The following is a 72089-nucleotide window of genomic DNA, read 5'->3' as shown; positions in this document are numbered from 1 at the left end:
GGAACAAGGATTGGCAAGATCCTAAGCTTGGGGATTCCCATGGCACCCCCAAGATAATCCAAGGACACCAAAAAGTCAAAGCTTGGGGATGCCCCGGGAGGCATCCCCTCTTTCGTCCACTTCCATCGGTAATTTACTTGGAGCTATATTTTTATTCAGCAACATGATATGTGTTTTGCTTGGAGCGTCTTGTATTATTTGTGTCTTTGTGTCTTAGTACGCCACAATCATCCTTGATGTACACACCTTTTGAGAGAGCCATACATGAATTAAAATTTGATAGAATACTCTATGTGCTTCACTTATATCTTTTGAGCTAAGTAATTTTTGCTCTATGTGCTTCACTAGTATCTTTTGAGCGTTATAATTTTGCTCTATGTGCTTCACTTAGATCTTTTAGAGCACGGTGGTGGATTTGTTTTAAAGAAACTATTGATCTCTCATGCTTCACCTAAATTATTTTGAGAGTCTCTTAATAGCATGGTAATTTGCTTAATAATAATATGCTTGGTATTCAAGATTTGTGAAACTTTCTTTTGAGTGTGTTGAATACTAAGAAAAGATTGAAGCATGATAATTGTTTTGAGATATGGAGGTGATAATATTAAAGTCATGCTAGTTGAGTAGTTGTGAATTTAAAGAATACTTGTGTTAAAGTTTGTGATTCCCGTAGCATGCACGTATGGTGAACCGTTATGTGATGAAGTCGGAGCATAATTTATTTATTGATTGTCTTCCTTATGAGTGGCGGTCGGGGACGAGCAATGGTCTTTTCCTACCAATCTATCCCCCTAGGAGCATGCGCGTAATACTTTGCTTTGATAACTTCTAGATTTTTGCAATAAGTATATGAGTTCTTTATGACTAATGTTGAGTCCATGGATTATATGCACTCTCACCCTTCCACCTTTGCTAGCCTCTCTAATACCGCGCACCTTTCACCGGTATCATACACCTACCATATATCTTCCTCAAAACATCCACCATACCTACCTAACATGGCATTTCCATAGCCATTCCGAGATATATTACCCTGCAACTTTCCACTGTTCCGTTCATGACACATTCCATCATTGTCATATTGCATATCCCGGTACACCGTCGGATGCATTCACATAGAGTCATATTTTGTTCTAAGTATCGAGTTGTAATTGTTGAGTTGTAAGAAAATTAAAAGTGTGATGATCATCATTATTAGAGCATTGTCCCAGTAAGGAAAGGATGATGGAGACTATGATTCCCCCATAAGTCAGGATGAGACTCCGGACAAAAAATAAATAAAAGAGGCCAAAGAAGCCCAAATAAAAAGAGGCCATAAAAAAAGAGAAAAGGCCCAAATATATATATATATAGGGTCGCGCTATTCGTCACCCTGGGTGAGGAATAGTTATTCTTCACCCCCTCTCTATTTTGACGTCAATTCACCATTTTTTTAGGTTTCGTAAATTTTGTCTTATTTCATACGTAAAAAGAGAACGTAAGAAAATATATACTCGCCGTACAAAATATTTTATGTTATGTAAAGTTATGAACGTAAAAACATACATAAAAATGTGATATTTTTGGCCTTATAACCTATTTTTTTTGTTTTCTTATACCAAATTTTACGTAGTGAATCAATATGAATGTAACTATTTGTATTCCAAATGTAATTTGTTTATGAAGCGATCGTAAGATTACCTCGGGTGAAGAATAACTTATTCTGCACCCTGGGTGATGAATAGCAACACTATATATATATATAAATGAGAGAAATGAGAGAAGGGACAATGTTACTATCCTTTTACCACACTTGTGCTTCAAAGTAGCACCATGATCTTCATAGTAGAGAGTCTCTCATGTTATCTCTTTCATATACTAGTGGGAATTTTACATTATAGAACTTGGCTTGTATATTCCAATGATGGGCTTCCTCAAATTGCCCTAGGTCTTCATGAGCAAGCAAGTTGGATGCACACCCACTTAGTTTTTTTAGCTTTCATATACTTATAGCTCTAGTGCATCCGTTGCATGGCAATCCCTACTCACTCACATTGATATCTATTGATGGGCATCTCCATAGCCCGTTGACACGCCTAGTTGATGTGAGACTATCTTCTCCTTTTTGTCTTCTTCACAACCACCATTCTATTCCACCTATAGTGCTATATTCATGGCTCACGCTCATGTATTGCGTGAAGATTGAAAAAGTTTTGAAAAAGTTAGAGTATGAAACAATTGATTGGCTTGTCATCGGGGTTGTGCATGATTTAAGTACTTTGTGTGGTGAAGATAGAGCATAGCCAGACTATATGATTTTGTAGGGATAACTTTCTTTGGCCATGTTATTTTGAGAAGACATAATTGCTTTGTTAGTATGCTTGAAGTATTATTATTTTTATGTCAATATAAACTTTTGTCTTGAATCTTTCGAATATGAATATTCATACCACAATTAAGAAGATTTGCATTGAAATTATGCCAAGTAGCACTCCGCATCAAAAATTCTTTTTTTATCATTTACCTACTCGAGGACGAGAAGGAATTAAGCTTGGGGATGCCTGATACGTCTCCAACGTATCTATAATTTTTGATTGCTCCATGCTATATTATCTATTGTTTTGGACTATATTGGGCTTTATTTTCCACTTTTATATTATTTTTGGGACTAACCTATTAACCGGAGGCCCAGCCCAGAATTGTTGTTTTTTGCCTATTTCAGTGTTTCGGAGAAACAGAATATCAAACGGAGTCCAAACGGAATAAAATCTTCGGGAACGTGATTTTCTCACCGGACGTGATCCAGGAGACTTGGACCCTGCTCCAAGGAACAAAAGAGGCGGTCACGAGGGTGGGGGGCGCCCCCCCCCTAGGGCGCGCCCCCTGCCTCGTGGGCCCCTCATTGCTCCTCCGGCGTACTTCTTCCTCCTATATATACACATGTACCCCCAAACAATCAGAACAGGAGCCAAAACCTAATTCCACCGCCGCAACTTTTTGTATCCACGAGATCCCATCTTGGGGCCTGTTCTGGAGTTCCGCCGGAAGAGGGCCGTCATCACGGAGGGCTTCTACATCATCCTAGCCCCTCCGATGAAGTGTGAGTAGTTTACCTTAGACCTTCGGGTCCATATTTAGTAGCTAGATGGCTTCTTCTCTCTCTTTGAATCTCAATACAAAGTTCTCCCCCTCTCTTGTGGAGATCTATTCGATGTAATCTTATTTTTGCAGTGTGTTTTTTGAGACCGATGAATTGTGGGTTTATGATCAAGTCTATCTATGAATAATATTTGAATCTTCTCTGAATTCTTTTATGTATGATTGGTTATCTTTGCAAGTCTCTTTGAATTATCCGTTTGGTTTGGCCAACTAGATTGGTAGTTCTTGCCATGGGAGAAGTGTTTAGCTTTGGGTTCGATCTTGTAGTGTCCTTACCCAGTGACAGAAGGGGCAGCAAGGCACGTATTGTATCATTGCCATCGAGGATAACAAGATGGGGTTTATTTCATATTGCATGAATTTATCTCTCTACATCATGTCATCTTGCTTAAGGCGTTACTCTGTTTTTAACTTAATACTCTAGATGCATGCTGGATAGCGGTCGATGAGTGGAGTAATAGTAGTAGATGCAGAATCATTTTGGTCTACTTGTCACGGACGTGATGCCTATATACATGATCATGCCTAGATATTCTCATAACTATGCTCAATTCTGTCAATTGCTGAACAGTAATTTGTTCACCCACCGTAGAATACTTAGCTCTTGAGAGAAGCCACTAGTGAAACCTATGGCCCCCGGGTCTATTCTCATCATGTCAATCTCCAACACTTTAATCTTGCTTTGCTTTTTACTTTGCCTTTACTTTTTACTTTGCATCTTTATACCAAAAATACCTAAAATATTATTTCTATCAGATCTCACTCTCGTAAGTGACCGTGAAGGGCTTGACAACCCCTAATCGCGTTGGTTGCGAGTAGCTATCGTTTTGTGCAGGTACGAGGGACCTGAGCGTGGCCTCCTACTAGATTGATACCTTGGTTCTCAAAAACTGAGGGAAATACTTACACTACTCTGTTGCATCATCCCTTCCTCTTCGGGGAAAACCAACGCAAGCTCAAGACGTAGCACAGCGTCGCATAAAATTGAAGAATGAGTTCTTCATTCCAATCACAAATGTTAGTGCAGAAATTTAACAGTCCAGCGTCGTGAAGAACACTGAGGACTGGCACGAAGCACGACAGAGATTCCATATCCACGTGAGGAATGTGCTCATGGTAGAAGATCTTGTCTTTGTTGAACAACACTGAGGAATAGAAATTTGCCTAGCTGGTAGTCCAGAAACGCCTCTTCCTAATGCGAGCAGAGTCATAGGGTTATAGTCTATGAAGAATACGTGCTTGCCGAAGAACTCATCAGCCTTGAATTTTTGCTTCCAGGAGAATGAATCCTTTGGCTTGGGTAGAGGAGTGTTAGTGAGTTGCATCACAACCGCAGGAATCGCAATCTCAGGTTCTTCAGGCTGAGGAATTTCTGGTTCCTCTTCAGTGGCAGTCTGCATCTTCAGATGTTCAGCAGCAGCAGTTTCTTCAGCACTAGTGGCTGGAATTTCTTCATGTACAGATGAAGTGGGGTGAGTTTCTTCAGAGCCCATTTGAACAGTTTGTGCAGTGGACTGAGGTATTTGCTGTAAAGGTGTAAACATTGGAGAGTTGGGATGCTGACTTTCCCAGAATTCATCATTCATCACTGGTGTGGAGCAGCCAACGTCCACATCTTCATCTTCTATTTCTTCAACGCCAGCCTCTTCAGCTGTGAACTGAGGCATAGGCGAGGAAATAACTGGTGTTGAAGGGATTTGATCTGCTTCAATTTCTTTATCCATCTGCACTGACGAAGCAGCAGAAGGATTTTCTTCATCAGATCCGCTAGGGATCACATATTCTTCATCAAAAGGAACAAGGTCCTTTGATGGTATGGTAGAGATCGGAACAGCATCAATTGGATTTTCGAACGAACTTGTCATAGACTTCATTTTCTTTGGAGCTGAAGAATCTGAAGTAGCTGATGCTTTCCTTGTCTTCACAGCTGCACGCTCTGCAGCCTTGGTATTCTTCACATCTGATGTAGATGGAAGGATTAGAGTTGGTGTAGGCGTAGGAGGAGCAGAGGAATCTGGTTGATTTTCTTCAGGCACAACTGATGCAGTTGCCCTGACTTCTTCATTTTCTTCAGGCGCACAACTAGTGGATGCCCTGGCAATTTCTTCAGCGGCTGGAATGCAATCATTAGCCCTGGAACTCACATTTTCTTCAGCAGCCTGAAAGTCATCAGCGGTGCTGGCATGTTCTTCAGTCGGCTGAGCAGATGCTTCAACCTGAGGAATTTCCTGTTGCGTTGGGGCTGCAACATTTGAGGTGAAGTTATCAGCAAGTCTCACAAAGCAAACCTTGGCTCCAAGCCAATCAGCGCGGTATGCGTCAAATTCATCACTGAGTTTCTTGATCTCAGTTTGAATAGTGACAAGTTCTTCAGTTGTCATAGAGACAACGTTTTTCTTCAGATAGCGCTCCTTGTACTGCACTTTCTTGATCTGTCTGACCTTCTCATATTTCCATTTTTCTTCTTGTATGAAGTGAGTCAACATATGACTTTGGCCAGGAGTCAGCTTGAAGTCAGGCATGGGAGTGTTGGGGTCCTTGTGCCAAACATCAATGTATTCAAGGATCAACTTTGGATCCAAAAGTAGAGGCACACTTGTGCCTTTGGCTCTAGCGGCCCTGACTTGCCTATCTCTGATGATCTCAGCAAGTTCTTCATCATCAGCTTCATCTTCTTCAGACGGCACTTGGAAGGCGACCTACTTCTTCTGAGGACTAGGACGAGGACCTCGTCCAGCAGTGGCCTTTGTCTTCAGCAGAGAGGGTCCCGTTGAAAAATTGGGTGCAGCTGAGGAACTTGCAGAAGCTCCTAAGGCAATAGAGACGTCTGTAGTCCTTTGGCACGTGGCAAGATGCACAGGTGTAGAGGACTTTGTCGGAGCAGCTGAGGACTTTAGAGGAGCTGCTGAGGACTTTTGAGGAGATGAGGATTTGGGAGGATCAGGAGCAGCATGAGGAATTGGCCTTGAGGGCTTTGAAGATTCAGGTCGTGAGGGCATTGCTGAGGATCTTGGGCTTGAGGGCACTGAAGGTGAAGCACTTGGCTTACGTGCAGGCTTCTTTGCCATAGATTTCGGCTTGACAGAGGCCTCAGTGGCAGCAGCAGCAGAGTCTTCATTGAATTTCCTCACTGCTCCTTTTGCTTGTTTGGCCAACTTGGCCTGGCGCTTGGCCCATTCTTCAGGAAAGTCCTCACCGCGCTTGACGCTGGTGGGATCTGCTTCTTGGCCAGGTGCTAATGGAGGTCTTGAGCATGGAGGGGTAACAGTGAATTTCTTCATGTATTTGGGAGTAACATACCTATACTCCCTCCACTCTCTAGCACGTCTCCTCTCTATCTTCTGTATGCGCACCTTGCGCTGATTTTTATCTTCCTCAGGAGGTGTACAGTACCCAGTGTAGATGTCATCAGGGGTTTCAAATGCTGTGTTGACCTCTGGCTTCTTTCCTCCTTTCTGTGGCTTCTTACCGTCAGTCATTTTCTTAAGTTGAGGAATTTGAACAATCGAATTCTCTGAGGAAGTATGCAACTTTTCTTCGAGGAACGCTGCAAATGAGTTAAGTTGATGAGAACCTAGTGATTCAACAGCTAACATGAGTACCTATGAACAGAGTATAGTTGCGAGGTATTTGGAGAGGTCATATGCGTTCTCAGAAGGTTTTGTATAAAGAACAAGTTTGAGGAATTTGACTAGATGAGTCTTGAAGAATTTCACTAAGCGTTCTTTATCTTAGGTTCCAGAGATGTATAGATCAAAAATCCACACATTTGAGGAATCTTGAAGAAAAACATAGCTTAGATAAGCGAATCAAGAACAGATGACATGTGCGGTGTTTAGTGTGTGAAGAATTGAAGAAAAACACCTTTGAAGATTTTGTAGATAATCACTTGAATCACAGAGGGCAGTAAAAGTATATTTTAATTACCCTGAACGAAGAACACGATGAACTGTGAGGTGGATAAGTGAAGTTCGTCTGTGCAGATCTTCCACGCCCTAACTCGGCGGAGGAAGACGGCTACGGCGGTGGCGAAATGAAGATTTCCGCGGCCGGCGCGAGTACGGCGGTGACGAGGTCGAGGCAGTGAAGCTCTTCCTCACCAGCGACGATGAAGTAGCGGCGGCGCTAGGGTTTGAGAAGATCGAGCTGGAGAGGGAGGTCGAGCGGAGTAAAGGAAGTGAGGAAGGGGAAGGGGAGTATTTATAGCCATGGTGAAAAACTGTTCGCCCGAGGAATTTGGACGAATGTGCCCCTGACCATTCTCATTCGCATGACATGTGTCACCCACGTACTGAGAAGTGGAGATCGTGTTAGATCGTGGGTGAATAGATAAGTATATCGTGGGATGCGGAACGGTTTGAGCGGCAAAGCCGAAAATTTGGATAAGATAAGTTTTAACGTTTCGTTCGCAAATTCTTCAGCTGACAAGGACACAGTGAAGATTTTGAACGAGTTTCAAATAGAACGCACATGAAGAATTTGTGAATAGATTGGGTTGAGTTTAGCATAGAGGGGGAAGGGTCCGATCACATTCACTTACCAGAAAAACCAACTTGAAGAATTAGCAATAAGTGAATGTTGTAGAGGACATAAACTCATATATATATGAAGAAAACGACAGAAACAGTGAAGACAATGCAAAGTTGAAGAATTTGAACAACTGCGGAACTTCAACTTTTGGTGGTGGCGTGACCCACCGTATAAGAATGATGATTCAGACACCGCGTACAATTGTCGTAGGGTTCTGAGAATCAAATTCTTCATTAATTTCTTCACACTTAGAGTGTTATTCTTCATTGATTGAAGAAAAACGTTTATTCATGTGTTGCACATCTAAGTCATCAATTTTGCATAAGTGTTAGGATGAGTGTCCTTTTCAAAGAACATTCGAAGATTCTAGGATATTTAGCTCACACCGCAACTTGCTAATTCTCTTCTCATCCAAGGGCTTTGTGATGATATCGGCTAGTTATTCTTCAGTCTTCACATGCTCAATAGAAATGTTGCCTTCAACACATGATCACGAAGAAAATGATGATGAATCTGAGTGTGCTTTGTCTTTGAGTGCTGAACTGGGTTGTGAGCAATCTTGATGGAACTCTCATTGTCACAGAAGAGAGGCACATCCTTCATGTTGACGCTGTAGTCCTTGAGAGTTTGCTTCATCCATAGCAATTGAGCACAGCAAGAACCAGCGGCAATGTACTCAGCTTCAGCAGTAGATAGTGATACGCAGTTCTGTTTCTTCGAGGACCAACAGACCAAAGATCGTTCGAGGAAATGACATGTACTAGATGTTGACTTGCGGTCCACACGATCACCAGCATAGTCAGAGTCAGAATATCCAATGAGATCAAAAGCTGAGCCCTTGGGGTACCATAATCCAAGTGTTGGTGTGCATTGTTGAGGAAATCGTTAACTGGTAGCTGCTCAGTGGGCTGGTGAGTAGGGGATTAATAGGCTAATCGGCAAGTTAATCAGCCATTTAATCAATTAATCGGACGATTTATCGGGTAATCGGCTACTCGGGGACCCTATGAGTAGGCATTAATCGGCAAGTTAACTGGTTAATCGGACGAATTCTTGAACAGGGTTGGTGTGTGAGCTAGATATCGAAGAATATGCTTCACAACCTTATGGTGTGATTCCTTCGGTGTAGCTTGAAATCGGGCACACATGCAAACACTAAGCATTATATCTGGCCTAGATGCACATAAGTACAATAAAGAACCAATCATGGAGCGGTATACCTTATGATCGAAGTCAATACCATTTTCATCAGTGCACAGATGGCCATTTGTGGGCATAGGAATTTTGACGCCTTTGCAATCTTGCATGCCGAATTTCCTCAGTACATCCTTGAGGTATTTCTCCTGAGATATGAATATGCCATTGTGTTGTTGACGAATTTGAAGACCTAAGAAGAATTTCAATTCTCCCATCATAGAAATTTGATATTCTTCACTCATCATATAGACAAATTCATCACTATAACGTTGGTCAGTACATCCAAAGATAATATCATCAACATATATTTGGCACACAAACAATTCACCATCATAAGATTTAGTGAAAAGAGTAGGGTCGAGTGAACCGGGTTTGAAGCCTTTCTTCATAAGGAATTCCTTCAAAGTAACATACCACGCCCGTGGGGCCTGCTTGAGGCCATAGAGGGCCTTGTTGAGTCTGAAGACTTTGTCAGGATTCTTTGGATCTTCAAAACTTGGCGGTTGAGCAACATATACTTCTTCCTCAAGCTTACCATTGAGGAATGCACTTTTCACATCCATTTGATATAAAGTGATATCATGATGGTTAGCATAAGCAAGTAATATGCGAATAGCCTCAAGTCTAGCAACAGGTGCAAAAGTTTCATCGAAATCAATTCCTTCAACCTGTGTGTAGCCTTGAGCTACAAGTCGTGCCTTATTCCTCACCACAAGGCCATTTTCATCTTGCTTGTTGCGGTAGATCCACTTTGTGATGATGATATTGTGCTTGCGAGGATCTGGACGTTTGACCAGTTCCCAGACGTTGTTGAGCTCGAACTGATGTAATTCTTCTTGCATGGCCTGAATCCACTCAGGCTCCAGAAATGCTTCATCTACCTTAGTGGGCTCGGTGATAGAGACAAAAGCATAGTGCCCACAAAAGTTAGATAAATGTGAAGCTTTTGAGCGTGTGAGAGGACCTGGCGCTTTAATGTCATTGATGATCTTTTCAACTTGCACTTCTTTTGCAACGCGAGGATGAGCTGGTTGACGTCGAGGAATTTGATCAACATTTTCTTCAGCACCATTTTCTTCAGTATTTTCTTCAGGTGCATTAGCTCGACGTTCTTTATGTTCTGGAATGAATTCTTCAACAGATTCTTCAGTGGGAATGACATCCTCAGTAGCCTTGAACTTGATAGTTTCCTCAAGTGCCGGTTCATCTATCACAGTAGGTAGGTGCTCTCTTTGCGAGCCATTAGTTTCATCGAACCGCACATCTACAGTTTCAACAACCTTGTGAAGAACGTTGTTGAAGACTCTGTAGGTGTGTGAGTCCTTTCCGTAACCAAGCATAAAAGCTTCATGTGCTTTCGGTGCAAATTTTGAGTTGTGATGAGGATCTCTAATCCAACATTTAGTACCGAAGACTTTGAAATAACTTACATTGGGTTTCTTATCAGTGAGGAGTTCATAGGCAGTCTTCTTAGAGAATTTGTGAAGATATACTCTGTTGATGATGTGGCACGCAGTATCAATTGCCTCAATCCAGAAACGATGAGGCGTTTTGTATTCATCAAGCATAGTGCGAGCCATCTCAACAAGAGTCTTGTTTTTGCGCTCCACGACGCCGTTCTGCTGAGGAGTATAGGGAGCAGATAACTCATGAGTAATACCAAGTTCATCAAGATAGTCATCAAGACCAGAATTTTTGAACTCAGTTCCATTGTCACTTCTGATGTGCTTGATCTTCACACCAAAGTTGGTTGAAGCCCTCGAGGAAAATCGTTTGAAGACTTCCTGCACTTCATGTTTGTAAGTAACAATGTGTACCCATGTATATCATGAATAATCATCAACAATAACAAAGCCATATTGAGATGCCTCATTGGATACTGCAGAATAATGGTTAGGACCAAAGAGATCCATGTGAAGCAATTCAAATGGACGAGTAGTGATCATGATAGTCTTCGCTGGATGCTTAACCTTTGTCATCTTCCCAGCTTCACAGGCTCCGCATAGGTGATCCTTGAGGAATTTGACATCCTCGATCCAATGACATGCTTCTTCTTTGCAAGCGTGTGCAAATTCCTCATGCCTGCATGACCAAGTCGTCGATGCCAAAGCCAGCCTTCTGAAACTTTTGCAAGTAGGCACACGGCTGGTTGTGGTTCTGTAGAGAAATCAACAATATACAGGTCTCCTCTCCTAAAGCATTCGAAGACTTTGGAATTGTCAGCTTCCATAACCACAACACAACGGTACTTGCCAAAGACAACAACCATTTCCAGATCGCAAAGCATTGAGACAGACATGAGGTTGTATCCTAAGGACTCGACAAGCATGACTTTGTCCGTGTGTTGATCCTTTGTGATTGCGACCTTACCTAGACCCAATACCTGACTTTTGCCTTTGTCAGCAAAGATGATATGCTTCAGATGCGACAGAGATAATGGAGCATCCATCAATAGATTCTTGTCACCAGTCATGTGATTTGTACATCCACTATCGAGGACCCACTCAGTGGCTTTGGGTTGATCATCCTGCAGATGAATTAGTGCAGCTTACGAACTCATATACTTCATCAGTGAAGAATATGCCATCAATTCATCAGATCAATTTCATCAAGCAATAGAACAGATAAAGCAGTATGAGGACGTCAGAAATGAAAGTTCATTTCTTCATGATTAGCTTGCGTTCTTTCAGGCACACTCAGGTCTCCAGCAAATTCTTCAGGCGATTACGTACATCTGGAGACCTGACCCTGCAGAACAGATTGTCGGCGTTCTAGGAACGGGGGTCCCCAGACTTGCCTGCCTGCGGCCTGCGGCGTGGCTCAAAGGGGGGCCCAGCGCAGCCCATCTTCACCAACACAAACCCAAGACCCTCGCGAGGGGCCAAGCCTCGCGGGGCGGATGACGCAGAGCTTCCTCAGGCGCGGCCTCGTCAGGCTGGCTCACGAGGAGGTGGAGAGATCAAGGCGGGGTATCTCACGAGGTGCCTGTAACGCAAGCCATGACGACCGGGGGCGCCAGGCGGGTGCCAGCCCGCGCAGCGTCCTCCCTTCCTCTTTGGTGCAAAGGGGGCAAGCGCAGCCGCGGAGTACCGAGGCATCAGGCAAAGGTTGCCATTTCGGTGCAACGAGACCAAGACCAAGAGGACTATGAGACGGAGGTCACCGTGGAGCCCAAGACAGCGTCATCACCAGAGCTTTGCGCAGGCGAAGACTGCTTTTGTCAGGATAGTTGATACTAGCTGTCCCCCTTCAAATTAGCCTGCCATTGTTGGCTCCCTTCCCGCTCGATATTTGGGAAGTGGACCAGGGCCTCTATAAATAGGACCAGCCACCCACAGAGCCAAAGGGCCGAGAGGCTGGAGGCTGGGGAAAAAGAGCTGGCCAGAGAGTTGGAAAGATAGAGAAGATCAGGTAGAGAGAGAGAGAGGGGTGACTGAGCTCCTCCCAGCAGTTCATCGCCCCAGCCAAGAGCAGACCCTCGCGAGGCTGTTCTTCCTTGTATTGTTCATCATCATCAGCCCAAGAGGCAATCCACCACACCACACACTGGAGTAGGGTATTACACCACAACGGTGGCCCGAACCAGTATAAACCCTGTGTCTCTTGTGTTGTTCTTTCCTTAGTTTAGATCCTAGTAAGGCGGAGGAGTGCAGGTAGGTAGGAGGCGAAATCTCCGCGCGCACCCCAGTGTTCGAACCTCAAGGGTCTGCCGGAACCCGAAATTCGACATTTGGCGCGCCAGGTAGGGGTGCGCCGGGATTCGTCTTCCACCGCCCCGTTCTCCTCCGACCATCACGCCCATGTCTGACGCTCGTCGGGCCCGCGCCGAGTGCCAGGCCGCGCTCGCTGCCCGCGTCGCCCAGACGGCCCCTGTCGGCGGGCATCCTCGCCGTTCCCCGTCACCTGCCGTCAACGCCGGCACCGGCCCGGTGGGGGACGAGTAGCAAGCATCGTCCCAGCATCCGTCTGTGCGGCAAGACGGCCGCACCGCGACTCCCTCGCTCACCCCAGATGGTTCTTCGTCCCGCGCGCTCCGCGCGCCCATGGAGGCTCGGGCTGCACTCATCGCGGCGAACGAGCTCCTGCGCTACCGTCCCGTCGACGACGTCTACGAAGAATGGCTCGACCGCGTCGCCGAGCTCATCCGCGCCGTAGGGGGCTCTCCTGCGCCGTCTGTTTCGCTGCACCGCACCCCGCCCCGCGCGGGCAATGAAGCTCCGGCGGCGCCCCGGCCGCCTCCTCCTCAGGAAGGCACCATGGCTCCAAGGCGCGTGGCCCCTGGGCGGAACCCGCTCCGTCAGGCGCCAGCGCAGTTAGAGCAGAGTTGTCAAGAAGTCCCTCGCCCGCAAGAAGCTGCCCGGGCGCTCCCTGCTCCAGCACGTCGCGACCATGCTCCTGCTCCCGCGCGTCATGACCCCGCGCTGCTCCTAGCTGCAGGGCGTGGGGACATGCAAGACCAAGTTCCCCATCATCCAAGGCCTCTCGTGGCCACAGCAGGCTGCCGCGCCTTCACCGTCGAGCTACGCAATGTCGCGTGGCCCAGCAAGTTCAAGCCAGACTTGCCTCCTCGCTACGACGGCACGGCTGACCCTGCGGAGTTCCTCCAGCTCTACGAGCTGGGCATCGAAGCTGCCAACGGAGACAAGAAGGTCATGGCGAACTGGTTCCCCATGGCACTCAAGGACGGGGCCCGCACCTGGCTCCTGAACCTGGCTCCAGGCACAATCTCCTCCTGGGACAAGATGCGCACCCGCTTCATCGCCAACTTCCAAGGCACTCGCGACCGGCCACCCGCCGTGAGCGACATGCGCCGCATCAAGCAACAGCCCCGGGAGACCCTGCAGAAGTACATCCAGCGCTTCAACAACGCGCGCCTCAAGATTCCCAAGGTGACTGAGGAGGCCATCATCTCGGCCTTCTCCGACGGCGTGCGCGGCGTCAAGATGAAGGAGGAGCTGGCGATGCATGAAGACCTGTGCACTTCCTTGGAACTGTTCAACCTGGCAACCAAGTGCGCCAGGGCCGAAGAAGGGCGTCTCTCCCTCCTCGAGCTGCCTGCCGCAGACCCAGAAGAGAAGAAGCCCAAGGCCAAGGATGTGAAGCGCAAGGGGGCTGCCGTGCTCGCGACACAACCAGACACCAAGCGGGGCAGAGATCAGCCCGAACCTTCCAAGGGTAGCCGGTACTGTGTGTACCACGACCTCCACACCAACAACACCAACGAATGTCAAGAGCTCCGAGCCATGCGAGAAGGAAGGATCGGCCGTCGCCCTGACCGCAGTGACCGGGGCTACGGCCGAGAAGGAGGAAGGAACGCAGGACGCTGGGAAGACCGTGGCCCGCGCCAAGGGTGGCGCGATCAACCTCGCGAGGATCGCTGGCAAGACCCGCCTCGCGAGGGAGGCTGGAGGGATCAGCCTCGCGAGGGAGACTAGAGGGATCAGCCTCGCGAGGATCGCCCGCAAGGCAACGTAGGCCTGCCACCGCAGCCAAGGAGAAACGAAGACCGCCACCAGGACGAGGGGGCTGGGGGCTTCCAGGAGCCGCGCGCGATCGCCTGCATCCTGGGCGGGGCACAAGCCCCAGCCTCTCAGCGCATCTTCAAGCAGTTCGCCCGCGAAGTGAACGCAGTCCTCCCCAGGCTCGAAGCCACTCGCCCTCTCAAGTGGGCGGCGTGCGTCATCACGTTCAGCTCAGCAGATCAACTCAAGTGTGCGGCTACAGCCGGAGTCCTCCCGATGCTTTGCTCCCCAATCATCAGCAACGTGGTGGTCACCAAGACCCTCATCGATGGCGGGGCAGGGCTCAACGTCCTGTCCGTGGAAACATTCAACAACCTCCAAGTGCCCTACAGCCAGCTTCAGCCAACCAAGCCTTTCTCCGGTATCACCGACGGCTCCACGGTCCCGATTGGGCAGGTCCGCCTCCCTATCACCTTCGGGGCACTCGACAACTACCGCACCGAGCTCATCGACTTCGACGTCGCTCACATTCGCCTGCCATACAACGCCATCCTTGGATACCCAGTGCTGGCCAAGTTCATGGCCGTAACTCACCACGGCTACAATGTCCTCAAGATGCCAGGAAGCGGCGGAGTCATCACGGTGCCATGTGAAGAGAAGGACGCGGTGTGTTCCCTAGAACAAGCCTTTCAGGCCGCGTCACTGGAAGACCCGGATCGTGGAAGCAGGAGGCCTCCCGAGACCGCCCCTAAGAAGAAGAAGACATCGTTCGGCCCGACCACTCAGGAGGCAGGCCCCTCTGGGCCCGCGCCTGCCCGGGGGGAACCTCCTTCCATCGCATAGGAAAGCGCGCCCGGTGCCCTCCTTAGGCAGGGCTCGGGGGCTCTCCCCTGGAGGTCCACCGACCTAGCCAGGGTCACGAGGGAGGCGCTTGGGCACCACATGGAGGCGTGTTTCGGAGCACGTCTCCCTCAAGAAGGAGCAAGGCAAGGAGACCCAGACCCTCAGGAGTTCGTCAGCAAGGCCATTCAGGAGCTACAGGAGTCAAGAGTCATGAAAGGTGGCCGCCGCCTACAAGCAGTGGCTCCCCATCCAGGCGAGGATGGTGGGCTACGCGTCTGCATCGACATACCAGGGCTCAACCGAGTCGCCTCTCTGGAGCGCCTCTGGCCCTCGCGAGTGGGGCGCTGCGGAGGCCCACCCCACAGCTACGTTTGCATGCCTTACGGCTTGCCGAACGCGGCTGACGTGTACCAGCGCCTCATGAGGGGCATCACGGAGGCACGAGAGGCCAGGCGGTCCGCAGCCCTGGCAGGGATGGAGATGGCCCATGAGGAGCCGCCAGCACATCCGGAGCCTCCCGAGGCCCCTGGGCCTGGGGGCTCATGAGGATCGGCTTCCGCAGCCCACCGAGCTTGCTACACCAATGCTCCTTCGTCCTCAACATCATCAGGTGACATCTTTTCGGGTTCTATTTCTAGCTGGGAGCCCCCCCCCAGGGCTGCATCATTCCCAGGCCGCGTGGGTCCGTCCCTGCGGCATGTATCCCTTTTTATTCCATGTTGTTAGCTTACCTTGTTGGGGGCGCCCCTCGGGCTGCATGATCCCCAAGCTGCTCAGGCCAGGCCCAGCGGCATGTACCCCGTTTGCGTTTATTTCTAATTATGCGTTAGACCCACCATGCTTGATTATTTGATGCCGGTCCACGGCACCTCTTCTTCTCCATGCCGACCACTTGCACGTTAAAGGGGGGGTACCTGAGCATCGCGACTCAGGGCTCTTACTGGCTCTCCAGCCCTCACCCTCTGGCCTTGTCCATGGCATCGCGACCTGGCATACCAGCGACGGCTGAGACTAGCTCGAGGGCCAGGACCCGAGGACGTAGAGTGCCGACATCTAACCAAATTTGCAGGGACACATCACAAGATAAGGCCCAGTGCCAGGCGCAACCCGCCTAGAGGTAGGGCCCCGTGAGTCCCGCGCTGGCTCACGGGTGCCCAGATACACCTCGCCAGGCCCTACCGTGCCAACCACGTGTCAGGGCGGGGCTGTACACGCCCCGGGGGCTCCTCCCGAAGGGGGGCCCCCTCCCACGTACCAGTGGAAGCACCATGCTCCGCACTGGCTGACGACACTGCCGAGGAGCGGCTATGCCCGTACACATACGGTAGCGCTATGCTCCGCACTGGTGATAAACAACTGAGGGTGGCCCCCGGGCCGCACCAACCTCAGGGAGCCCAGAGCTCAGTGTCTAGCCTCATCATAACGCCTCCCCTCGGGAGTGCCGCGCGAGGGGGCTGGGCATGGGGGCTACGCCTGGGTCACACCCAGACACACGCCGCTCAGCCAGGTCCCCCCGGGCCTGGTTCGTCACGCGTCTCTCCCCGAGCGGAGCCAAGGTACGAAGGCCGTTTGAGCGTCAAGGGGGACTCCTGAGCATCGCGACTCAGGAGCCTAACTGGTCACGTAGCCCCTCACTCCGTGGCCCCGTCCTGGTTTTCGGTCGGGACCAACGCTGGGTGAGGTACGCGCGCGGCCGGGCTCTGCAGACGTAGAACGATAGATCCACCCGCATCACACCTCCCTACTTGCTGTTCGTGCGCCAAGGGGGACTCCTGAGCATCGCGACTCAGGAGCCTAACTTGTCACGTGGCCCCTCACTCCTTGGCCCCGTCCTGGTTTCCGGTCGGGACCAACGCTGGGCGAGGCATGCGCAGGGCCGGGCTCTGCCGGCGTAGAACATAAGCAAGTAGGAAGGAAAGGCACAAATTTCAAGGAATTCAAAAGCAAATATTACAGTCCACACTATTATCTCGATGCCAAACGCAAGTTTAAACGCCTCCCCGAGGCATGATACATGTGCAGGAATTAAAGGCAGGACAGGAGCCGCGACGGAGTCACTTGTCGGCGATGGAGCAGCGCGGATTGGGTACGCCTCATGGAGCGGTGGGGTCGGCAACGCCTTGCTTCGGCTTGGTGCTGAAGGCCCGGAACTTCCCCAACAGGGCCTCTGCGCGACCCTTCACGGCCTCGGCAGCGGCAGCGGCACGCTCGCTGCTCACTGGCTCCAGCAGGCTGTCGAGGTCGACACCGAGATCGCGAAGGTAGATGTGGGTGAGGACCCGTGTCATGGCTGTAGAAGACAGGACACGCGCCTGGGCCTCGGCCGCGGGGCCAAGGCCAAGGGCGACATCTTCAAGAGCGTGAACCAGGAAGGGAAGCAGCTTGGCGGGGCCGTCCTCGGTGCCAGCCAGTGGTCTCTCCAGGCCGCTGTCGTAAAGCGTCCTCAGTGAGGAGCGAGCCCTCGCCTCCATCTTCGCGAAGGCCACGCGGTCCTCGGCAAGAATCAGGGCCTCGTCGTCCAGCTTGGCCTTCCTCGCCCCCAACTCCTGCTCCAGCACGCCTAGGCGGTCGCGGCGTTTCTTGAGCTTGACCTCCCTCTCCTTGAGAGCTGCCTCGCGAGCCTTCACGCTTTCTTCCCGCTCTTGGCAAAGGCGGACTTCATTCGCGAGCTGGTCCCGCAAACCTTGCAGTTCGCCCTCCAGCGCCTCGCAACGGCCACGGACGTCGACCACCTCCCCCAGGGCTGCATCACGGGAAGCCTTCGCTTCAAGGACGGCCTGCTTCTCCTCATCGCATGCCATCGAGGCCTGGACCAGCGCCGCCCGAATCGAAGCGTCGGAGCGAACCCATCCTGTAGCCAGCTCCAAGCGCCCGGCCACCAAGCGGGGGTCGGCGCCAAGAAGATCCTGACGCAGTCGGTCCAGCTCAGCAACAGCACGATCCAGAACGGCAGAAGGATTCGGAGAGACAGCAGCCGATGGAGTAGGAGGAGAATGTGGCAGCGCGGCCACAGCATCCTGAGGCGAAGTCTGCCGCGCCCCGACAGCCGAAGTGGCGGCGGCAGGCAAGAGCACCTCGGGAGCCACTTGGGCCGTGGGGGTTGAGCTCGCCCCAGCCGGCTCAGCCAGGCCTCGCGAGGACGACCGGGCAGGAGAAGCCTGTGCGTCGCGGTCACCCTCCTTCGCGGGCAGAAGCGCTGCCACGGATGGAACCTCGGGAGCCCCCTTCGGCTTCTTTGCGGCGGGCGCCAGCCTATCCAAGAGATGCGGACGTCAAGCTTCAGAAGCAGAGCAAGAGATAAAGACAAGAATCGAACGCTTATGGGTCGTCGCCAGTGAGCTCAAGCGGCCTCCGGCCAAATTTGAAGCCTGAAAGCCGTCTGGAAGGGTCAACCTCGGGAAGCTTGGAGGCGGAAGGCGCATCTGCGGTCCGCCCCGGGGCCAGGGCAGCCCCGCGGGAGATCAGCCCGGTCTTGTCCTTCTTAGGGATCGGGGGTGAGCTCCCACCGTCCTGCTCGTCGTTGTCCTCCTCGTATTCTTCATCATCATCCTCGTCGCCATCGCTCGGAGAGAGGTGGAGAACGTGGGACCGGCGCCGGGGGAGGGGAGCCCTCGACTCTCCGTCAGTCACCTCGGAGTCAGGCCCTTTTCCCCGCTCCCCTCCTTCCTCCTGTTCGCTGGAGTCGTCGGAGGGCACGTCCACCGGTTCCTCAGGAGTTTCCACGGGCACGGGCCCATCCCCGTTGAAGACGGGCATGGACTCCACTACCTGCTCCCAGTCGTCGCGGAGGAACAAGGGCGTAGGAGCGGCCGCCAACCTCGCCACATCGCCCCCGACCAGAGATTGGAGGACCGCAGCCAGATCTCCGTCGGCTAAGGCCGCGGGGCTCGGACGGGGCCTCCACATCGGAAGTGGGTACTGCAGAAGCGGGGCCAGCTGGTGCTCCAGGAATTCCCTCAGCAGCGACGCGCCGGTCAGCTTCGCCGCCACCATGTTGGCCGGCCTCAGATCCGCGTCCATCTTCTCCAACATCAGCTTCGCGCGGGGGTCCGTGAGCTCCGCTCGACCCCAATCGCTGGAGCTCGTGGGCTGCTCCGTGGGCAAGATCAGCCGAGGGTGGATGTGCCCAGCATCCACCAAGACCCACTTGCTCCTGAAGCCCTCAATCCTTTTCCCGGGGTTCGAAATGGCAATGGCGCCACCGTACGCGACGAAGCTCGCGCACGCGGAAGCAGTACCACGAGAGGTCCGGAGGTAGAAGTAGTGGCGCAGCAAGGCCACTGAGGGCTGCACCCCTACGTAAGCCTCACAGTAATAAGCGAAGATTGCCAGGAGAAGGACGGAGTTGGGGTGGAGATGCAGGGCTTGTAGCTTATAGTGGCGGAGGACAGAGAAGAAGAACTCGGAGAAGGGAGGCACCAGGCCAGCAACAATGGCACTTACAAAGAGCGGATAGAAGGTGCTCCCTTGACCCTCAGGGGTGGCGGAGCCGGCTTTAAACACCTTCGCCCCGTTGATGCCCCGCGCCGTCGCCATCCGACGCAACCGGGCAAGGCTCGCCTCCGACACGTTCGGCGGGTCCAGGGCAGACGAGTACCAAGCCACGGCCGGGGGCTGACGAGGCGCCATGGCTTCCTAGGTCACACGGTCGGAGCGGATCTGGAAATTTTGTAGGAAGGAAGGAGAGGCGCAAGAAAGGGAATCTGAGCAGCAACCGAGGAAAGCAAGAAGCAAAGCCTAGGTGGACGCCGCTCCTTTATCAACTCGCACGGTTGCAAGGGCGCCCACGACCAACCAACCGCCACGCGGCGCCCAAGGCCGCAGGCTGTTAGGGCCCGCGGCGCTTCGCTCTTGCCCTTCCGCCTCCCTGCACGGCCAAGTCCGGGCACGCCTTGGGCCCGGGGGCTACTGTCGGCGTTCTGGGAACGGGGGTCCCCAGACTTGCCTGCCTACGGCCTGCGGCGTGGCTCAAAGGGGGGCCCGGCGCGGCCCATCTTCACCAACACAAACCCAAGACCCTCGCGAGGGGCCAAGCCTCGCAGGGCAGACGACGTGGAGCTTCCTCAGGCGCGGCCTCATCAGGCTGGCTCACGAGGAGGCGGAGAGATCAAGGCGGGGTATCTCACGAGGTGCCCGTGATGCAAGCCATGATGACCGGGGGCGCTAGGCGGGTGCTAGCCCGCGCAGCGTCCTCCCTTCCTCTTTGGTGCAAAGGGGGCAAGCACAGCCGCGGAGTACCGAGGCATCAGGCAAAGGTTGCCATTTCGGTGCAATGAGACCAAGACCAGGAGGACTACGAGATGGAGGTCACCGTGGAGCCCAAGACGGCGTCATCACCAGAGCTTTGCGCAGGCGAAGACTGCTTTTGTCAGGATAGTTGATACTAGCTGTCCCCCTTCAAATTAGCCCGCCATTGTTGGCTCCCTTCCCGCTCGATATTTGGGAAGAGGACCAGGGCCTCTATAAATAGGACCAGCCACCCAGAGAGCCAAAGGGCCGAGAGGCTGGAGGCTGGGGAAAAATAGATGGCCAGAGAGTTGGAAAGATAGAGAAGATCGGGTAGAGAGAGAGAGAGGGGTGACTGAGCTCCTCCCAGCAGTTCATCGCCCCAGCCAAGAGCAGACCTTCGCGAGGCTGTTCTTCCTTGTATTGTTCATCATCATCAGCCCAAGAGGCAATCCACCACACCACACACTGGAGTAAGGTATTACACCATAACGGTGGCCCGAACCAGTATAAACCCTGTGTCTCTTGTGTTGTTCTTTCCTTAGTTTAGATCCTAGTAAGGCGGAGGAGTGCAGGTAGGTAGGAGGCGAAATCTCCGCGTGCACCCCAGTGTTCGAACCTCAAGGGTCTGCCGGAACCCGAAATCCGACAGAGATTAGTTCCTTTTCTTCACCACCCACATCTAAAGGGGTGGCAAAGAGTTCATCACTCTGCGAGCTCCATACGAGAAAGGTGGCATAGAAGCCAGTCCATTTCGTTTCACATAAGAGGAGTTAGGATAAGCATATGAATAAGCAGAGAAATTCTTTGAGGACTTATGAACATAACGATTAGAAGAATACTGCTCATATTCATAGCCCTTGGCTCTTCCCTGCAAAACAGAGTAGTTAGCATGATGATATTCATATGAGGACTTTGATCCTTTTGAGGAATTTGGTCCATGAAGAATTTGATATGGGGTTCCTATTCTTCATAGGTGGTGTCCTGAGGACATTCACCTGAAGACTTTCAAGGCACTTTTTGGGAACCTAGATTTTCTTCATAGGCGAATCGTTCCTGTAGTTAGTGCCAACATATCTAGCAAATACTTCACCATTCTGATTTTTGAACAGTTTATAGTTGGAGTCAAATGACTCATCATCAGAACGAGGAGGTTCACATGCAAATCCAGATAAGTTAGATGGATCAACTGGAGGTCCCTTTGCGGCAACCCATGAGGTTTTGGGGTACTGCTCAGGCTTCCAATATGTACCATCAGCATTGAGTTTCCTCTCAAAGGCAATACCCTCTTTCCTAGGGTTCCTGTTGAGGATCTGCTTTTTAAGCACATCACAAAGAGTCTGATGCCCTTTGAGGCTTTTGTACATGTCTGTCATGTACAATTCCTTCAGCCCTGCATCGTTAGTGATACTAGCAATGTCCTCAGATGAGGAATTAGTGATAGCAGAGGCAGATGAAGAATTTGAAACATTAACAGCATTTGAACATTCAGGTGAAGAATTAGCAGATTCACGTTCAGTGCACTTCAAGCATGGAGGAACAAATTCTTCTTGAGAAGCGCTGATTTATTGAGCATGTAATGAATCGCGCTCCTTCTGAAGATCTTCATAACTCACTCTTAGCTTCTCAAGATCTTGCTTTCTTTGAAGAAATTCATAAGAAAGCTTCTCATGATCAGATAAGAGAGTGTTATGATGACCTTGAAGGTTGTCAAACCTAGTCTGAAGTCTCTGAAGATTTTCAGTCAAGGCTTTAGTGCGATCCATTTCTTCACCCAACATATCATCACTTTTGTCTAGCATGTTTTGAACCTTTTCAAAAGCCCTTTATTGTTTTACAGCAATCTTAGCAAGTTTAGAATAGTTGGGCTTGAGGTTTTCATCAGATTCATTCTCACTTGATTCAGAGGAGGTATATTTGAGTACCTTGGCACCCTTTGCCATGAAGCAATAGGTGGGATCGTAGTCATCATTGCCTTCATCAGCCTTGTTGGTGAGGTCATTTTCTTCAGTGTTGAAGATAGACTTGCTGACGAATGCAGTAGCGAGGGCTAGGCTCGCCACACCGGATTCGGACTCCTCAGATGCCTCCTCTTCCTCATTTTCTTCAGATTCATCCTCAGAGTCCATTTCCTTGCCAATGAATGCCCTAGCCTTCTTGGAGTTGCTCTTCTTGTTAGATGAAGACTTTGAGGATTTTGATGATGAAGATTTTGAGGATTTCTTCTTTTTCTTCGCATCATCAGAACTGTAATCCTTGTATTTCTTCTTCTTTGATTCCTTTTCCCACTGAGGACAATCTTGAATGTAATGTCCAGGTTTCTTGCATTTGTGACAAAGCCTCTTCTTGTAGTCACTGGATGAGAAATCATTGCTCCTTGAGGGTCTTCCAAAGCGACCACGTCTTGAGAACTTCTGGAATTTCTTCACGAGCAGTCCTAGCTCATGGCTTAGTTCTTTAGGATCACCAAGGCTACTACCAGAGTCTTCATCTTCGGACTCAGATACTGCCTTGGCCTTCAGTGCACGTGATCTGCCATAGCTCGAACCATAGAGATCTCTCTTTTTTCCGGAAGCTGAAACTCATGAGTATTTAGCCTCTCGAGGATATCAGCGGGAACAAGTGACTTGTAATCAGCATGTTCTTGTATCATCAATGCTAGAGTGTCAAATGAGGAATCAAGCGATCTCAGCAATTTCTTCACCACCTTATGGTCGGTGATGTCAGTGGCACCAAGTGCTTGAAGCTCATTTGAGATGTCAGTGAGGCGATCGAAGGTTTGTTGAACATTTTCATTGTCGAGTCTTTTGAAGCGGTTGAAGAGATTGCGAAGAATATCGACTCGAGAGTCACGCTGTGTTGAGACTCCTTCATTCACCATGGACAGCCTATCCCAGATAAGCTTAGCATTTTCCAAAGCACTCACTCTTCCATACTGTCCTTTGCTCAGATGGCCACATATGATATTCTTCGCTTGAGAATCGAGTTGCTTGAATCTCTTCACATCAGCAGCATTCAGAGAAGGTGTGACTGAGGGAACACCATTTTCCACAACATACCAGAGATCATTATCTATTGCCTCAAGATGCATTCGCATCTTATTCTTCCACTAGGGGTAGTCCGTCCCATCGAAGGTAGGACACCCAGCAGAGACCTTGATCATACCTGCAGTCGACATAACTAAAACTCCAGGTGGTTAAACCAAAATCACACAGAACAAGGGAGTACCTTGCTCTGATACCAATTGAAAGTGCGTTATATCGACTAGAGGGGGGTGAATAGGCGATTTTTATGAATTCTTCACTGAGAAATTTGCAGGTGAGGAAATTCCTTAGCGAAGAACTACTAGCAGTGGAATAAGTACTCAAAAGTAAACATAACAGAACACAAGCATAGTCATCATGATGAAATGAAGACAAGCACAAAGTACAGGAAGCGTAAGCACAGGATAACACATGATGAAGACAAACAGACTGAAGTAATTGAACTGAGGAATTTGAGAAAATCTTCAGCCAAAGTCTTCAAACACAGATATGAACAAGCACTCGACACAGTTATGATGAAATGAAAGAGTTGAGGAAATAGAACCAGTGAGCTTGGTGAAGACAATGATTTGGTAGACCAGTTCCAACTGATGTCTCGGTTGTACGTCTGGTTGGAGCGGCTAGGTATTTAAACCTGAGGACACACAGTCCTCACCGTATTCTCCTTGAGCTAAGGTCACACAGACCTCGCCCAATCACTCGTGGTAAGTCTTCAGGTGACTTCCGAACCTTCACAAACTTGGTCACTCGGCAATCCACAATTCCTCTTGGATGCTCTAGACCTTGATGCCTAACCGTCTGGAAGAAGCACAGTCTTCAAAGGTAACAAGCGTCGGATCCACGCAGAATCAATCTCTTCAGTGATGCTCAATCACTTTGGGTTTGTAGGTGTTTGGGTTTGGGTTTTGGTTTTCCTCACTTGATGATTTTCGCTCAAATTCCTCAGAGGATGGGATGCTCTCAAATGACAAGTATCAGTTTCTTTTGGAGCAGCCAACCAGCTAGTGGTTGTAGGGGGCGGCTATTTATAGCCTAGGGAGCAGCCCGACATGATAAGACATAAATGTCCTTCAATGATATGACCGTTAGGTGGGTAGATATTTTGGGACAGCTGGCGCATAGCACAGCAACGGTCGGAATTTTGAGTAGCAAAATTCTCAGGGTTATCATGTTCCTCACTATGTAAGCAATCCGCACTGGCGAATTCCTAACTCCTCAGTCAGAACAAAAATCCTCAGAGAACAGAAGAACTTCGTCTCTGTCACTGAAGAATATGACTGAACTGTATGAGATTTCCAATGGCTTCACTCGAAGGGATTGATAGGTGTAGGATTTTGAGTTGAGCATCACATGGAAATTTTTCCTGAGTATTTACTCGACCCCCTTTAATAGTACGGTGTTTCCTAAGACTTGAGAAAGAGAAAATGAAACTATAAAAACAAAAGTCTTCACGCTTCATGTTCCTCACATGAATACCAGGTCTTTAAGGTCACACCAATTTCTTCACTTTCAAAGTCTTCAGAAAGTCTTCAGAAATCCAAAGTCTTCAGTCGAAGAACTTCATTTTTAGAGGTCGACTTTCTCTGAACATATCAAACTCCTCATAGACTTATGGACCTGTGTACACTCACAAACACATTAGTCCCTTAACCTATAAGTCATCAATACACCAAAATCACTAAGGGGCACTAGATGCACTTACAGTGATCGGATTATCTATGAATATTATTTGAGTCTTATGTGAACTCTTTTATGCATGATTATTATAGCTTTATATTTCTCTCTGATCTATTGATTTGGTTTGGCCGACTAGATTGATTTTTCTTGCAATGGGAGAGGTGATTTGTAATGGGTTCAATCTTGTAGTGATCTATAACCCAGTGAAAAAAAGGGACAATATACGTATTTGTATTGTTGCCATTAAGGGTAAAACTATGGGGTTTATTAATATTGCTTGAGTTTACATTGTCTACACCATGTCATTTTGATTAAGGCGTTACTTCATTATTTATGAACTTAATACTCTAGATGCATTCTGGATAGCGGTCGATGTGTGGACTGATAGTAGTAGATGCAGACAGGAGTCAGTCTACTTGTCGAGAGAGGCACGGTGGGGCGGCGGCGCGTCGAGGGAGGATTGGTGGCGAGGGCGGCGATGCATCGAGGGAGGCGAGGTGGCGGGTATATTTAAAGAATATTCTTTTTTAGGGTTGATTATAAGGGGTCTGTTTTGCCGCAGCTAAATTGTCCCTTAAAACACACTTTCTTGGCCCACATAATGATTTTAAGGGTCCGCGCGATAAGGGGTCTGTTAGAGATGTTCTTAAAGGAGTAATTTCATTGTGGTGTTCGCTTTGTTTTGTAATCAGTGAGCTTTGTAACTAATTGGCCTTATTGGTGCGGCTTTAGTAATTTATAAAGCCTGGCGTTGTTGGTGGCTTTCGTCTAAAAAACCAGGTGCAAAATTGAACTGTTTTGTCATGAATAGACATTGACAAGAGAGAATCATACACAGATATGCAGAGATGATTCTGAAGATTTAAACTTGACATGTTCCTTCTCGTAATTAAGTGAATACTAATATACACCGACCATTAGGGTGAAATGAGAGTACAAGATGCTACACTCCGAATAAGAAGAAATGGCTATACCACCAAGAAAGGTACAAGTTACAAGTTAAGAAGGAACATCATCAGACCCTACACAACCTTCTCATGTCCACGATAAAATTAACCGCCTCCAGTGTCAAGGCCCTATCCCCAACCAAAAGATGTTAATCACACGGATTGATACAAACCATTTTGCAACCTATGTTGGGATCAAAAGGGTCAAGCAAAGTATACGCAAAAGCACCTGAGATGTATATACACATTGCTAGGCAGATGTGAAGAAGTCAGCTTGTGTGTTCTTCCTACGTACATGCATGCCATGCCAGCCTCTCGGATCTGCAACAAAACCGGTGGGTGCACGTGGATCGATCAATTTGACGTACGTTAATGGTAACCTTTTGCCCCTCTGGATTGGTAGAGCTCCATCCTGATCTTGGCCTCCGGCAACAAGTTCTCGATCAACGTGTCCTGCACCATGTACGCCTGCTTGGACGCCCACTCCAGCACGGTGAGGATCTCCGCCTGCGCGAGGTCCTCGCTGTCGGGGACGTTGTGCGCGATGTAGCACACCAGGAGGAGCGCCGCCACCTGCACCACCTGCTCCCCGAAGTAGACCAGCTGGACCAGGTGCTTGGCGCCGCTGGCGTTGATGATGGCCTTGGAGTGGTCCACGTGGAGGTAGTTGTCCGTGCAGGCGAACTTGGTCAGCGCCACGGCAGCCTCCCGGGACACGTCGGCTTCCCGCTCGTCGAGGAGGTTCACCAGCGGCCCGATGATCCGGGTCTCCGTCGCCCGGAAGGTTCTCGACAGGCAGCCCAGCGACATGATGCAGGGGATGAGGAGATCGTCGTACTCCGCCTTGGTGACCACGCGGAGGAGCTGCTCCACCACGGCGCGCGCCGCGGGGGACGTCGGCTTGAACGCCGACCGCCGGAGGTCCGCGTTCTGCTCCGCCACACGGCAGATCTCCATGAGCGCCAGGGCCGAGTTGTACTGCACGTCTGGGGCGCCTTTCTCCAGGAGGATGGAGAAACAGAGCAGCGCCCTGGACTCCGTGATGTTCTTGCACACGGCGGCATTGCCCATGGCTAGCTGGCACAGCGCTCTGGCTGCGTTGGATTTCATGTAGGCTTTGGTCTCTTCGTCCTCGTATTCTTTCCCTCGCGTGCTCGTCCCCGACAAGGACACATTGTGCTGCTTCGTCCCCGCAACGCTGCCAATGCTCGCAGCCGCAGCTGCCGTCACGCCACTTGAGCTGGTGCCACCGGCGGCGGTGGCAGCGGCGGCAGCGGCGTTACCACCGACAGCGGCGTTACTACCGGCAGCGGCGCTACCACCGACTGTGGGCTTCGCCGACAAGCTGTTGGCCGCGGTGTGCTCCGCCGCATCAAATGTGTCCTGATGGGACGAGTATTTGCCGCTGCCCTTCTTGTCCATGACAACGGAGTGTAGGCTCATCCTGGACGCGACGGCGTACTTGGAGTGCTCCTGCACCGTCTCAAAGGCGAGGTGGGACACCAGCAGGCGGATCACGTTGCTCTGCATGAACGCGTCCTGGCATTTGGGGTGGTTGGTGGCGAGCTCGGACACGGCCCACGCCACCATACCCTGCACCTTCATGGGCGCGTCCTTGAGAATCTTGGAGAAGGCGGTGCAGACGCCGGCGAGCACCATGAGCTCGACGCACTCCGGGTCGCGGCCGAGGAGGCCGATGGCGAGCGCGGCGTTCTCCTGGCCCTCGGGGCGGCCCTCCTTTATGAGGCGCAGCAGAGGCGGGACGCCGTCCTCTTCGATGATGAGTCTTCCGTAGCGGTCATTGTCGCGCGCGAGTGAGACAACGCTAGCCGCGGCGTCAGCGCGGGCGTCGAATGTGCCGGTGTAGAGCACGGCGATCTGCTCCCAGATGAGGAAGAGTATGGGCTCGTTCTGGGCAATGGGGGGCAAGCCAATGTGGTCATCCAGGTCATCGCCAGCGTTGGCGTAGTTGGACACGCGGAGGATCCAAGAGAGGTCGCCGAGGGAGTTGTCGAGCTGGTTGGACGTCCTCTTGAAGGAGCCGGCGGGGATGATGGTGAAGACGCGGTGGACGATGCCGCGAGCGCGGCAGCGGTCGAGTAGGGCGGCGGCCTTGTCGAGCGCCTTGCCGGTGTCGTCGAGAATGCGGCGGGCGGGACGCTCGTAGAGGTCGGCGCGCGCGGCCTGGCGGAGGAGGGAGGCGAGGCGCTCGACCTTGGTCTTGAGCTCCAGGCACTCCTGCCGGCACGTCTGGGCCTCCTCCGCCCACTTGATCACCTGCTCCGCGACCTGGATCGGCCGCGCCAAGATCGCCTTCAGGTCATCCATCCTGTGCCGCGGCGGCCCCGCCCCCTCCTGATCACCGGTCGGTCAACGGAGCAATGGCGAGCGGAATTGTCGATCTTTCTTGGTCTCCGGTTCCAGCCGTCCTCCGGCGGCGGCGGAGGAGGATGGGGAATGCGCTAATTTTGTTTCGTTTATTTGGGGACGGAAATGGAAGGGAGCGGGAGCGCAGGGGCGCGGCATGCGAGAGGTGAGGCGCGAGCTCCTCCTGGCCTTGATGGCTGGATAGGAAGGAGGGAATGGGAGGAGGCGCCACGGCGGTTTCCATTCTTCCGTTCGGCCTTGTCATTTCCCCCCTCCCCTCCCTTTTGGGCGTTTGATTGGAGGCCGTTAGATATGAAACCTAGGGCAACCCCTCTTTTAACCATCCGATAATAGTGGATAAGTTTGAGAGAGACCTGATTGCTCATTTGAGTCAAGAAATTTCAGTCCACTATGCAGATATTCAAACGCACACAATCTCGCGGAAATGGACCCACAAGAACTAAGTACTTCCTCCATTCCATATTAGGCTAGTCATAGTGGAGAGTAATTTAGACTACTAGTAATATGGACATGTTACTTGTGTATGTTATTAACTTCATAGGCGTGGTAATATAGATGTCTTCAATTATTACTTTGTAGACTCAATTTGTATTGGGAAGCGCTATGTGATGATAACATATTATGTTACTTTATTTGTCTCTTTTCTTATTAACTCTTTGTCACATCACCATTTTTGCGTATGTGGCATCTATGTTACCGGCACCTTCGACGCCCTCGCTACTTGATGAGTTGAAGGAAACTTTTGATAATCTCCGGGTCTACAAGATGGCGCTTAACCCGGCCAAGTGTGTTTTTAGTGTGCTTGCAGGTAAATTGCTAGATTTTCTGGTCTCAGAACGGGACATTGAAGCTAACCCGGAGAAGATAAAGGCCATCACTTCACTTCCTAAGCGGGCGTGTGTTAATGACGTCCAGCGCTTGGCGGGTCATATTGCGGCCTCAAGCTGGTTCATAACCCGCCTGGGAGAGAAGGTTGTCGGATTCAGGGCTCTGCAGACCCAAGAAGGTTCGAACTCTGGGGCGTGTGTGAAGATCTCAACCAACTCAAGCCTCAAGCTCGCTGCCCCACAGCCTAGCTTCGTCGAGTTCGCGTAAGCGGGGGAGAAGACGAACACAGCAGTTTACCCAGGTTCGGGCCACCTTGCGGTGTAAAACCCTACTCCTGCTTTGTGGTGGATTGGGCTCATGAGGAGGCTGAGGATGAACTAGTACAGTGGATGAGCAGCCTCGCGAGGGCTCATGTGGTGCGTATGAATCGGGGCGGGGTCGGATCGGGGTCCCTTCTACGGTGGTGGCTAGCCTATACTTATAGTGGTCTTGGTCCTCTTCCCTCTCAACTTAGGCGGGAAGGGATCCCACAACGGCCAATTTGAAAATGGGACAAAAAGTACATCCTATCCTGACAGAAGGTGGTCTTCGCCTGCAAAGCTTCTGGCCATGACGCAGCGGTGGGCTCGGCGATTACATCCGTCCTGCCGAGCTCGTGGTCTTGGGCTCGTTGCACCGAAATGGGCAGCTTTGGGGCCTTCCTCGGGAACCTGCACCCGTCCTTGCTCCCTTAGCACCGATAGAGAAACTGTCTCCTCTGCGCCCACTGGCACCCACCTGGCCTTGCTCGTCTTGGCTTGCGTCACCGAGAGCCTCGTGAGGCTAGAGACCTGCATAGAAACCTCTGCTCCTCAGGAGGAAGGCTCGGAGAGCTGCCCCTCGGGAGGTCTTGGCATCGCTATCCTTGCGAGGCCGTGGCCCTCGTGATGGTCTTGACTTGGGGGGCCTTGCAGCTGGGCTATACCAGGCCGACGAGGGAGCCACGCCATGGGCCGCAGGCATGCAGATCTGGGTACCCCCGGTCCCAGAACGTCGACAGTAGCCTCTGGGCCCAATGCGTGCTCGGGCTAGCTTCAAGGTGAAGCCAAGGAGAGTAGGCTGAAGCACTGCGGCCCCCCAATCACCTGCGGGCAACACTTAGCATGTGGCGCACGACGGGACGAGGGTGCCTCCACTTCCCCATGTTGCCTCGGCAACTGCCCTGGCTGACAATAAGCCTGGAGCACGCTATGGGGCCATCACAGTCCCATCGTGCGTCGGACTTGTGCTCCTTCCTTCCTCTTCACGCCTGTACCTCTCCTCGCTTGATCTTGCGCCCGCTGCAACCCGCCCCGCCGCTATGGCTCCCAAGAAGAAGAGGGGCAGAGCCTCAATGACAGTGGAACCTCGGTTGGGGCCAGAGCCCGCGCTAGGTCGGTCCACCGTGGTCAATTTCGAAGGGCTGGACAAGGTCCGACTGGTGATTGCCGCCGACTCCAATGAGTGGAAGGTGACGCAGATCTAGCCCGCCTCTCGGCCCTTAGTTGATCTGGAGGCCACCGACATCCCTCTTCACCTCCACACCCTCATCTCTGGCTTGCTGCCACTGTTCTCTGATTTCTTCAATGCCGTACTCACGCACTACTAGGTCCATGCACTGCATCTCGACCCTGGATCCATCGTACTCCTCTCTGCCTTTGCATTCTTGTGCGAGGCCTTCGTGGGCTTCGCCACTTCTTCTCCCTTCAGATGGTTGACAGCGGACAGCGCTCGGGGTGTGTCTCGCTCCATGCGGTGAACGCGACTGCGGGCATGTGCATCGACGCTGAACTCTGTCCGAACACGGGAGGGTTCCGAAGGCAATGGGTGTATGTCGACGCCACCGCATACAGCCCCCTGCTCCTGATTCCGATGGCCCAGTAGAGCCGAGCTCCGGTTGAGAGCACGTGAAGCTCGTCGACCCGCGGCTTGCGCGAGTTATGGCCAGGCTGGCTGACCTGAGGAAGGCGGGCGTGACGATGGCATTGGTGGTGAGGGAGTTCGTGCGGCGGCAGATTGCTCCTCTCTAGCGCCATTCTCGCCTGATGCAGGCCTTCACCGGCCCTGAGGATGTCATGAGGCTTCAGAAACCTTCCCTACCCTCTGTCACGCTGCGCGGGATACTCCGCCTCCTAACCGGCGGAGTGGTCGCCGCGCTCCCTCAGAAGGGCCTTCCCCTGTATAATTATGCGAACGGGAGCCTTTGCTAGGGCGATGCCGCGCTTCGATGAGTGGGGGCTACTCCCCAAAGGCCACATTGGGCCTTGCGACAACCCCCTCCTGGTGGCACCTAGTACCGGGGGCCCCGAGGTCGAAACCCCTGGTGCAACCGCGGAGGGACTTGCCGGGGCGCCAGCTCAGCAGCAATCCGCCCGTGTGGCTCCGGTTGGCGAGGAAGATGCCCCTCCCGAGGGCGCGCCTGCCGCCCCAAGCGTGGGGGCCTCATGCCGAGCTCCAGTGGGTCGACTTCCGGTCTTCGCACTCGTCGGAAGAGGGGGAAGCATGTCGGCCGCATCCCCGCGAGCCATGAAGAAGAGGAAATGGATCACCATGGATGAGTAAGCCTTTCTCTTTTCCTGGTCTCTGCTCGTTGAGTCCTCCCGAGCCTCCATTTCTTAGGTCCCAGTCAGGGGGAGAGGCGAAGGAGCTCTCGTCGCCATCCTCCGGAGCGCTAGAGCAGCCCCCAGTCAAGCCTACGCCCTCCGGAGGGGTCGCTCTCCTCCCGAGGCATCATCTGGCGGTCCATGACCCTGAGGCCTCAATAGCCTCCGACGAGGGTAGCATTAAGCTCGCGTGGGTGGTGATAACCCACAAGTATATGGGATCCATTGTAGCCTCTTTCGATAAGTAAGAGTGTCGAACCCAACGAGGAGCTAAAGGTAGAACAAATATTCTCTCAAGTTCTCTCGACCACTGATACAACTCTACGCACGCTTTACGTTCGCTTTACCTAGAACAAGTATGAAACTAGAAGTACTTTGAAGGTGTTGTAGGATAGGTTTGCAAGATAATGAAGAGCATGTAAATAAAAACTAGGGGTTGTTTATATAAAGAAACAACTAAGTTAGTTTTAGTAGAGAGCTTTTTCACAAGAAAGTTATTTGTCCCTAGGCAATCGATAACTAGACCGATAATCATTATTGCAATTTTATATTAGGGAGAGGCATAAGCTAACATACTTTCTCTTCTTGGATCATATGCACTTATGTTGGAACCCTAGCAAACATCTATAACTACTAAAGATCATTAAGGTAAAACCCAACCATAACATTAAAGTATCAAGTCCTCTTTACTCCCATACACAAACAACCTACTTACTCGGGTTTGTGCTTCTGTCACTCACGCCACCTACCATAAGCAAATCATGAGCATATTGCAAACCCTACAGCGACGACCCCTCACGCTTGCGCGACACGAAGAGCACCACGGGACAGCACCAATAATAAAACATACAACTCAAACCAATCATGATCATCAATCAACCCATAGGACAAATCGGATCTACTCAAACATCATAGGATAGCCATACATCATTGGGAAATAATATGTAGTGTTTAGCACCATGTTTAAGTAGAGATTATAGTGGGGAGAAGAGATGTTACACCGCTGCATAGAGGGGGAGAGATTTGGTGATGATGGCGGCAAAGTTGTTGGTGTAGATCGCCATCACGATGATGGCCCCGGCGACGTTCCGGCGCCACCGGGAGAGAGCCCCCTCCTTATTCTTCTTCCTTGGCCTCCCCCTATATGGGAGGAGGGTTTCCCCTCTGGTCCGCGGCCTCCATGGCGGTGGAGGGGCGGGAGCCCCTCCAAGATTTGATCTCTCTCTCTCTCTCTCTCTCTCTCTCTCTCTCTCTCTATATATATATATATATATATATATATATATATTCTGATCACAACATGAACTTCCCGAGTAACGCACCTGACCTTCCCTGAGTACTAGGTTGAACTTCAGCTAAAAGGTGTCCAAATGGGGCTTGCGATATACCGTTGGAAAGTTATGGACACCAGTATCATGACCCAAGTTAAATTTTTGGCAAAATGTAAGCGGTTTAAGAGCAGTTTTGAAAACCATTTTTTCTTCGTAAAAAAACTTGAATCATATTTTCGATCGCATTTCTAAACCATTTTTCGGAAAGGCAAATAATATGGCGTTGGAAAGCTGCTGCGAAACCGCTCCTTTGACATGTTGAAAGTTTTCTCTAATTCCCTATAGATAAAGAGTAATTTGGAAAATCGTAAAATTTCGCAAACCGAATAATCGATTTCGTATTTTCAATGTAATTTCTAAACGGCTAATCCAATTGAGGCAAATGATATGGCGTTGGAAAGCTTGTGAAAATGCGCTAATTTTTCATGTTGAAAGTTTTTTCTAATTTTGAACGGTTTAAAAGTAATTCAGAAAACGATCCAAATTGCACCGAGTTTGTATTTTGAAATTAGTTTTTTAACCATGCGTCCGGATGCAACAAATGATATGGTGTTGGAAAGCATGAGGAAATGCGAAACTTTTTTGTATATATTGTTTCTCTCAGTTCCTTACTGTTTTATGTCAATTTTGAAAATGGCTAAAAACGTATTTTTGCCGTAATTTCTAGAAATTTTATCAGAATGGGGCAAAATAATATACCGATGAAAAGCTAAGGAAAATGCAAAACTTTTTCATATTGATGGTTTTCTCTGATTCCTAGCCGTTTTCAAGTAATTTTGAAAACGGCGGGATCATTCGTTCTGCCTTTATCGCGAAACAGATTCTTTAAAATGCACCGCGTGAAGAACCTGAACTTCTCGGCATGTCTACTTGAACTTCACTCTGTTTTTCACGTGCTTTTTTTGCCCATACCTCTGGATCCACTACTCGTAGCTCTCCATCCACTCACCGGAATTGAGCAAGTGATATAGTGATGAAAAGCTGTTGTAAACACGCAACTTTCCCGTGTTGATCATTTTTTCATACTCGTGATGATTTTAAAAGTTTTTTATCTGAAATTCATTCAGCGTAGTAGTTGAACTTCCTACTGTTTTCACGTTGAACTTCTGTAAAGTATTTTCGTTTGTAATTTTCTCATCCATTCGTCAGTGTTACACAAATGATATTTCTTTTTTACAAACCTCTCTCACAATAATTTTTTTAACTTTCTCCGACCGAGGACTTGAACTTGCACAAATGATATTCCTGTCGTTCTGATGTAAATTAGAAAATGATGAGATCATGATTTCTGCCTTCATCGTGAATGGAAAAGCACTGCGTGAAGTAGTTGAACTTCTCGGGCATGTCTGTTTGAACTTCACTCCATTTTTGACGTGTTCTTTTTTGCACTGCTTGAAGTAATTGAACTTCTGGGGCATGTTTGTTTGAACTTCACTCTGTTTCACTTTATTGTATTTTTCTTATATGAAATACACACCATGTAGTACGTGAACTTCCGGTTGTTATCACTTTGAATTTCTCTCTGGTTTGAGAGAGTTATTTTAAAACACAAAAAACATACATTTTTAGGTATTTTGGACATCTAAATACACGGTGTACCTCTCTCACAAGAATTTTTTGAACTTTTCCTCGCCGAGTACTTGAACTTCTAGCAACTTTTTTTCATTTATGGGTTGTTTTTAAAAGTGCAAAAAGTGGCGTTGTGTTTTTTATTTTTTCAACAGGTAAATCCTAGGTTTTAATAAACTCTGAACTTCTCTGTTATTTCAATTTGAACTTCACCTTTTCATATTTTGAGTAAAGAATAGTATTCGATTTTTATACTTATGAATCGCAACAAGTTTTTCATGTAGACATGTGTTACAAATTCGTTGCCGTTTGAGAGCAGTTTTTTAAATAGCAAAACAACGTTGTTTTTTACCTTTGAAAACAACATGTAAATGAACGACGGACATCATTCTCTTCTGAAACGCATTCCATGAAGTAGTTGAATTTCCCGCTGTTTTCACCTTGAACTTCTGTTACGTATTTTTGTTCAAACTCTCTTACAAGAATTTCTGAACTTTCTCGGGTAGAGCACTTGAACTTCTAGCAACAATTTTTTTAGCATTTTCTTTTTCATTCTTTTTTTAATACAAAATGCACACCATGTAGTACGTGAACTTCTGGCTCTTATCAATTTTAATGTCTCTTTGCTTCTCTTTAGTAACATAAAAAATCTGAGTTTTTATAGACATCGAACCACTCTAACTTTTCTATTCTCATTTGAAACGCATTTTGTGTAGTAGTTGAACTTCTCGCTCTTTTGGACGTCTATGTGTCGTAGTTTTTTGAACTTGTTTGGGGCTTCACCTTTTTTTTAGTTTTTTTACATTAAACATACTAAAAGCACTTTTTTGCATCAAAGCATACTATTGAACTTCATGAAACAATAGAAAACAAGAAATTAGATAACCCGATGTACAAATGGGGGCCAAATAAACAAACGATCTTATTCCCTTTCATACGGCTCACTGAATTTCACATGTGCAAATGGACTTCACTTAGTTGTCTCACCTTCATCATACAACTTGTACATCCAAGCCCAAAATCAAAATCAAAACCATGCCTCTCCAAACACAACATGTGCACAGAGAGAGCTATAGTTGTTCCTTCCCAGCTATATGTGAACTTCTAAGGTCAATGTAATTTTTCTATAGTAGATGCATACCAACTACGGGGAGGAGAATCTTTTTGTTAGTAACGGGAAAAATTCGAGTTTTTGTAATAAATATCAAACCGCTCCACTTTTTTGAAATTGAACTTCTTGGTCTATTGTTTACTAACGAGGAAAATCTGGGTTTTTCATATACATTAAACTATTCTATTTTTTAAAATTGAACTTCTTGGTTTTTCAATTTGGACTTGGTGTTATTTATTTTAGTAACGAAAAAAAAATCCTAGTTTCTTAATAAACATCGACCTATTCCGTATTTTAAAAATAAACTTCTAAGTTTTTTGAACAGAGATAATCCCTTTTTATATGAATTTGTTTGAGATGCTTTTTTTAATTTGATCTTCTTACGGTTTCTATAAACATTGAACTTCTTCGTATTTTTAAATTTGAACTTCTAGGCCTTAAATCCATAAAAATTATTCTTGGTTTCAGTTTTTAGACACGAGAAAAATCTTATTGTTATATTAACATTGAACTGCTCGCCTTTTTAAATTTGAGGCTCCTTTTTTATTTTTTAAAAATGGAACATCCTTCTTTTTGTAAATATGAGTTGTTGTCTATTATTTGAATTTAAACTTATTTAAACTTCATGGGTTTTTTTAGCAAGATAATTCTTTTTAAACTTTTTTAGCTTTACCTTTTTATTTTAATTTGAACTTCATTTTATTCTTTAGTAACGAGAAAACATCTGAGTTTTTTTAACCTTTGAACTTCTCTCTTTTTTGACTTTGAACTTCTTAGAAAAAAATATGGTTTTAAATAAGTAAACAACTTTCTAAGTTTTTAAATTTGAACTTATAGGTTCTTTGACCTTCTCGGTTATTTCAAATTGAACTTCTAAGGTTTTTGACACTAGTGCTAGTGTCAAAAATGTTCTTATATTATGGGATAGAGGGATCATTTTTTAATATAAATACTGAATTACTTTGTTATTTTAATTTTGAACTTTTTGGTGCTTTGAGAAACATGAAGCTTCTTGACATAGTATAGAATCTTTTAGGTATACCCACAAAATTCTTGAGTTTTTTCCTCTAAAATCTCTGGTATGTTTTTTTGCACATCGGTTTTTTAGTGATGTTTCTCTTCTTTTTGAACTTCACTTTTTCTCGAAAATGAACTATTGGCTTTTTGTTTCTCAACTTTCTGTGTTTCTCTGGTGAACTTTTCCAGTCTGTACGTATTTTTTTCTTCTATGAAATTTGTGTGGTTTCATACCTGAACTTCAAGTTTTCTGTTCTCTGAACTTCCTAGCGGCAATACATGCAAGAAAGCGCTATGTAACTGTTCTTTGAACTTCCTAGCGGCAATACATGCAAGAAAGCGCTATGTAACATACTATCGGCAATTTACCAATTGAAGAGGACATGAAACAGGCAAAGCATAGTATATGCCTACACCACCCACTATTCAGAGAAAGACACACCCACTAAGTGCCAGATAAAGAAATACTTTCTCTTCTAAAGTTAGTGGTTTCTATCCAGCACACACCCACTATATCCTATCTGCGCTCTCTCTCTCTCTCTTCTCATTTCTTTAACTAAGGACGGCAGCAACGCTCATCTCTTAAAAGAAATCTCTCTCTCTCTCTCTGTCATTTTAAACTGCAGCAACAGCGTACCAACAAAACTCTAAACAGTGATCTGTTCCATCTTCATAAATCCAAAACAGAGGAAATTTCACTAATAGAAAAAAGGTAGCCGTTTAGGTGTAAGGAGACCATGACGGGCCACAAGTTTTCATGGCTGGGGACACAGTAGTTGAACGTGCCCATTTGAGTCTTCTTTTCGGACACGATATCATGGCCGGGCGTACGAACCAGATAGACTGTCCACCAAGTGTGCGTTGGCTCGGCTGGCTCCCCAACCCAAACAAACGAGTCTTCTCGCACACACGCTACCACTCCGGCTCAGCATTACTGTGGCATCTCTGCCCTGCTATTTCACCAGTCCTTCCTTGACATATACTCTCCTCCTGGTGGTGTGTGTTTTACTTCAACATTTTGCTGGGATCATAAGATGGCAAGATATGGTGGTGCAGTACGGGCTAGCTGCCGGATGTTCAACCATCAAGGACTACTGAGTCAGTCACTGAGAAACATGGGGCTTGGTTCGTGTTGTGCCTCCGGGGCAGATGAGTCCAGGTAGTAGTACATCCTGCCTCGAGGACTGCTGGTTCAGGACTGAAAAGTGCCAAACGCAGCACACAACTTGTCAGCAGAATTTGAGCTTTTGCAGGAATCACTCCCATGCTATTTTGTGTAGTATATTGTCATACCGTGTGATGCGAGCATACCAGAGTAGAAGACTCGAGGCAGGCATGTTTCCAAATATACTTCACTCGGATTGCAGCAGCAAACACCGGATTTTGGACAATTATAGCAACTTCAGGCCATATGTATTCACATGCACTGCACTGCTCCTTTCCACAAGATTACAAGGCCGTATTTATGAGCGCGGTCGAAGAAGAGCGAAGGGAATAAATCCAAACAGCAACCGAAAGAAGATCAGAATTGGGAAAAGATCTACTAGCATAGGAAGGTCGAAAATAAGCTGTAATTAATCGATTAATCGAGTCGCAACCTCAAAAGAGAACCAACTCCCCTCTTCCTTTCAAGAAGGGAGCAAAAATTAATCGAGTCTTCTGTACTCAGTTTGAAGTCTTCACAATAAGTCTCCCTTTACAGGATGGTGGGCAGCAGGATCCGGGGTGTTGTGTTCACGAACGGTCGGCAGCTCCGTTGTTGAACGACCCGGGGCTGCATACTTGAACGGCTCAAGGCTGCTTTGGGAGGACTCGGGGCGCTGCTGCAGATGGGATCAGGGTGAGGGTGCTCTCCACTGCCCTGAAGAAAATGCCCTGCAGGACAAAACACACACGCAAGAACCTTGCGATATAAGTGTGCGATGGATTTAGGCGCTACAGGATCAGTAGAAATTGAACTGCAGAGTGCATACGAGTCGACCTTCACTCCAACGCTCAGGAGGTGCCGAGCGTGACGGAGCATGCCGGCGACGCGCAACCATGGCGCGGCCAGCTGCAGGTTGTGGCCTCCTCCATCTGAAGTTCGACGCCTCCTCGATCTGCAGGATAGCACACCATCCGCACGCGGGCTGGTGGTCGCCGGAGAGTGGAGGGTGGTGAAGGATCCTCGCCGGATCGGGCTTCCACGAGGTGCTCTGGCAGGTGGTGTTGCGCGTCATCGGCTGGGGTCGGGGCTGCGGTTGCGTCGCCGGCGGGGGTGGGGTTGCGGCGGCGGCGCCGACAGGGGCGTGGCTGCGGCTGCGTGGCGGTGGCGGCGTCACCGGCTAGGGTCTGGGCAGCGGGATGGGTGCTCCCACGATGTCGACGGTGAGGAAGGAGGAGATCGGTCAAAGGGAAGGTCGGGCATGGCGGCGCCCGGCTTGCCAGCGGGGCGGGAGTGGGAGGGGGCGGGGGCGGCGACGTCGGGTGGAGGCAGGGTCAGGGGGAGCTCGGCGTCGCTGGGACTGGGGAGATCCGTAGGTTGGGGATCGGGCGAGGTCCAGGACTGGGCATTCGGTTACACCGAACCGATCGGTTCGGTACCTCGGTTAATTTTGGAATTCGGTTTACAGATTTTACTGACCGATCGATATTCTGAGAAACCAATAACCGAGAGTTTGGTCCACCGACGATTCGGTTCGGTCGTCGGTATAACCGAAGAGAGCCAATATGGGCGCCGCTGGACGCAGGCCTGTGGAAGCTATGTCCACCTGGCGCCGCCGGTCGCCGCCGCATGGGAGCTATGGGCGCTGCGCGCGCTGCCGTATGGGAGCTACTCGTTGGAGCCGGCCGGCCGCAGCCTGGAGCTGGGCAAATCCGCAACGGCGGCGCTGCGTGATGTGGCTCAACTCTGGAGCGTATTAGGATAAGCTGCAGCTACTGTGCCTGCACGTGGATGATAAAAGGGTAGGAAAAGGCTTCGTTTTTTTTAACTAGGAAAAGGCTTCGTGTGGTGGTGTTGGATGGTCTGTCTCACATGGATGGGCTATTGGGCTTTGTACAGTCTTTAGTATGGCACAGTAGTATTTCAGTCAGTTCGGGGATTCGGTTAACAAACCCCAACAACCGAATTCACCGAGCTATATTCGGTTTCTGCCATTTGCCAACCGAGCTAACAACCGAATTCTCCGTGCTCGGTTTTTTCGGCTTCGGTTTTGGTTTTTTCGGCTCCGGTCTTCGGTTCTCGGTTTTTATGCCCACCCTTAGGCGAGGTGGTGGACGAGGAGGCGTGGAGTGGGCTTGTTTTTTTCTTCGTGGGTTTCGGGAGCTCGGGAATGTGTCTTTGGGCCTATATAGCGCCGACCGTGATCTGAATAACTATTCTGATCCTGGGATCAGAATATTGCTAATATATATATATATATATATATATATATATATATATATATATTTGTTTTCTTCTATATCTGCGCTCCCAGATTCTGGCCTTTCACTGTTCCTTAAATTTCCGGAGATCTGTAACTCCGATTGGGTTGAAATTTCAACACGAGGGATATCAGGAACCCGGCTATGACTGGCTATTGCGATGCAGTGAGGAAGTTGAAAAAGAAGTTTGAGGGGTTAGAGCTCCACCACATACCCCGAGTCAAGAATCAAGCAGCCGATGATCTGGCGAAGATAGGCTCCAAGCGCGAGCCTATTCCCAGCAACGTGTTTTTGGAGCATCTCCACACTCCGTTAGTTCAAGAGGATCCTTTCACAGAAGAGCCCCCACAACCAAAAAGTTCCACTAATCCGACTGAAGTTGAAATCCGAACCGTGGTCGACCTGATCATGGAGGTTTTGGTCATCATCCCTAATTGGACGGTGCCATAGATTGCATACCTACTAAAAAAAGAGCTCCCAGAAGATGAGGATGAGGCCCGTCAGATCGTCCGTCGGTCCAAAGCCCTCACCGTGATAGGTGGATGACTGTACAGAGAGAGTGTTACTGGAGTTGCTCAACGATGCATTACACCAGAAGAAGGTCGAATGATTCTCAATGATATCCACTCGGGGACCTGTGGTCACCATGCATCCTCTCAGACAATCGTGGCCAAAGCATATCAAGCGGGTTTTTACTGGCCGCGAGCAAACGAAATGGCAAAGGAAATACTCGACAAGTGTGAGGGCTGCCAGTTCTACTCCAACATGTCCCACAAACCTGTGTCAGCCCTGAAGACCATTCCACTCGTCTGGCTATTTGCTGTTTGAGGATTGGATATGGTTGGACCTAGGGGTGGGCATAAAAACCGAGAACCGAAGACTGGAGCCGAAAAAACCAAAACCGAAGCCGAAAAAACCGAGCACGGAGAATTCGGTTGTTAGCTCGGTTGGCAAATGGCAGAAACCGAATATAGCTCGGTGAATTCGGTTGTTGGAGTTTGTTAACCGAATCCCCGAACTGACTGAAATACTACTGTGCCATACTAAAGACCGTACAAAGCCCAATAGCCCATCCATGTGAGACAGACCATCCAACACCACCACACGAAGCCTTTTCCTAGTTAAAAAAACGAAGCCTTTTCCTACCCTTTTATCATCCACGTGCAGGCACAGTAGCTGCAGCTTATCCTAATGCACTCCAGAGTTGAGCCACATCACGCAGCGCCGCCGTTGCGGATTTGCCCAGCTCCAGGCTGCGGCCGGCCGGCTCCAACGAGTAGCTCCCATACGGCAGCGCGCGCAGCGCCCATAGCTCCCACGCGGCGGCGACCAGCGGCGCCAGGTGGCCATAGCTTCCACAGGCCTGCGTCCAGCGGCGCCCATGTTGGCTCTCTTCGGTTATACCGACGACCAAACCGAATCGTCGGTGGACCGAACTCTCGGTTATTGGTTTCTCAGAATATCGATCGGTCAGTAAAATCTGTAAACCGAATTCCAAAATTAACCGAGGTACCGAACCGATCAGTTCGGTGTAACCGAATGCCCAGTCCTAGTTGGACCCCTGAGGACTGACAGAAGTGGTTTCACTTATTTGCTTGTAGCAGTCGACAAGTTCACTAAATGGATCGAAGCCAAGCCTATCAAGAGTCTCGATTCAAGCACTGCCATCAGTTTCATCAGAGAGCTGACGTTCGGATATGGAATCCCTCACAGTTATATCACAGATAATGGCTCCAACTTTGATTCTGATGACTTCAGAGCTTTCTGCGCCTCCCAAGGAACTCGGGTCGACTACGCGTCTGTCGCGCATCCGTTGTCGAATGGGCATGCAGAGAGAGCAAATGGTTTGATCCTCCAAGGGCTGAAACCTCGGTTCATGCGTAACCTCAATCATGCGGCAGGTGCTTGGGTAGATGATTTGCCATCAGTCCTTTGGGGGTTGAGAACAACGCCAAATCAGTCGACTGGTCGGACTCCCTTCTTTATGGTCTATGGGGCTGAAGCCGTGCTGCCAAGTGATTTGCTTCACAACGCGCCTCGAGTGAAACTTTCCTCAGAAGCTGAAGCAGAGCAGGCTCGGCAAGATGCTGTTGACCTCCTGAAAGAAGAGAGAGAGATGGCCTTGATCCGATCGACCATTTATCAGCAAGACCTCCGCTGATTCCATGCCAGAAACGTGAGAGGTCGAGCATTTTAGTAAGGAGACCTGGTGCTCCGAGTGGATCAGCAAAGGCCTCACAAGTTTGCTCCCACTTGGGAAGATCCCTTTGTCATCACCAAGGTGCTCCACAATGGAGCGTATCACCTTTACAATGTGGAAAACAAGAAAGACGAGCCACGCGCTTGGAACGCGGACCTGCTCCTCCATTTTTACACTTAAGCATTCGGGTGGACGAGTTGTAATAAAAATCATTCAGTTTTCTTATCAAAGACAAGATTTTTGTAGTACCTTAATAATTGTTGTCCTGTCAAGATGTATGTTCAAATCCCCCAGTGGTGAGGAATCCTCCCACTCAGGGGCTTAGCCGCAAACCTGATTAGCACTCACAAGATTAGCTGCCATTTTTTACTGGAGAGTGCGATTAGGTTGATTCTTTTTGCAGATGATTAATAGACAAATTCCTCACGTACAAAAATTTATTTCAGAATTTTTGGGGTTACAGAAGTATTCAAAACCTACAGATTACTACAGACCGTTCTGTTTTTGACAGATTCTATTTTTCGTGTGTTGTTTGCTTATTTTGATGAATCTATGGCTGGTATTTGGGGGTATGAACCATAGAGAAGTTGGAATACAGTAGGTTTAACACCAATATAAATAAAGAATGAGTTTATTACAGTACCTTGAAGTGGTGGTTTGTTTTGTTATACTAACGATGCTCATGAGATTTTCTGTTGAAGTTTTGTGTTGTGAAGTTTTCAAGTTTTGGGTAAAGATTTGATGGATTTTGGAATAAGGAGTGGCAAGAGCCTAAACTTGGGGATGCCCAAGGCATCCCAAGGTAAAATTCAAGGACAACCAAAATCCTAAGCTTGGGGATGCCCCGGAAGGCATCCCCTCTTTCATCTTCGTCCATCGATAACTTTAATTGATGCTATATTTTTTTTCACCACATGATATGTGTTTTGCTTGGAATGTCTTGTATGATTTGAGTATTTGCTTTTTAGTTTACCACAATCATCCTTGCTGTACACACCTTTTGGAGAGACACACATGAATCGTAATTTATTAGAATACTCTATGTGCTTCACTTATATCTTTTGAGCTAGATAATTTTGCTCTGGTGCTTCACTTATATCTTTAAGAGCACGGTGGTGGTTTTATTTTATAGAAATTATTGATATCTCAAGCTTCACTTATATTATTTTGAGAGTCTTTTATAACAACATGGTAATTTGCTTTGACTATAAAATTTAGTCCTAATATGATAGGCATCCAAGATGGGTATAATAAAAACTTTCATAAAAAGTGCATTGAATACTATGAGAAGTTTGATACTTGATAATTGTTTTGAGATATGAAGATGGTGATATTAGAGTCATGCTAGTTGAGTAGTTGTGGATTTGAGAAATACTTGTTCTAAAGTTTGTGATTCCCATAGCATGCACGTATGGTGAACCGTTATGTGATGAAGTAGGAGCATGATTTATTTATTGATTGTCTTCCTTATGAGTGGCGGTCGGGGACGAGCTATGGCCTTTTCCTACCAATCTATCCCCCTAGGAGCATGCACATAGTACTTGTTTCGATAACTAATAGATTTTTGCAATAATTATGTGAGTTCTTTATGCCTAATGTTGATTCCATGGATTATACGCACTCTCACCCTTCCACCATTGCTAGCCTCTCTAGTACCGTGCAACTTTTGCCGGTACCATACACCCACCATATACCTTCCTCAAAACATCCACCATACCTACCTATTATGGCATTTCCATAGCCATTCTGAGATATATTGCCATGCAACTTACCACCGTTTTGTTTATGATGACACGCTTCATCATTGTCATATCGCTTTGCATGATCATGTAGTTGACATCGTATTTGTGGCAAAGCTACCTTTATAATTCTTTCATACATGTCACTCTTGATTCATTGCATATCCCGGTACACCACCGGAGGCATTCACATAGAGTCATATTTTTTTCTAAGTATCGAGTTGTAATTTTTGAGTTGTAAGTACATAAAAGTGTGATGATCATCATTGTTAGAGCATTGTCCCAAGTGAGGTAAGGATGATGGAGACTATGATTCCCCCACAAGTCGGGATGAGACTCCGGACAAAAAAAAGAGGCCTAAAAAGAGAGGAAAAGGCCCAAATAAAAAATGAGAGAAAAGGAGAGAAGGGACAATGTTACTATCCTTTTACCACACTTATGCTTCAAAGTAGCACCATGATCTTTATGATAGAGAGTCTCCTATGTTGTCACTTTCATATACTAGTGGGAATTTTACATTATAGAACTTGGCTTGTATATTCCAATGATGGGCTTCCTCAAAATGCCCTAGGTCTTCGTGAGCAAGCGAGTTGGATGCACACCCACTTAGTTTCTTTTTGAGCTTTCATACACTTATAGCTCTAGTGCATCTGTTGCATGGCAATCCCTACTCACTTACATTGATATCTATTGATGGGCATACCCATAGCCCGTTGATACGCCTAGTTGATGTGAGACTATCTTCTCCCTTTTTGTCTTCTCCACAACCACCATTCTATTCCACATATAGTGCTATGTCCATGGCTCACGCTCATATATTACGTGAAGATTGATAAAGTTTGAGAACATCAAAAGTATGAAACAATTGCTTGGCTTGTCATCGGGGTTGTGCATGACTAAATACTTTGTGTGATGAAGATAGAGCATAGCCAGACTATATGATTTTGTAGGGATAACTTTCTTTGGCCATGTTATTTTGAGAAGACATGACTGCTTTGTTAGTATGCTTGAAGTATTATTATTTTTATGTCAATATTGAACTTTTGTCTCGTATCTGAACATTCATGCCACAATAAAGAAAATTACATTGACAATTATGCCAGGTAGCATTCCACATCAAAAATTCTGTTTTTATCATTTACCCACTCGAGGACGAGCAGGAATTAAGCTTGGGGATGCTTGATACGTCTCCAATGAATCTATAATTTTTTATTGTTCCATGCTATTATATTATCTGTTTTGGATGTTTAATGGGCTTTAATATACCTTTTTATATTATTTTTGGGACTAACATACTAACCAAAGGTCCAGTGCAAATTGCTGTTTTTTTGCCTATTTCAGTGTTTCGCAGAAAAGGAATATCAAACAGAATCCAAACGGAATGAAACCTTCGGGAGAGTTAATTTTTGGAACAAACGTGATCCGGGAGACTTGGAGTGGACGTCAAGAAAGAAGCGAGGAAGTCATGAGGTAGGAGGGCGCGCCCAGGGGGCCAGGCGCGCCCCCACACTCGTGGGGCCCTCACAGCTCCACCGACCTACTTCTTCCTCCTATATATACCCATATACCCTAAAAACATCCGAGAGCACCACAAAACCCTATTTCCACTGCCGCAACCTTCTATACCCGTGAGATCCCATCTTGGGGCCTTTTCCGGCGCTTCGTCGGAAGGGGAATCGATCACGGAGGGCTTCTACATCAACACCATAGCCTCTCCGATTTTTTGGTCACAGGATTTCTAAAGTCAGCAAATAAGATATGTTAGTCGACGGAAATGAAGGTACAAGTTCAGGATATTGCGACAAAAAGAGTTCTAAGACTACTACAGAATGAAACATCCAACAGTAGTCTCGGGGACTACACCTAGTGGGTGCACTTGGAGTTCCCCCACTGGTTGGGTTCGGTACTCGACTTGGTCAGCCCAGTCGCCAAAAAAAGCGAAGGAAGAGAAAAGCAACTGCAACGTTGATTATCAGACCACCGCCGACTGCCCGCAGTCGACTGCGGTCTCAGGGACTACACCAAGTGGGTGCACTTAGTGTGCCCCTAGTGTGCCCCCACTGGTTCGAGAATTCACTCGACGGGATCCATTCAAGACCGAGTGGATAAATTGTAAACAAGATCTAAGACCCTCGCCGAATCAAACATTCGACGACGGTTTCGGGGACTACACCCAGTGGGTGCACTCTGCGTGCCCCCACAAATCTGAAAGTTCATTTGACGGGACAGAGTCGACTCAAGAGAACAAGATTGCAAAATAAAATAAAACACCCAGTGGGTGAACAGATGCACATGAAGTTTGAAAAGGTTTGAAAACGCTCATCCACGGACATCTTACGGATAATAAGGTAGTAGTTTTCAAGTGTCAAGCTAGAAGATCAGTCGAAAATCAACTAACCTGGACGTTGGCTTGGAGAGCTACACTGGTGTCATAGGCGGCTTTACTGGTCTCACACACCGTTTTCATCCGTTCCATCATAAGGCCTGCTTGGAGTATCGCTTCTTTAGCAACACTCTCCTGATCCTCCGAGACATGATGGGTGACGAACAATGGAGATGGTGGAACAGTCGCAGCAATCTGGGGATCTAAAGAATGGAGTTGTATAGACGAAGCAAGATCTTGAGCAGTCGACGCTGAAGGACGTTCAGTCGACACAGGATCGGCAAAAGTGACAGAGGCCCGATTGAGGTCTCTAGTCTGCTGGATCACCGGTTCGAGCACTGATGTCGTCTGAGCTGTCTTGCCGGCCGGCGCCTTCCTGCCTCTCCTTCCCATAGGCCTCTGGGGCACATCTTCATCGTCGTATGGAAGTTCAATCACATGTTGCGGTGCTGCAAAAGATTCGACCGTAAGATATTAGTCGACCTGCAAATTAACTGACAAAGTGGAGGTAAGATGGCAGAGTCACACCTACTTTGGAGGTGGCCGCATCTTCCATTTCCGCATCATCTTCATCCCTGTAAATATCCATGGAGGTCCTAGAAGTAGCAGCACTGCAAGTTCCCGAACTCACTCGGTCAAGCAAGAAAACGAGTCGACAGCTACTTGAGAAGTTCTTAAATAAAAAGAGAAAACAAAACGCTTACCCGGAGGCGATGGGAACATCAACCTTGATCTTAGGCAGAGTCTTCCGAGGCTTGGGAGCCGCAATCTTGGGTTGCTTCACGGCCTTCTCAGTCAGAACGGGGGAGGAAGTCCGAGTGCGCTTCGAGGTCTGCGCGACTGCCTTGCCACGGATACTCACTGGGTCATGGGTCTTCTTGGAGCGCCTTTCAGTGCGGGGTGGGGAGTCGACCTCCTCGCCGTCGCTTGAGTCCTCACTCTCCTCCCCATCTTCGTCATTGGATTTCCAGTCGCCACTTTCGCCTCTACTCGCCTCTCCTTCATGGTCCTGCTCTCCATTGGGCATCGAGTACATCTCAGTGTAAACCTGCAAGGCAAATAATAGCATAGACATCAGTCGGACACAAAGACAGTTGCAAATAAGAATGAAGAAACACTTGACAGTAAAGGACAAATCTTTTCAGGTTCATGGTCAGCGCCGAATGGTTGGACTCTTCTGGACCCCCTGGGCTATCTTTGTTTCCAGTGATGCCCTGCAACCGCTGCTCCACCATTTCTTTGGTGACCTCCTCCGGGTGGATCCGAGTGGTGTCTTCAATACCCGAGTACATCCACATAGGATGATCGCGGGCTTGCAGTGGCTGGACGCATCAACTGAGAAACACCTCCAGCAAGTCCATACCAGTCACGCCGTCGCAGACTAATTGGACTACTCGTTCCATCAACATGTTCACCTCTGCTTTCTCTGCCGGAGTTACTTTCAAAGAAGTGAGCTGCTGGACTCGCTCCATGGAGAAGGGAGGAAGATTGGCTGACTGGCCAGGAGTCAGTTGGTCCTTGTAGTAAAACCAGGTCAACTGCCACCCTCTAACTGAATTGGGAAGAATCACAGCTGGAAAAGTACTTTCACCTCTCATCTAAATACCTAGACCCCCACACATCTGGATCACATGCGTCCTCTCATCACTCGGATTAGCCTTTTTCACAGACTAAGAGCGACAGGTAAAGATGTGTTTGAAGACACCCCAGTGCGGTCGATAGCCCAGAAAATTTTCACACATGGAAACGAATGCAGTGAGGTACGTGATAGTGTTGGGGGTAAAGTGGTGAAGTTGGGCTCCAAAAAAGTTCAGAAAACCTCGAAAGAAAGAATGAGGGGGCAGAGAGAAACCACGGTCAACGTGAGTCGCGAGGAGGACGCACTCACTATCCTGCAGCTGTGGCTTGGTCTCGTTGCCAGGAAGCATCCAAGATCCGTGAGCAATCAAGCCCCCATCGACCAGATCCTCCTGCTGAATGGTGGACTGAATCCAGTCACCCTGGATCCAGCCGGGCGGCAGTCCGGACCTCGAAGAATATCCCCCCGACTCGTCTTCTTGCCCTTCGGCATCCACGTCGCTGTCGTCGTCGCCTTCTTGGCATGCTCCAGGGCCGCCGTCTTGTCCTTCCCCATCGCCGCGGTCTGCTCACAGGTGGTGCGGTGGTGTCGAGAGCAGCGGAGGACATGGTGGAGAAATAGAGGAAGGAGAAGGAGAATGGGATGCATTGTGCAGACGCACCGGCCGCAGAGCCTTTTATTTGCCCGCTTCCGAGTGGCTAACTGCGGGCCCAAGAGATCCTGTCAAATCCCAAAATAGCCGTGCGCTCGATATGTGGCGAAAAAGGTGGCACGGAGATCGAGGCACCCCTGCCTAATCCGTCCCGTTTACTGCGACACTCTCCGACCCGCGTGCTTCCCCAAATTTCGAGTCCCGTGAGATCCTGGAATAGCAGCGCAACCAGTCACGCCCAAGATTTCATACCCCTCCGACACTTGAAGCATACCTGGATAAGTTCACTCGACAAATTCTGAATGGATCAAGGCGATTGAAAATAAAGTTGAAGTTCCAGTGTGGTTCACCAACCCAGGTAAGATGCCCCTGAAGCACGAGAATTGGGTCGGAACCATCTTCAACCTCTTCTCCCCTCGGACCTCGATCCATTCGGGGGCTAATGACGATGACATGTTCCTAGGGTAGGGTAATAGGCCTGACCTAGATGCCCTTCTCAAGGACACTACCCTAAGATCAACAACATTCAAAGCACAGCAGCATCCACCGACTGGAATCACCTCAGAGTGCAACCCACTCAACTAACAACTCCACTCGGATAACCCAATTCCATTCGACCAGTATATCATCATTCAACCGTACAAGAAACCACTCAGAGTACAGAAGATCTAAAGTCACTCAGGATGGCAACGGTCATGCGTTTACTCCGTAGCGTTAATGATCATTTATATGTCTTTATTGCTGGTGTTACTAGTAATGTCTCAACTTAATGTACATTGAACTCCTTGTAACGTGGGCTGGTTGGGGTCCTGGCGTACTCTATATAAGCCACCCCCTCCACTGAGACAAGGATTCGCACCCCCTGTAATTTCACGCATAATCCAGTCGACCGCCTTCGGGCACCGAGACGTAGGGCTTTTACTTCCTCCGAGAAGGGCCTAAACTCATAAATCTTGCGTGCACAACCTCATCGTAGTAGGATCTTGCCTCCTTCTACGTACCCCCTTTCTACTGTCAGACTTAGAACCACGACACCACCCACTGGTCCAGCTAGTTCCACTTTCCTGATTTTACTCTTGATGCTTAGGATTTTCCCCTTTATCTACTCTACTATGATCTGCGTAGGTGCTTTCTGTTGTACTAGCATTACTCTACCCTTCAAGCTAAACAACACAACACTCAAAATTCCAAAGCTTAGTTGTTCAAATATGATTGTGATACGATATTGATATTAGTTAACAGACACATTTAATTGGTTAGCTAAAGGTCCAACTTGAGTTTCCAAATGCATGTCGCGACATATAGAGAGACAGCAGAATTGCATTTCTTTGTCACTTGTTGACTGTACTTTCTTGTCCATACCAAATCTTTGTTTTTATTTCAAAGCAAACATCGGTTGCTAACTACCCTTTGCGCGGTTTGCAGCTTTAGATTTGCCATCCCACTGCCATGGTCAACACTATACTCATCATGCTTACGGTTTCCCCATTTTATGATGACCACGATCAGCCTACGTGGTTCGTGTCGTGATAGCACTGCTCCACCCATCGAGCTAAACAACTTAGTTGTACAAATTCAAATCTAATATTATGCTGATATTAGTAAAACTGAGAGATGTTTAATTGGTCAGCTAAATGTTCCTACTTTAGTTTCGAAATGCATGTGAGACACATATGGAGAGACCGGAAGGAATAGTATTTCTCTGTCCACTCTGGTTCATCATGGGTGGGCAACCGACATTGTATAGAAAGACTTGTAATATCTTCAATATGCTTGCTCTTCTACTCTTCTTTAAGATGATCCTATTCTCTTCTTTAATAAGTATGTTCCTTGTTGGGAAGAGTAGCAGAGACATTTGCGGTCGACTGGTCAGGTCGAGTTGTTTTCCCCTGGTATATTTTGAATCTGTCAGGTCAGGTCGACTTGTTCTTCTTTACTATATGTTGAAGCTGTCATCTACGAAGTATCCACTTCTGGAGCTCTCGTATTTTGAGTAGTAGGCCACATTATATTAATGCACACACCAAATTACAGCATGCATGGCATCTCTCAGAAGAATTGTAAAAATAGCACAAAGGGGTTTACGGGGAGGCAGTATTGGATTAGAATCACTTCTGCATTACAAAGATAATCTCACTTGTTTTTTATGTTTTCATGCATCTCAGGTATTGAACATTATCAAAATGAATATGAAAATGGGTGCACGAGAGGAATATTGCGGAACAATCCATTGGCTAACAAACTTGGCATGGTGCAGGATGACCTATCTTATTCACCCATCAAGATGCTTGCTCTAACTTGGCAAGGTTGTATTGGTCGCACATATTTTGCATCTGACCTCTTGCATTACTTCTACTTTGTTACACCATCTGCTTAGTTTAAGCATCATATATGAGTATATGCCATACCGATACATTTTATGTACCTATTCCATGTGTCGTCATACTATGTTTTTCTAGTCAAATGTTGTTCTTTTGTAATAGATGTCTAAAAGGAAGAGGGTGAGTGCAGATCCTCAAGGAGTACAAACTAGGTATTTGGAAAAGGTAGTGATACCTGATAAATCCGATGGATCAGCAGCCACAGAAAACACAGGCCCAACTGTACCACACTCTACCCCTACTCCACTGGCCAAACCCCTATTAGAACTGCTGAGAGCCCAGCGTCAGGTACTGTCTATGATATCAATTCAAAATTTGAACTCCTAAATTTGTGCATGTGCCTTACCTTCTCTTCTGTATGAAAACTAATTTCAGATGAAGCTCCTTGCTCAAAGGATCATATGATCTCACAACAATACTGGGCTCTGCATTGCTCTTGTCAGTACCTCTTGCCCTTTGTCAGCATACTTACACTTATTGATGTTTGATTATGTAGCATCACTTTAAATGTTCGCTTCTTTATCCTCCCTTTGCTTGAAATTATAAGATCTATATTTACTCTTAGATAAATGTAGAATTAACACAATGGTTATGAAGTTTTGGATTGCTCATGTAAGTACCTATTGTCATGTACTCCCTCTGTATCGAATTAATTGTTGATCAATTGGATGTATTTAGAACTTAATAGTGCTAGATACATCCATTTGAGCGACAAGTAATAACGGACGGTGGTGGTATTACTGTACTTGCATCACGAGATAGTTGGTTGTCTAGCATTACTCTGCATCTTATCTGCCCTGCCCTACACTTTCTCCAAATTATCATATCTACATTTACTCTTACAAAAATGTTGAATAAAGCCAATGTCATTGCACACGTTGATGTCTGCATTCCTCTTGTTAGCACCTTTTTCCTTGTAACCATGTACTTAATTAATTGCTATTTGATTATGTATCATTAGTCTGCACCCGAGATTCATTATCCACTGTTTCTTCCAATATTATTTGACCTATATTTACTCTTTGCAAAATGTAGAAAAATGGCAACACTTATAAAGAATTTTCTTTGGGGAATTTATTGAATTATCCTTCCATCAACATGGTGATGGGCTTTGTCCACCCCGTGTTAACATGTAATGTAAGTTCATACTTCTCAAGCCTTCAAACTTTGTTCTAGTATAGAGTTGGATAGGCATCATTTCCTCCACTGCTGTTTACTTTGTTGTTTACATCTGATTGGATGTTTGCAACAACTAACAGTTTTAAATTGTAGTTGTAAAAACATGTACTTTATGCAGAACAAATCCATTTATTTGCTTATATAATTGTGAAACCTGTTACGTGTCTTTAGGGAAGATAGTGAGCCAAATCATATTGAGGACAGCGAGATGACCCCAAGGTCCTATCTTGATGAAGACAGTGAGTTGAAGCTACTCACCAGTAGGTGTGAGATAACCTCTGTGCAGTCGCTGCCTCAATCAGTTCGACTTCTTCAGTCTCAACTTAATGCGGAGGCTTGCTTCATCTCAGCTCCGACTTGAAGTCAAAGATGCAAGGAAGATGTCAGAGGACTGCCTTGCGCACTATGGTGCCATACAGCTAGGGATGGAGCATCTATCGTTGACACAACTGAGGTCTCATCAGCTTGTTCGGCTGCTTGCGGGGCCCGCCCTGGCCAGGCCTCGTGCCTTCTGAAGTGCACTCAGTTTTGTATAGTCTATCGTTAGCGCGTTTATATGCACTGGTGGCGACCTTTGATGCCCAGTGTATGTAATCCGTGGTCATGTTGCGCTTTATTATCACCGGTAGCGAACTTTGATACCCAGTGGATGTAATATGCCGTAATTTCTTTATTGTATAGTCTAGGTTTACTTTGGTCGGTGATACGTCTCCAACGTATCTATAATTTTTGATTGTTCCATGCTATTATATTATCTATTTTGGATGTTTAATGGGCTTTAATATACCTTTTTATATTATTTTTGGGACTAACCTACTAACCAAAGGCCCAGTGCAAATTGCTGTTTTTTGCCTATTTCAGTGTTTAGCAGAAAATGAATATCAAACGGAATCCAAATGGAATGAAACCTTTGGGAGAGTCATTTTTGGAACAAACGTGATCCAGGAGACTTGAAGTGGACGTCAAGAAATAAGCGAGGAGGCCACGAGGCAGGAGGGCACGCCCAGCAGGGCCAGGCATGCCCCCGACCCTCGTGGGCCCCTCGCAGCTCCACCGACCTACTTCTTCCTCCTATATATATACTCATATACCCTGAAAACATCCAGGAGCACCACGAAACCCTATTTCCACCGCCGCAACCTTCTGTACCCGTGAGATCCCATCTTGGGGCCTTTTCCGGCGCTCCGCCGGAGGGGGAATCGATCACGGAGGGCTTCTACACCAACACCATAGCCTCTCCAATGATGTGCGAGTAGTTTACCGCAGACCTTCGGGTCCATAGTTATTAGCCAGATGGCTTCTTCTCTCTCTTTGGATCTCAATACAAAGTTCTCCTCGATTCTCTTGGAGATCTATTCGATGTAATTCTTTTTGCGGTGTGTTTGTCGAGATCCGATGAATTGTGGGTTTATGATCAAGATTATATATGAACAATATTTGATTCTTCTCTGAAATCTTTTATGCATGATTTAATATCTTTGCAAGTCTCTCTGAATTATCAGTTTGGTTTGGCCTACTAGATTGATCTTTCTTGCAATGGGAGAAGTGCTTAGCTTTGGGTTCAATCTTGCGGTGTCCTTTCCCAGTGACAGCAAGGGCAGCAAGGCACGTACTGTATTGTTGCTATCAAGGATAAAAAGATGGGGTTTATGTCATATTGCTTGAGTTTATCCCTCTACATCATGTTATCTTGCCTAATGCGTTACTTTGTTCTTATGAACTTAATACTCTAGATGCATGCTGGATAGCGGGCGATGTGTGGAGTAATAGTAGTAGATGCAGAACCGTTTCGGTCTAGTTGTCACAGATGTGATGCCTATATACATGATCATGCCTATTTATCCACGAGGACTACGGGCCGTTAAGAGGCCTAAAGTTACTTCGAACAAGAAATAGCCTAGTTTCTGCATGGACCGTTAAATGGCCTAAAGTTAAACCAGGCCGACAACATCCCAGATGCACCACGGGCCGCTAACAGGCCGAAACTATTATCGGGCCGAACTGGTAAACGGGCATTTAACAGGCTGAAATACAAACTTGTCTTAGAATGGTCCCAAAAGAACAGTGGCCTGTTAACGGGCCTGATCCAATATGGGCCGTAATTTGGCCCAAAACACGGCAGGCTGTGAACGGGCCTGATGTGGTATGGGCCTCAATTTGACCCAAAACATGGCAGGCTGTTAACGGGCCAGCCCACTAGTGTCTGAAAAAACATGGTGGGCCTTTAGCTGGGCCGACCTTTTCATTGGAATGTGCCTCTGTTGGGCCATGCCACGTGTCGACGTATCATAGGCGCCTCCTGTCCAATGAGTGGATGACATCTGTCCCAACGATGAGCCAACACATGTTTCCTCCGGCCAATGAGAATTCTACACATGGAAAATCCCCATTGGTCCGGGCTGTTAACGGGTTATCGGATCCGAAACTAGACCCGATAGCTTAAGGGCGACCCGTTATGGTCGATGCCACGTGTCGGTCACCCTTGACGAAAGCACTTCTATGATGCACGATTTATCGTCATGGAAGTGGACACTTCCATGATGATAATTTTGGTAATGTCATGGAACACTTCTACGACAACACAGGTATGACTATCTCAATTCTATCATAAAATCGTCCTGGATGTACATGCATGACAAAAAACGTGACCTACTGTGACAAAGACGTATCATCACATAAGTGTATTTTTTTTGTAGTGATAATCTGTAAAGGATCCATCATTGTCTTGTACTGGCGACTTATAGTCACAATCTGGGGCGAGTTAAATGACCCAACAATCCATGGCGACTTATAGTCATACCCAGTCTTTCGAAAGATCACTTTGGCAGCTTACAGCCCCAATAAACCTAACATGGAGCAATATAATCCAGATCGAGATGATTAATCACTTGTACATAAAAAGATATAAAAGGTTTCTGCAAAACAGAATTAGAGATTGAAAAACTCAGTTTTTTTTGCTTCAAAGAAGCATGGCATAAAAGCCTTTCATCCCGTAAGCCGGCTCTCACGTGACATAAATCTGTCGTTTTAACCTTAACTAGTTCAGGGTCTTCCGAGAAGATTGACTGTTAAGAGTACGAGCGGGCCACATAGCGGAGAGACTACGACAAACAAGTGAGTTTATCCTAGCTGTCTCTAAGCTGGCTCTCACATGACATAAACCGATGTTTTAACCTTGACAAGTTTAGAGTCATATAAAGATTGACTATCAAGAGTACGGCGGGTCACCTGGCGGAGTAGCAAATTGCAAAGAGGCAGGTTTACCCATATATGGCATATAAAGTCGGTCAAGAGGGTATGAAAGCTAAACTCAGTGAGTTGGAAGCCCCCAATTGACCTTATGATCAACCAATGAAGACCCATGCACAGAAAAGATGAGTTGAAACGACATAGGCCCCTAAATTTGGGGATGCTAGCTTTATTATGTTGATCATAGAAAGATATGTACATCAATGAAGATATATACCATGATGAGAGCCAGTGGCTCAAGTGTAGTAAGGCGAAAGATGAGCATGTGGCTATGCACCGGCAAGTGAATGAAGATGAAGACAATCAACTCTTTTGTGACAATGACTCGAGCCCCACTCTTGTTGTCTCCAAGGTTTTGATGCTTCAAGATTAATAAGAGGAAGACCAATGTTGCCACATCTTCCATGCGGAAGTGGGCATCAACGGTCGTTCTATCAAGGTCATCATCGATGGAGGAAGTTGCCACAACTTGGCAAGTGAAGAGCTATGTTCCAAGCAACAATTGGTCAAGATGAAGCATCCTCGCCCCTACAAGGTCCAATGGTTAAGCGACTCCGACACCATTCAAGTGGAGCACACGGTGCAAGTATTCTTCAAGATAGGAGCTTACGGAGACACCTTGGAGTGTGATGTGGTTCCCATGTCCGTTTGCCATCTCCTACTTGGACAACCCTGGCAATTCGACCGTGGCGTCACCCATAATGGAAGAACCAATCACTATAGCTTCAAGATGAAGGGAAAGGAGTACGTGTTACGACCTATTTCACCAAGTCAAGTGATCGCTGACAAGCAAACTACCACCCATTGTGGAGAGAACAGTGAGAGAGAGACACCAAAAGAGAGTGAGTGCCACAAGGCAAAATTGAGTGCCTCCACGATGAGCGACAAGAAAAACTTAGTGCTTTTTGCTACCAGAAGTGAGATGAGAGAAGTGTGTGAGAACCCATCAAGTGTTATGCACTATGTCCTATTGTGCAAGGACGAGGCAACAAAAACTAACACCTCTCATCCTCTACCTTTAGTGTTGTCTAATATCTTGCAGGAATTCAAAGACATTTTCCCCGATGAGGTACCTCCGGGACTACCTGTAACACCCTCGATGCGACTATATCTCCCACGTGTCGAGGCACGACTTAGAGGCATAATCGCATTGAAGGCATATGTCGCAAGTTAGGCAATCTTCACAACATCCCATGTAATATAAATCATAAAGGGGAGGTAACATAGTTGGCTTACACTCGCCACGTCAATCAAGTACATAAATAACATTACATCATCCAAACACTCATGGCCCGACTACGGCGCCAAAATAAAAGAGAACCCAACATGCGACACGGTCCCATTCACCCCCAACTGGGCACCACTACTGATCATCGGGAAAGGAAACATAGTAACGTTGAGAGTCTTCGTCGAACTCCCACTTGAGATCATACGCGTCTCCTGGAGCGGAATCATCAGGCCCTGCATTTGGTGTAATAGTAATCTATGAGCCACAGGGACTCAGCAATCTCGCACCCTCGCGATCAAGACTATTTAAGCTTGTAGGTAAGGCAAGGTAAATATGTGGACCTGCAGCAAGCGACTAGCAAATATGGTGGCTAACTTATTCGCAAAAGAGAGCGAGAAGAGGAGGCAAAGCGCGAGCGAGAAACTAGAGAGCAACCTGCGCAAACATTACTCCAACACCGTGTCCACCTCCCGGACTCCGCCAAGAAGAGGCCATCATGGTAACACACTCAGTTGATTCATTTTAATTAAGTTAAGGTTCAAGTTATCTACAACCGAACATTAACAAATTCCCATCTACCCATAACCGCGGGCACGGCTTTCGAAAGTTCAAATCCCTACAGGGGAGTCCCAACTTAGCCCATGACAAGCTCTCACGGTCAACGAAGGAATAGACCTCCTCCCAAGATGTTCCGATCAGACTCGGTATCTCAGTTACTCAAGACACTTCGACAGGTTAAAACAAGACCAGCAACACCGCCCGAATGTGCCGGCAAATCCCGATAGGAGCTACACATATCTCGTTCTCAGGGCACACTCAGATAGGTCAAGCTACGAGTAAAACCAACCCTCAAGTTTCCCTGAGGTGGCCCCGCAGGCTGCCCGGTTCGGACCAACACTCAGACGGAGCACTGGCCCGGGGCGGGGGGGGGGGGGGGGTTAAAATAAGATGACCCTTGGGCTCCGGAAACCCAAGGGAAAAAAAGGCTAGGTGGCAAATGGTAAAACCAAGGTTGGGCATTGCTGGAAAAGCTTTAATCAAGGCGAACTATCAAGGGGTTCCCATTATAACCCAACCGCGTAAGGAACGCAAAATCCGGGAACATAACACCGATATGACGGAAACTAGGGCGGCAAGAGTGGAACAAAACACTAGGCGAGAGGTCGAGCCTTCCACCCTTTACCAAGTATATAGATGCATTAAGATAACAAGATAATATAATGATATCCCAACAAGTAAAATAAATGTTCCAACAAGGAACGGCCTTCAATCTTCACCTGCAACTAGCAACGCTATAAGAGGGGCTGAGCAAAGCGGTAACATAGCCAATCAACGGTTTGCTAGGACAAGGTGGGTTAGGGGTTTGACATGGCAATTTGGGAGGCTTGCAAGAAAGTGGTAGGCAACGTAGCAATGGCATAGCAAAAGAGCGAGCAAACTAGCATAGCAAAGATAATAGTGATTTTGAGGGTATGATCATCTTGCCTGCATAGTTGTCAGAGTTGACTGGATCCTCGAAAGCAAACTCAACGGGCTCCTCATTAGCGAACTCGTCTCCCGGCTCTACCCAAACAATACAAACAAGCAAACAAGGATACAATCAATCACGTGCAAGACCAAGCAATATGATGCAATGATGATATGCTATGCGGAATGCGATGCGGGATGCAAAATGCAAGATATGACAGGAAATGCATGAACCTGGACTCAACTTAGAAATCCAAGTGTGCCACTGGAAAGATGAGATGAAATCGCTTGAAAACGATATAAAGAATGCCGGAATCGGAGTTACGGTTTGGAAATGGCAAGCGATTCGATTATGACACCGGTCTGCGATTTACAGCAAGTAGGCATCTAAATGCAATGAGATGAACATGCTACAGCACCCGAACAAGACAACAAAATACATGACAGGGATGCACACAAGATGCTTAACAAAAGTCTAGCACTGAGCTACGGCCAAAACATCCATTAACCGGTTCAAACAAGCATGGAAAAAATGCATATGACAAACAAATCTCAAACTTAGTGAAATTAACACTTGTCTGGAATTTCAGATCAGGTAGCCCTCTTCGGAGCAACACAACTACATGCTACAGGATCTGAACATGGCAAAGTAAAACATGGCATGGAGCTAATCAAAGAGCTTAACAAAAGTCCCTTAGTGACCTTGAGCCAAAAGGGATCAGAAAATACAATTGCAAGCATGTGAACATGGCAAAAACATAATCAGTTTTCAGACTTAGTGAAAACTGGCACATGCTGAAATATAACTCAAGTAGGCATGTTTACGAGCTCGATGCACTCACTACAGAGCAAGTCATGGCAAGACAAGCATACACCCATTCAAGAAGGCACAAAATGCAAGCTAGACATGGCAAGAACAATAGCATAGCATGCACGGATCAACTACAACATCATCGGCAAAATTGCAAACAAGTTGACAATCTGCCCAGATTCACAAAGTAGCAAAAGTAGAGCTCGATTGACTCAAGCTAGGGTGCTCCATAATTGCAAAAAGAGACATGGATGGATAGAGCACTACAATATTAACAAAACACCCTTACTGATCATCCTCAAAAGAGGCACGGATCACTAGGAAACAACATGAACATATGGCATCATGAGATGAACAGCTCCAGGACTTAGTGAAATTACTAAGTCCCTGAAAACAGAATTAGCAAGTGCACCACTTTGCAAGCTTGCACAAGTCACCACACACATCACAAAAATACATGGGTTGCACCTCTGGAAAGATGACAAAACCCTTAACAAAACACATGTAGAGCATCAGGGCATATCATGCACACAATAATCATGGCAAAAATGACAAAAACCTAAATGGAGTAGCAGATCTGACAATTAACTCAAGTAGCCCTCTTCTAACAGCATTTCGGGCATCAAGATGAACTCAAATGAAAATGATGCAATTGAATGAAATGATGTACTCTCTGAGATGAACATTTTGATATGCTATATGCATGAATCGGATCTACGGATGCAAAGTTACGGGGCTGCGTACATGAGCACTTGAACTGAAAATATCAGGGACAGAGAGAAAATTCAACCTCCGAGATCTAGGGTTACTGTTCACGCACGCGAACCGAGAACTCCGGCGAGGCGGCGGCGGCTCCGGTGAGCTCGAAGAAGCGGTGGGGAGGCGCGGGAGAGGTGGATCCGGCCACTCCCGGCCGGATCTGGCGGCGGAGGTGGCGGCGGCGGCCGGCGGGGCCTCGGGCGGCGCGGGCGAGCGAGCATCGGCGAGGGGCGCGGGCCCGGGGCGGCGATGGCCGACAGCAGCGGCGCGGCGGCGGGGCGTCGGAGGCGAGGGAGGTGGTGGCGCGGGCGGATCGGGCCGTGGGGGCCGGCTCCGGGCTCCCCGGCCCGCGGCGGCGGCGAGGTGGCGGGTGCCACGTGGCGGCTCCGGAGTGGCTGCGGGCGGCGGAGCGGACGCGTCCGGTCCGTCCGGACGTGTCCGGCGGCGGCGGAGGAGAAATCTAGGGTTTCGGGGAGGAAGGAGATCCGAATTTTGGGGGGGGGTGTTTAAATAGGCATAGAGGGAGCTAGGAGAGTCCAAATGAGGTGTGGTTTTCGGCCACGCGATCGTGATGGAACGCTCTAGATGATGGAGAAGACTTAGGTGGGTTTTGGGCCAAATTGGAGGGGTGTTGGGCTGCAACACACACGAGGCCTTTTCGGTCCCTCGGTTAACCGTTGGAGTATCAAACGAAGTCCAAATGGTACGAAACTTGACAGGCGGTCTACCGGTAGTAAACCAAGGCCGCTTGGCAAGTCTTGGTCCAATCCGGAAATTTTTAAACCCCACACACGAAAGAAAGCTAGAAATGACCACCGGAGGAGAACGAAGCGCCGGAATGCAAAACGGACAACGGGGAAAATGCTCGAATGCATGAGACGAACACGTATGCAAATGAAATGCACATGATGACATGATATGCAATGCATGACAATGACAACAACACACGGAGACAAAGACTCGAACATGAGAAAATAAATTAACTTAACGCCGGAAACAGCAAGAGTTGGAGTACAAATTGGGAAAGTTACATCCGGGGTGTTACAACACTCCACCACTACGAAAGGATCTCGTCCCGAGATCTAGGACTGAAAGAACGCCGGGTACTCAGAACGGAGGTGATCCTCGCGTTCCCAGGTAGCTTCACGGTCGGAATGGTGTGACCACTTGACTTTGAGAAATTTGATTGAGTTGTTGCGAGTCTTGCGTTCAGTCTCTTCAAGAATAGCAACTGGGTGCTCACGATAAGAGAGATCTTCTTGGAGCTCAATGTCCTTGAAGTTGACGGTGCGGTCAGGAGTCTTGAAGCACTTTCGAAGCTGAGAGACATGGAACACGTCATGAACATTTGCAAAGTTTGAAGGAAGCTCGAGTTGATAGGCGAGGTCGCCTCTCTTGCTGACAATCTTGAAAGGTCCCACGTATCTGGGGGCAAGCTTCCCTTTGATACCGAAGCGACGAGTACCTTTCATAGGAGAGACGCGGAGGTAAACATGATCTCCGATCTCGAAAGCCAAATCACAGTGCTTACTATCATAGTAGCTCTTCTGACGGGATTGGGCTGCTTTGAGGTTATCACGAATGACTTTGCACATTTCCTCTGCCTCTGTGATTAAGTCATTACCCAAAAGCTGACGTTCACCGGTTTCAGACCAGTTGAGAGGGGTACGACACTTCCTGCCATACAGAATTTCAAAAGGGGCCTTGCCCGAACTTGCTTGAAAACTGTTGTTGTAGGAGAATTCAGCATAAGGAAGACAATCCTCCCACTTCATGCCGAAGGAGATCACACAAGCCCTGAGCATATCTTCAAGAATCTGGTTGACACGCTCGACTTGACCGCTAGTTTGAGGATGGAAAGCTGTGCTGAAGCGGATGTTAGTGCCCATGGCCTTCTAAAAAGAATCCCAAAACTTCAATGTAAAGATGCTGCCACGGTCTGAAGAGATCACTTGTGGAATACCGTGCAGAGAGACAATACGAGAGGTATAGAGTTCCGCCAATTGAGCTGCAGTGATCGACTCTTTGATAGGCAGAAAGTGAGCCACTTTGGTGAGTTTGTCGATGACAACGAATATAGCATCATTGCCACGCTTGGACTTAGGAAACCCAGTCACAAAGTCCATCTCAGTGTGGTCAAACTTCCATTCTGGAATGGCAAGAGGTTGGAGGAGACCAGCTGGCCTTTGGTGTTCTGCCTTCACTCTTCTGCAGACATCACATTCATTCACGAATTGAGCAATCTCGCGCTTCATTCGAGTCCACCAATAAGCTTGCTTGAGGTCCTGATACATCTTCGTGCTCCCAGGGTGGATGGAGAGGAGAGAATTGTGAGCCTCGTACATGATCACTTTACAGAGGTCACCTTTGGGTACAACAATACGATCCTCGAAGAAGAGAGTATCCTTGTCATCAAGGCGGTAGCACTTGTACTTGGGTTGACTCTTGGCAATCCCAATCTTCACCTTTTTCACCATAGCATCAAGAAGCTGGGCTTGACGAATCTGGTCTTCTAAGGTAGGAGAGACTTGAAGGTTGGCGAGGAATCCTTGAGGAACAACTTGCAGATTAAGTTTGCGGAAAGCTTCACAAAGCTCGGGTTGATAAGGCTTGAGAATCAGACTGTTGCAGTAAGCTTTCCTGCTCAAAGCGTCAGCAATCACATTGGCCTTGCCTGGAGTATACTCAATACTCGGATTATACTCTTGAATCATTTCGACCCATCGAGTTTGCCTGAGGTTGAGATTAGGCTGAGTGAAGATGTACTTGAGACTCTTGTGATCAGTGAAAATGTCCATTTTTCTTCCCAATAGAAGATGTCTCCAAGTCAAAAGAGCATGCACAACTGCCGCCAACTCGAGATCATGAGTGGGGTAGTTCTTCTCATTAGGCTTCAACTGGCGAGATGTATAAGCAACAACTTTCTTCTCTTGCATCAATACTGCGCCAAGACCATGGAGAGAGGCATCACAAAAGACCTCGTACGGCTTGGATTCATCAGGCGGAGTCAGAACTGGAGCAGTGATCAATTTCTCTTTCAAAGTGTTGAAAGCAATATCACACTCCGGAGACCAAACGTACTTGATGTGCTTCTGGAGAAGATTAGAGAGAGGCTTCGCGATCTTAGAAAAGTTTTCAACGAATCTTCGGCAATAGCTTGCGAGACCGAGGAAGCTACGGAGTTGCTTCACATTCTGAGGAGGTTCCCAATTCACAATTGCAGACACCTTCTCAGGATTCACGGCAATGCCCTTGGCGGAGATGATATGACCAAGATAAAGAACCTCATCGAGCCAAAATTCACACTTGGAGAACTTGGCGTAGAACTAATGTTCTCTGAGCTTATCGAGCACCAAACGCAAATGCTTGGCATGATCTTCCTTGTTCTTCGAGAAAACCAGAATGTCGTCGAGATAGACCAAAACGAATTCATTGGTGTAGGTGTTGAAGATGAAGTTCATCATGCGAGAGAACGTCGGAGGAGCGTTGACGAGGCCGAAAGACATGACAGTGTATTCATATGAACCAAAGCTTGTCCTGAAAGCCGTCTTGGGAATATCTTGCTCACGGATTCGAATCTGATGATAACCCATGCGGAGATCAAGCTTGGAGAATACTCGAGCACCTTTGAGTTGTTCGAACAGCTCATTGATGTTGGGAAGTGGGTATTTGTTCTTGATGGTCTTCTTGTTCAATGGACGGTAATCAACACAAAGTCGGTCTGTTCCATCCTTCTTCTTCACAAAAAGAACACCACAACCCCACGGAGAAGAACTAGGCCGGATAAGACCCATTTTCTCTTGAATATCGAGTTGCTTCTTCAGCTCCTTTAACTCTTCAGGTCCGAGCTTGTAAGGACATTTGCACATAGGTTCCATACCAGGCTCAATATCAATAATGAATTCAACTGGCCGGTGCGGAGGCATTCCTGGAAGCTCTTCTGGAAAGATGTCTTGATATTCGCAAACGACTGGAATTTGCGAGATAGCGTCCAATTCACCCTTCTCGTTGAGAGAAAACAGACGGATGGTATTATCCCGTGCGGCAAAGACAATAACATCCTCAAACGAATGAGTCAATTGAATCTGCCTGGCAGCACAATCAAGATGTGCCTTGTGCTTAGAAAGCCAATCCATTCTGAGAATAAGATCAATATCCGAGTTACCAAGAACCATTGGGGAAGAAAGGAACTTGTAGTCACCCAAGGTGATAGTAACATCTGGCACCTCCAGACTTGCACTTAAACGTTTGCCAGGACAAACGATATCCATTTGTTTACCCAAATGAGAAGAAACGAACTCATGCTTGGTAAAAAATGGCTTTGACATGAAACAATGCGATGCACCCGTGTCAAAAGAACTCTTGCAGGAATATCATTAATAGGAAGGTTACCCATGATGACATCTGAAGAATCCTCTGCCTGAGCTGCATTCATCAAGTTGACCTTGGCGTGCTTGGGGTTATGCTTGACCACAGCTGTACTTGCCGATCTGACAGGAGGAGGAAGGCGCCTCTGGTTGAAACACTTGTTGGCATAGTGACCCTTCTGTTGGCACTTGTTGCACGTGACCTCTGAAAGCGGACGGTGATACGGAGCACTCGATCTTGGAGCTTGAGACGAAGTCTTGTTCTGAAAGCCAGGGTTGGGTGGGTGGGAAGAACCACTGCCACTTTTGCTCTTCTACTGAAACGGCTGATGGAACGGAGGAGGAGGAAGCCAATACTTCTGCTGCTTGGCCACTTGAGTAGAGGAAGAAGGAGTAGCATCTCTGACTCGCTTCTTGGAAGCATCACACTTCAACTGAGCAGCCTCTTGCTTCAGTGCCATGTTGTAGAACTCATCGTATCTCAAGGGCTCAAAGAGGACAAGAGCAAGCTGGATTTCTTCTCTGAGACCACCCCTGAACTGGTATATCATGCTCTTCTCATCAGGGACGTCCTGCTTGGCAAAGCGGGCGAGCTTCTGGAACAACTTGTTGTAGTCTTAGACAGACAAAGAGCCTTGCTTCAGGTTGCGGAATTCCTCACGCTTACTTTCAACCACGCTCTGCGGACTATGATGAGCTCGGAAATCTCGACGGAAATCATCCCAAGTGATAACATGTCCACCTTGGGAATCCTTGTACTGCTGGAACCATTCTGCAGCTTGATCTTTGAGTTGGAAGGAAGCGAACTTAACAAAGTCCTCAGGCCTGACGTTACTGCACTCGAAATGCTTGCACAGATCCACAAGCCAATCGTCAGCATTGGTTGCCTCAACACAATTGCTGAAAGTCTTTGGCCCGTTAGCACGGAACTGGTTGAGTGTAGCAAAGTGATTCTGATTGCTGCCTTGATTCCCTTGGTTGCCTTGATTGCGCTCTTGAAGAATTTGCATGATCAACTGTGTGTTTGCATTGGTTGCGGCCATCACAGCTTGCCATGCCTCCGGAGGAGGTGGAGGTGGAGGCGGATCAGGATTCGGAGTCGTGCGCGCTGGAGGAGCCATCCTGAAGAGGTTGACGTCCATTAGCACATTGACAGACAAATATTGAAGCTGAATCCAACGGAATGAAAATTGCAACATATAGTCTTCACATCCGAACAAAAGAATGAATGCATTCCTCTTGAAATGGTCACATATCCATAAATTGAGAAGCCACGTAGAATTAAGGTTGAGAAATAAATCAACAAGGTACGGATCAAGAACGAATAATCGGTAAGAAATCCCAATCTCAAACCAATATCCATGGAAGAAGAACTAGAGCTACTAGAATTCCCACCTATGAAACTCCCGAACCTTTCCGGTTATGCAATCAGGTGTTGGAGATACAGGGGAAGCATAATATCTCACCCAAATCTAGCAAATCCTACATCCAGCTGTATCCATCCTTCAACACATAACCAAGAAACCTTCGGAAACCATCTACCTCAACCTTTGAAAAGCATCCGTTATACAAGTTATGGCGATACTCCCGAACTCCCGCCCCAGTACTGGGTGGCGTCGAGGTTATCTCACCAACGAACTGCATAAAAGAGATTTTCGACGTCGGCGTACTAGACTCAGGTATTCCAGAACTGCAACGATAAAATTATGATGACAACACCTCAGAGCTCAACTCCCCGGGACACTTCCACTAAACCCCTGACAGGAGGCACCAAGACAATGTTCTCATCATAAAACCATCGGAACGATTCCAAGATACCCGCGTGATCCTAAATTTTTTTTAGTGAAATTTGAGAAGAGAAGAGTCAAAACTCTACGTCAGGATGCCTTACCAGAGCGATGAGGAGACTGGGGAGTAAAAAGAATTCCTAAACTCTCCGATATATAATTCCTAAATGACTCAAAACATTTTTTTTCTAGACACAACTCGGCCGCTAAAAACGATCAAGCAATGGGGCTCCTAATGTCGGGGAAGGCTCTGATTACCAACTTGTAACACCCTCGATGCGACTATATCTCCCACGTGTCGAGGCACGACTTAGAGGCATAATCTCATTGAAGGCATATGTCGCAAGTTAGGCAATCTTCACAACATCCCATGTAATATAAATCATAAAGGGGAGGTAACATAGTTGGCTTACACTCTCCACGTCAATCAAGTACATAAATAACATTACATCATCCAAACACTCATGGCCCGACTACGGCGCCAAAATAAAAGAGAACCCAACATGCGACACGGTCCCGTTCACCCCCAACTGGGCACCACTACTGATCATCGGGAAAGGAAACATAGTAACGTTGAGAGTCTTCGTCAAACTCCCACTTGAGCTCATACGCGTCTCCTGGAGCGGAATCATCAGGCCCTGCATCTGGTGTAATAGTAATCTGTGAGCCACAGGGACTCAGCAATCTCGCACCCTCGCGATCAAGACTATTTAAGCTTATAGGTAAGGCAAGGTAACATATGAGTGGAGCTGCAGCAAGCGACTAGCAAGTATGGTGGCTAACTTATTTGCAAAAGAGAGCGAGAAGAGGAGGCAAGGCACGAGCGAGAAACTAGAGAACAACCTGCGCAAACATTACTCCAACACCGTGTCCACTTCCCGGACTCCGCCGAGAAGAGGCCATCACGGTAACACACTCAGTTGATTCATTTTAATTAAGTTAAGGTTCAAGTTATCTACAACCGGACATTAACAAATTCCCATCTGCCCATAACCGCGGGCACGGCTTTCGAAAGTTCAAATCCCTGCAGGGGAGTCCCAACTTAGCCCATGACAAGCTCTCACGGTCAACGAAGGAATAGACCTCCTCCCAAGACGTTCTGATCAGACTCGGTATCTCGGTTACTCAAGACACTTCGACAGGTTAAAACAAGACCAGCAACACCGCCCGAATGTGCCGGCAAATCCCGATAGGAGCTACACATATCTCGTTCTCAGGGCACACTCAGATAGGTCAAGCTACGAGTAAAACCAACCCTCAAGTTTCCCTGAGATGGCCCCGCAGGCTGCCCGGTTCGGACCAACACTCAGACGGAGCACTGGCCCGGGGCGGGGGGGGGGGGGTTAAAATAAGATGACCCTTGGGCTCCGGAAACCCAAGGGAAAAAAGGCTAGGTGGCAAATGGTAAAACCAAGGTTGGGCGTTGCTGGAAAAGCTTTAATCAAGGCGAACTATCAAGGGGTTCCCATTATAACCCAACCGCGTAAGGAACGCAAAATCCGGGAACATAACACCGATATGACAGAAACTAGGGCGGCAAGAGTGGAACAAAACACTAGGCGAGAGGTCGAGCCTTCCACCCTTTACCAAGTATATAGATGCATTAAGATAACAAGATAATATAATGATATCCCAACAAGTAAAATAAATGTTCCAACAAGGAATGGCCTTCAATCTTCACCTGCAACTAGCAACGCTATAAGAGGGGCTGAGCAAAGCGGTAACATAGCCAATCAACGGTTTGCTAGGACAAGGTGGGTTAGGGGTTTGACATGGCAATTTGGGAGGCTTGCAAGCAAGTGGTAGGCATCGTAGCAATGGCATAGCAAAAGAGCGAGCAAACTAGCATAGCAAAGATAATAGTGATTTTGAGGGTATGATCATCTTGCCTGCATAGTTGTCAGAGTTGACTGGATCCTCGAAAGCAAACTCAACGGGCTCCTCATTAGCGAACTCGTCTCCCGGCTCTACCCAAACAAGACAAACAAGCAAACAAGGATACAATCAACCACGTGCAAGACCAAGCAATATGATGCAATGATGATATGCTATGCGGAATGCGATGCGGGATGCAAAATGCAAGATATGACAGGAAATGCATGAACCTGGACTCAACTTAGAAATCTAAGTGTGCCACTGGAAAGATGAGATGAAATCGCTTGAAAACGATATAAAGAATGCCGGAATCGGAGTTACGGTTTGGAAATGGCAAGCGATTCGATTATGACACCGGTCTGCGATTTACAGCAAGTAGGCATCTAAATGCAATGAGATGAACATGCTACAGCACCCGAATAAGACAACAAAATACATGACAGGGATGCACACAAGATGCTTAACAAAAGTCTAGCACTGAGCTACGGCCAAAACATCCATTAACCGGTTCAAACAAGCATGGAAAAAATGCATATGACAAACAAATCTCAAACTTAGTGAAATTAACACTTGTCTGGAATTTCAGATCAGGTAGCCCTCTTCGGAGCAACACAACTACATGCTACAGGATCTGAACATGGAAAAGTAAAACATGGCATGGAGCTAATCAAAGAGATTAACAAAAGTCCCTTAGTGACCTTGAGTCAAAAGGGATCAGAAAATACAATTGCAAGCATGTGAACATGGCAAAAACATAATCAGTTTTCAAACTTAGTGAAAACTGGCACATGCTGAAATATAACTCAAGTATTCATGTTTACGAGCTCGATGCACTCACTACAGAGCAAGTCATGGAAAGACAAGCATACATCCATTCAAGAAGGCACAAAATTCAAGCTAGACATGGAAAGAACAATAGCATAGCATGCACGGATCAACTACAACATCATCGGCAAAATTGCAAACAAGTTGACAATCTGCCCAGATTCACAAAGTAGCAAAAGTAGAGCTCGATTGACTCAACCTAGGGTGCTCCATAATTTCAAACAAAGACATGGATGGATAGAGCACTACAATATTAACAAAACACCCTTACTGATCATCCTCAAAAGAGGCAGGGATCACTAGGAAACAACATGAACATATGGCATCATGAGATGAACAGCTCCAGGACTTAGTGAAATTACTAAGTCCCTGAAAACAGAATTAGCAAGTGCACCACTTTGCAAGATTGCACAAGTCACCACACACATCACAAACATACATGGGTTGCACCTCTGGAAAGATGACAAAACCCTTAACAAAACACATGTAGAGCATCAGGGCATATCATGCACACAATAATCATGGCAAAAATGACAAAAACCTAAATGGAGTAGCTGATCTGACAATTAACTCAAGTAGCCCTCTTCTAACAGCATTTCGGGCATCAAGATGAACTCAAATGAAAATGATGCAATGGAATGAAATGATGTACTCTGTGAGATGAACATTTTGATATGCTATATGCATGAATCGGATCTACGGATGCAAAGTTACGGGGCTGCAAACATGAGCACTTGAACTGAAAATATCAGGGACAGAGAGAAAATTCAACCTCCGAGATCTAGGGTTACTGTTCACGCATGCGAACCGAGAACTCCGGCGAGGCGGCGGCGGCTCCGGCGAGCTCGAAGAAGCGGCGAGGAGGCGCGGGAGAGGTGGATCCGGCCACTCCCGACCATATCTGGCGGCGGAGGTGGCGGCGGCGGCCGGCAGGGCCTCGGGCGGCGCGGGCGAGCGGGCGCCGGCGAGGGGCGCGGGCCCGGGGCGGCGATGGCCGACGGTGGCGGCGCGGCGGCGGGGCGTCGGAGGCGAGGGAGGTGGCGGCGCGGGCGGATCGGGCCGCGGGGCCGGCTCCGGGCTCCCCGGGCCGCGGCGGCGGCGAGGTGGCGGGTGCCACATGGCGGCTCCGGAGTGGCTGCGGGCGGCAGAGCGGACGCGTCCGGTCCGTCCGGACATGTCCGGCGGCGGCGGAGGAGAAATCTAGGGTTTCGGGGAGGAAGGAGATCCGAATTTCGGGGGGGGGGGGTGTTTAAATAGGCATAGAGGGAGCTAGGAGAGTCCAAATGAGGTGCGGTTTTCGGCCACGTGATCGTGATCGAACGCTCTAGATGATGGAGAAGACTTAGGTGGGTTTTGGGCCAAATTGGAGGGGTGTTGGGCTGCAACACACACGAGGCCTTTTCGGTCCCTCGGTTAACCGTTGGAGTATCAAACGAAGTCCAAATGGTACGGAACTTGACAGGCGGTCTACCGGTAGTAAACCAAGGCCGCTTGGCAAGTCTCGGTCCAATCCGGAAATGTTTAAACCCCACACATGAAAGAAAGCTAGAAATGACCACCGGAGGAGAATGAAGCGCCGGAATGCAAAACGGACAACGGGGAAAATGCTCAAATGCATGAGACGAACACATATGCAAATGAAATGCACATGATGACATGATATGCAATGCATGACAATGACAAAAACACACGGAGACAAAGACCCGAACCCGAGAAAATAAATTAACTTGACGCCGGAAACGGCAAGAGTTGGAGTACAAATTGGGAAAGTTACATCCGGGGTGTTACACTACCTCCACTTCGAGGCATCGAACACCGCATCAACCTCATCCCAGGAGCACCCCCTCCTAACAAGGCACCCTACCTCGTCAACCATGAAGAAAGCAAGGATATCCAACGGCAAGTACAACAACTCATCGACAATGGCCATGTACGAGAAAGCTTGAGCCCATGTGTCGTGCCGGTAATCCTTGTTCCTAAGAAAGATGGTAGTTTTTGCATGTGTTCCGATTGTCGTCCTATCAATGCTATCATTGTTCGTTATCGTTACCCCATTCCACACCTTGATGATATGCTAGATGAACTTAGTGGAACCACAATTTTTTGTAAGATTGACCTTAAAAGTGGCTACTACCAAATACGCATTGAAGAAGGTGATGAATGGAAAACCACTTTGAAAACCAAGTTTGGCTTGTATGAATGGTTGGTCATGCCAATGGGTTTATCCGAAGCACCCGACACTTTTATGCATGTGATGCACTTTGTTCTTCGCCCCTACATTGGCGCATTTGTTGTGGTCTACTTTGACGATTCTTGTATTTAGCAAATCTCTCAAAGATCATGTCACCCATCTTAGAACCATTTTGCAAACTCTTAGAAAAGAGTGCCTTTATGATAATATGGACAAATGCCTTTTTGGTGTTGATAAGCATGTTTTCTTTGGTTTTTTTGTGTCTTCTAAGGGTGTTCATGTAGATGAAGCTAAAATTAATGCTATTAAAACTTGTCCAGAACCAACCAACTCGCAACAAGTGTGAAGTTTCCTTGGCTTAGCCGGTTTATATCGTAGATTCGTTAAGGACTTTAGCACTATTGCATCACCTTTGCATGCCTTGAGTAAGAAGAATGCACCATTTGTTTGGGGACCATCCCAAGATACCGCATTTCATGAGCTTAAGAATTTGCTTGCACATGCTCCTTTGCTTGCTTTGCCTAAATTTGACAAAACTTTTGAAGTTCATTGCGATGCTAGTGGCAATGGTATAGGAGGTGTGTTAATGCAAGAGAAGCGCCCAATTTCTTACTTTAGTGAAAAACTTTCCAGCGCGCAACTCAAGTATCCCATCTATGACAAAGAGTTATATGCTTTAGTACGAGTTTTGTGTGAGTGGGAACATTATCTTTGTCCTCATGAATTTGTCATCCATACGGATCATGAAACACTTAAGTACCTTAAGGGTCAAACTAAATTGAATAAGTGACATGCCAAGTGGAGTGAGTTCATAGAGTCATTTCCTTATGTCATCAAGTATATCAAAGGTAAGGAAAATGTTCTGGCGGATGCTCTTTCCCGCAAATGCATGCTTGTAAATAAACTTGAATTAGGTGTCATTGGTTTTGAGAACATAAAAGACTTGTATGTGCATGATCCTACTTTTGCTATTCCTTATGCCAAATGTTTGACGCATACATCTTGGGAACGTTATTACATCAAAGATGATTATCTTATGAGAGCTAACAAGCTATGTATCCCCGAGTATTCTCTTCTTTTATT

At 47.8% G+C, this 72089-nt stretch overlaps 1 protein-coding gene and 1 long non-coding RNA gene across 3 annotated transcripts; both read right to left on the bottom strand.

Moving 5' to 3' along the window:
* Nucleotides 1–25950: 25950 nt before the first annotated feature.
* On the bottom strand, nucleotides 25951–28676 carry LOC125524893 (uncharacterized). The gene is made up of 2 exons (XM_048689926.2): nucleotides 26294–28676; nucleotides 25951–26193 (listed from the first exon to the last, which is right to left on the bottom strand). Exon 1 carries the CDS (start codon nucleotides 28390–28392, stop codon nucleotides 26434–26436), a length of 1959 nt encoding a protein of 652 aa, XP_048545883.1. The 5' UTR covers nucleotides 28393–28676; the 3' UTR covers nucleotides 25951–26193; nucleotides 26294–26433.
* Nucleotides 28677–37602: 8926 nt separating this feature from the next.
* On the bottom strand, nucleotides 37603–39493 carry LOC125523830 (uncharacterized). Of its 2 annotated transcripts, none has more exons than XR_007290448.2 (3): nucleotides 38911–39493; nucleotides 38223–38804; nucleotides 37603–38127 (listed from the first exon to the last, which is right to left on the bottom strand). It is a non-coding gene; the product is annotated as an uncharacterized LOC125523830 (long non-coding RNA). The 2 variants fall into 2 exon arrangements; XR_007290447.2 differs by having other exon boundaries at nucleotides 38241–38804; nucleotides 38911–39491.
* Nucleotides 39494–72089: the final 32596 nt, after the last annotated feature.

The sequence above is a fragment of the Triticum urartu genome, chromosome 7A (assembly GCF_056163025.1).
Source record: "Triticum urartu cultivar PI428250 chromosome 7A, HENAU_Tu73, whole genome shotgun sequence".
NCBI classification, from domain to species: Eukaryota; Viridiplantae; Streptophyta; class Magnoliopsida; order Poales; family Poaceae; genus Triticum; species Triticum urartu.
The sequence above is the reverse complement of the archived record's forward strand: the minus strand, read 5'-3'. Positions and strand labels throughout refer to the sequence as shown.

Excerpts from the sequence above, each read along its gene's own strand:
- LOC125524893 (XM_048689926.2), bottom strand. The coding sequence starts at position 28,392 with ATGGATGACCTGAAGGCGATCTTGGCGCGGCCGATCCAGGTCGCGGAG.